General features: G+C 41.5%; 2 protein-coding genes across 2 annotated transcripts; both read left to right on the top strand.

Annotated features, from left to right (window-relative positions):
• Positions 1 to 11,401: 11,401 nt before the first annotated feature.
• LOC109869017 (uncharacterized) lies at positions 11,402 to 21,550 on the top strand. The gene is made up of 5 exons (XM_031835500.1): positions 11,402 to 11,425; positions 11,612 to 11,936; positions 13,093 to 13,209; positions 17,892 to 17,993; positions 18,185 to 21,550. The coding sequence occupies exons 1-5, from the start codon at positions 11,402 to 11,404 to the stop codon at positions 18,247 to 18,249; spliced, it is 633 nt and encodes a 210-aa protein (XP_031691360.1). The 3' UTR covers positions 18,250 to 21,550.
• A 38,505-nt stretch (positions 21,551 to 60,055) lies between these two features.
• Positions 60,056 to 67,215, top strand: LOC109899232 (uncharacterized). The gene is made up of 7 exons (XM_020494320.2): positions 60,056 to 60,168; positions 60,489 to 60,515; positions 62,271 to 62,558; positions 62,831 to 63,112; positions 63,362 to 63,646; positions 66,533 to 66,634; positions 66,825 to 67,215. The coding sequence occupies exons 1-7, from the start codon at positions 60,111 to 60,113 to the stop codon at positions 66,887 to 66,889; spliced, it is 1,107 nt and encodes a 368-aa protein (XP_020349909.1). The 5' UTR covers positions 60,056 to 60,110; the 3' UTR covers positions 66,890 to 67,215.
• The last annotated feature ends 4,874 nt before the right edge of the window (positions 67,216 to 72,089 follow it).

The following is a 72,089-nucleotide window of genomic DNA, read 5'->3' as shown; positions in this document are numbered from 1 at the left end:
TGCAGACGATGCCAAAGTGAGTCTCATTAATTACCCCTTGGCCACCATTTTCTCCCAAGTTGATGTGACTTTGGGTGAACGCCTAATCAGTCAAAGCAGCGCTACATACCCTTATAGAGCCATCATGGAGTGTTTACTAAACTACTCCGAAGACACTCTCAAAACCCAATTTAGCGCCGGGCTGTTTAGCAAGGATACTGCAGGAGCCTCTATGGAATCGACAGACCCTTCCACCGGTGCAAACAAAGGACTAGCGGCACGAGCTCGCTACTGCGCCGAATCTCGAGAGTTTCATTTGCTAGGCCCTATACACTCTGACATTTTCTTTCAAGAACGGTTACTCTTAAATTCGGTTGATTTAAGATTAAAATTAACCAGGGCCAAGGATGATTTTTGCCTGATGTCTCCCCAAGACGGGGATTTTAGTTTGAAAGTGTTGGGGGCAACCCTTTTTATTAAAAAAGTATCTGTATCTCCGGCCGTGCGCCTGGGTCACTCACATGCTTTGATGAAAGGAAATGCCCTTTACCCTCTCCAAAGAATTACCATGAAAACCTTTAGCATACCTGTGGGCAGTAGAATCTGCAGTCAAGAAAACCTATTTCTAGGCCCTTTACCTAGATATGTGGTTATAGGTCTGGTTGATCACGCCTCTAATACGGGCAGTTTAGATAAAAAAACCTTTAATTTTCAGCACTTCAATGCAGAGTATGTAGCGCTCTGTCAGGACGGACGTCAGGTTCCGGCGAAGGCTTTCCAACCACAATTTAATAACAACATATCTGTGCGAGAATTTTACAATCTATTCCTGGCTACAGGGCGACATCTAAAAGATCTCTCTTTACCTATTGACAGAAATGATTTTGCAGAGGGTTACACATTGTATGCTTTCAATTTATCACCTGATGATGACACCTCAGGAAATCTGTCTGTGGTGTCCCAAGGTAACCTCAGGCTGGAAATGCGTTTCCGTACACCTTTAGCCTGTACAGTTAGCATGATTGTTTACGCATGCTCTGATTCAATCTTGGAAGTGAATGCCCGAAGACAGGTCTTAGTGGATTATTATTAATGACCTTTGAACAAAGACATGAATACCCAAGAGTTGGACGGTCTCATGAGCCGCTTGATTGGAAAACAATTTTGTGGAGTGTTGGCTTGTGATGAATTACCTATTGAGATATGGTCTGAGAGGCCTGCAATGTTTATTGTCAATACCCATCCTAAACACATGCCTGGTGAACATTGGCTAGCTATGACATTAGAACAGGAAGGTGGACGAAAAATCTCAACTTTTTTTGATTCCTATGGCTTTCCCCCCGGTTTTTCACATTTCCCTAAATCTATTAAAGATTTTTTGACCCTAAACGGTACAAAGATCTACTACAACATCAAACAAGTGCAAGATAACCTTTCCACTACATGCGGTCACCACTGTGTATTTTACCTGTGCCAAAGAGCCCGGGGAGTTTCTTTTGAAGATGTTATGTCTCTTTATAAGGATGATTTAAGAAGTAATGATAACCTTGTATCTTGTTTTGTTAGAAAATATCAAAAGTGTTCAAATGTGTGTCCTTTAAGAACGCGTAATCAAGGCGTATGCTCACGTCATATGTTTCAAGAATGCCACAAATGTTAACTTGCTTATTTTTCAAATAAAAAATTTATTGAATTTAATCATAGTCATTCAAAAGTCATTTTCAAAAGTCTAACCACGCCGAGAGATCGGGTTTAGGAAAAGGTCCTGAGACGTTCATGGGAGTAAATGAGTTAGCATCATCGCTTTCATAGGGGGACGGTGTCGTTGGGGCATCTTTAGGGGTGCTGTATCTCGTTGAAGGCTTTTGTTTTAAAGCTTGAATCTGTTGACGAAGCTTATGGTTGGGTACACCGGAGAGGGGGATGTTGAGGATTGCCAGGGCCTTAAGAAACTGACGCCAGCCGGGAGGCCTTCGGTCATCAGCAACCTTGTGGGCAGCCGTGGTACTTTTAAGCAAGTCCTGCATATGGGACCCCCTAACCACAGAGCCCTGAAGGATAAACTCTCCAGAGTCGTTCCAAGCAGCTATCCCCTTTGAGTCTTTTATCTTGTTCATAATGTATTTAACATTCTTCCTGTTACGTAAAGGCACATGTGTCAGTAGGTCATGCATAACTTTATCTTCAAATGGCATTTGAGCTTCACCCGACATATTATCTCCACTAGGTAAGATCGACGGTACAGGCCTTACAGGGGCATGGCTATCGTTAGGTTCGACATCTGTTAAAGGGTCCGGTAGGGAAAGGGTTAAATGGTTAGTCTCTCTCTCCCCTTGCTTTACCCGAGTCAAATACCTTTGCATTAGGTTTGTGTATTTTTGAATCTTATCATAGGGGTTCAATCCTTTTCGGTTCAAAACATCCTTCATGGCCGTATCCAAATCATTTTCCGCTGTTTGTCTGATATCTTCAGGACCCTGCATTTGTTTTTTAAGTCTATCCAACTCTTGTTGAGGCACCAAGTACATTTTAGTGGCCATCACACCACGTGTTCAACCCCCACGTCTGGCCGCAATAAGGCTGGTGATGAAGGGCACGGCTATACTGAGTAAAGGTAGAAGAAAACCCCCAGACTGTTGTATACTATGTCTTTTCTTTTGAAGACTGGCCCTTTTATTGGCAAAGAGTTTGATCGCTGTCTTTTGTCTCCTTAATTTTTTCAATTGGTTCAGGGTGAGTGGAATGCGTCCTTTGAGAAGATTCAAAGCAATCTCACATAGGGCTAATATGAGATCTGAAGAACAGCGACCCAAGATGGCCTTCCGTTCTTTAGCTGTAGAACCTACTAGCCTTCTCAAGAGGGGGAGGTTTCTTTTTAAACGCAGAGACATAGCGTTTACTTTTTAGGAAGGTATGCAGCAGGCCTCTCCCCCGGAAACAGCCCTGTACGTAGCCTAAGGTGTTCTGGAGTATTTGCTTTTAAATCCACGATTAAATAAGAAAATGGCTCTTTGGTAGCGTCCTCATAGCTCTCCATAAAGTATGATTTCCGTCCAGGGTACATCTGCTGAGCTAGAGTGCTAATTTGCAGTTTGTCTCTAGGATTTTTAAACAATACCATGTAGTTGGCATTCAAGCTAATGGTCCGACTATTTTTACCTTGGTGAAACACATTCTGGACCAAGTAAAGCACGGACAGGTTTCTATGATGAGTATATTGGGTAAAAGCTCGTGCAATTTCAGGGTGTTCGCTACCAGCAAATAGCATATCGTCCAAAACCAGCAGATTATTTACATGTGGGGGGAGAAGTTCATCATCAGACAGAGAATCGGGTATTCCTTCAACAAACTTGATTTTTATTGTCTTCAATAATTCATCATACAGAGGTTGGTAACATGAATAACACCATACAATATTGTCAGGCTTTTGAGATAACACATGTTCAGAATTCTCTAAAATACTTTTTACAAAAAAAGTTTTACCACTGTTTGAAGGGCCTGCAATTAATGCTGAAAAAGGCAATTGTAGACGGGGGTCAAAACCCTCGACAGCAGTCATAATATCTTAAGCTTTAAGACACACTGGGGCTTGTAGCATAAGTCAGTAGCCAAAGGGCAATGTGGTACCGTCAGGCAATAGCTGTCTCTTGTCATAGACTACCCTGAATCTTTTAGTGAGTGGTGCGTTTCTTAGATGGAACCCCTTTTTATCCCTCACTATTTTGTTGTAGGAGCTCAAAATCTCCAAGTCACTATTCTTGTCCTTTACGAACCCCTCGACCAAGCGCGTGATTGATTCCAAGTTTACACGCGGTGCATTTTCATAGTTTTGAGTCACGCCTTTGGCTTTCAACACCACGTGATTGGCTTTAGTCCTAAAAGCATAGCTTTTTGGACCACATGAGGACCATTCTGTAATATGGTCACCCTCTTCGAGTTCACTCGTTAAACCCCCATGATAGTTGCTAAGTGGGGGGGTCCAATCCCCCGGTTTGCTTACATAGACCACAGAGTCTGTGTCGTGGTAAAGAACCCGCCTCTGAAGCTGTTCCATGAGGGTGTACAGTTCAAGGCGGCCATAGGCTGTGGTAAATGCTGCAAGAAACACATTTACATTACCCGGGGGTAGAACCCACTTTTGGTGGCGCCTCCATTGCACCAAGGCAATGTCTTGACTCAAGAAGGAAAAATGTGAAATTTCGTATTGGTCCGAAAAAACAAATTCCAAAAATTATTCGGGGTCTTTAATGATCGAAGTTGTTAGCATATTGCATCTCTGCGCTAATTTCCCCCAAAGGGAGTTCAAGTACAATTTCGACACATTTCTTTTGGTTTTGTTGACCTCTATTCTGTCAGGGTCAAGAAGTATGCCTTCTCGGTCATGGTAGTCTTGAATGTACTGGTCTTTACTTTCTTGATCTGTGACCGATGCAGGATAGCCTGAAGCCATCTGCTTGCATCTCAAGAAGGTTTTGATGTACTCTTTAAAAAGTGTGTCTGATTTCCTGGAAAAGTTCCACACTTCAAAGATTTTGGCCACACGATACCCCTTCTCTAAAGCCTTAGAGAATTCTACAGTGACCCATACACCGGTCAGGGCTCTTTCTTGATCTGTGTGATCACAGGGGTTTTCCTGGTTGTGGTTTTCACAGCATGTGCGACAAAGGGGAAAGAAAAGTTTTCCTTTAGGACCCTTGTAAGGCAACACAGGTATAAACAGCCCCCTAGGAGGGTAGACAGTCGCTTTGATTAAACCAAAATAATTTTGGGGTTCGTCAAAGTCGCTGTGAATAATTTCAGGATGCCCTATAGGATAGAATGAGGAACTCATTACATGAGGATATACGGATGTAAAATCTACATAGCCTATTGTCTCGTCGGGTTGAGCTACATAACGCAATGTCAAAGCATTGGTCCGGCCTCCAAACAAGGCCTGTCGCGGTTCCAGGGGCTCTGGAGGGTCATAATGGGTAAGGAAGGCCTTAACACTAGGATCTGCCTTTTTGAGGGCTGTCCATTCGTGCTCCCACAAAACCACAACTTTTAACCCGTAAGTAGCCTTTAAAGAATTCAGTTTGTCTTGAAACTCTTGGTACATTTCCCCAAAAGTCTTTTGGGTTAGGACACACAAGGTCTGGGGGACAAAGCATAATTTACAACCGTGGAAGAAACAACCGTTGTACTCATACACTGTCTCAACCCCGTCAATCTGTGTGTATCCATCTACATGGTAAGGCCCAAAAGCCTTCTCCCCCCGATTCAAAGCATGTTGGATAAAAATATCTTTATCCTGGGCCAAGTACTCCAACCATTGAATGGAACCACTAGAGTAGGCCTTGAATTGGCGTCGGTAGTTGTCTGGCGATGGGATAGCTATAGATTCAGGAGTTAGATAGTTTGTACGATAGGTTTTCATGCACGCTGATGCAATAGTTGTACAGCTCCAGGGGTCAATGCCCGCATCTTTGATTACCTCTTCTCTGAATCTGAGGCATCCTTCACGAAGTATAACAACGTCATTGTCACAGTATGATTCCATCTCTTTATGGAAATCAAAAGTGCCATGTCTTACGGTCTCGTACCATGTCATGAATCTCTCACGCTCTTTGGGAGACATTTGATCACACCCGTACATTTCGGGGGCTGGATAAGATCCTATATAATGTAGATTCTCCTCAGATGTGAAGAAATGAGGGAAATAGCCTTTGACAGAGTTTTCAAAACCCAAGGCCTCTGGCATTTGAGCCAATCTCATGGGTAAGAAGCTTAAGCTGTCAATGTATCTCTGTTTGAAGGCGGGGTCAACAAAGCATAATATTTTACTCCCTTGAGCTATGACACTGGGGGCCACGCCTTGCTGTATCAAAGGGTTCAGAAGCAGATAGGCGTCATAGGCCCTAGCATTGTGAGCTATAAACGTGAAGTTTCTGTACTGGGCTTTTCTAAAATGTTTTAGAAAGAGCCGGGCACAATTGGGTCCCTCGGCCGACCATTTTTCACCCTTGAAAGTCATGGTTGACACAAAAATAGGCAAATGAACCCCTGATTGCTGATTTGTCTCAAAATCATAAAACACATATTTCTCTGTATGTTCATCTTCAGCCAAGGGCTGAATGTAACACTCATGTGTTACTTCTTGAACCGCTTCCGCGTCTCTGCTTTTCAAAGGACCTTTACAGATTGGGCAGTGTATAATTCCACAAACATGAGGTTTAGGGCTATCTATTTTAAGGTTGTAATTGCAATGACATTTTGGACATTTCTTGTTAATGTCACAACTGCTTACAGATTTACATGCCTTGGGATGCCATGTTTCAGTTTTGTGTTTTTCGTAACAGTAGGCCGAACGACATGTGCGGTGACAATCCGCACAGGGGGTCAAGTTTAGCGGCTGCATAGGGCAATGTTTATCCAGACATACTGAACAGTTGTAACGGCACGAGTGCCCCCCCATGCGTGTGTAGCCGGTATGACAGGCTGGACAGACATATGGCGCGCCTAAAAAGGCTGTGATGTTAGTTACGGCATAGTAATGCTCATTTTGCACATAAAAGTACATAGTCTTAGGATGTGGTTCGGGTATATTTTGGAACTTGAGGAGAGCGTCATTAGCCCTACTGTGGTACAAAACCACAATCTTGATGTTCAGAAAGTTTTCAAATTTGACTATGTCTGAGAAAGCCACAGCATCCTGTATACCGAGACCCACCGCAGTTTGTAGCTCTCGAGCTTTTTGTAACGCGGCTTGATCAGTACATCCTGGGCTGAGTAAGTGGGCCAAACCTATGGCAAAACATAGCTTATTACCTGGATTGTGAACGTTTATGAGATAGGCCCTTTTATTGCTTATGATTTCGGACTGCATTAAACTCTCGAGCTTTCGTCTCTGACCCCCGCCCCCTTGTGGTTGTCGTACTAATTGTACTACAAGTTCGAGGGTCCTATCTGCTAGCACGTTTAAATTTGACTGAACAAGGCGTTCTAGCAGTTTAACAAATTGTTCAAGCTCTGCTTCACCATTCTGTAAAATAAGCGATACCTTGCTCTGTAGACTGTCTCCACAAATTTCCAACTGTAAGAGATCCCTAGGTTCGCTATAATCTCTAATCCTCGCTAACAGTTCATTCAAAGTGTCCATAAGCATTACGTAAAACACAGCATATTCCCGAATCTGACCCCCCCATGCGAAATTGAAAAACTGGCGAACCTCAATATTGCTGAATTTATTTCGACGCAAAACATGTACACTTCGATCAAGACCTCCCCCCTCCAGATTTGCTAGGCAATTGTCCAACTGTTCAAAAACATCGTATTGGGTTTCAGACTCTTCGGACATTGGTGTTAAAGGCTGATTTATAGGTGTCTGGGGTGCCGAATTAAACCTAGCGCTCTCGTTCTGTACACTGATCTCAAGACCGCCCCCCTCCAGATTTGCTAGACATTTGTCCAACTGTTCAAAAACATCATATTGACTTTCAGACTCTTCGGACAATGTTGTTAAAGGCTGTCTTAGAGGTGTCTGTGGGGCCGAATTAAACCTAGGGCTCGCGTTAAGCTGGGTAATTAGAGATATGATGGTTTCGGGAATCTGTGTTAACATGTTTTCCTCGGAAGGCCCTGACTCATTCATACGTGTAATAATGTCTATGAGTTCGGAGGGAATCTGTGATAATAGATTTTCATCTATTGTCATTATGTCAATTACCCCCGAATCATTCATATGGTTAACTATATCTTGGAGCTCTGTAGGGATCATGGCTAAGAGGGTTTCAATTGTCTCACTTTGGTCTATAGGGGGCGCCATCTGTCTAATTAAGGATGTGTGTGTGTGTGTGTTTACATGTGTGTTTTTTAACGGCGGTATTTGCTTGTTTTAGCCCTAAAGTTTTTTAACATACGGGGTAGCTCGCTACGCCAGAATGACACATCCTGATTGTATTGATGCTCGAGTAGAATACACATGCGCCTCTGGAGTAGAGCCTTTCGTGATTTTAAACCCAGGGTAAACGCTTTGAAAAAACGTTCTTGGTCTATTTCAGAATCTGCTGTTTCCCCCACAGAATTGGCCGATTCAAGAAGGTTGGCAGCTTCACAGAACATCAAATCGTCTACCTCAGAAATGTCATTTAAATCTTTGACATCATCAGGTTTCGCTGTTTTCTTGACTGGTGTCTTTGGAGCCTCCTCGGGGATGCTTGTCTGGGCATCCTCCGATGTTTGTGCGTTGTGTTTATAAGCCGGTGAGGAGTCTGAAATAAAAATAATACATACAAAAATAGGTTATTAACCCTGAAATATGTTAAAAATGCCAAATACATTTCAGATATAAGCCTATATATTAACAATACATTAATTAAATACCTCGGCTTTTTTGACGAGGGCTGTTCTGAAGAAGCTCTGAAACCAGGGGCTGATGTCTTTGTTCAACCTGTATTACAGCATCTGCAGGTTCGGTAGATGGTGAGCCTGAAAAAAATAAATAAAAAAAAATAAAAAAAAATAAAACAGCATTAGGCCTTGTTTTAACATATTCCGGCATAAAAAAAATATATAAATATTAAAATAATAATATATATAAATAATAATATATAATTGATTCATACCTTGTCCTTGGAACGACGTCTCGTGAATATCGGCCAAGTAGAATTGTTCGGGTGAAGCGGAACTGTGGATCTGAGCACTAATTATCCTTTGGTGTTTAGAAATATGGGGGACAACGTTGTCCTGGCCAAGGGGAGTTGACCTGCCGTTTAAAGTCTCTGTTCGCTGCTTTTGTGTAAATACATCCTGGGAGTAGGGCAGAATTGTCTCGTAGTCATATGCTTCGCAGAAACCGTTCAGGCTCCATAGGGCCTCGTTTAACCTTCTAGGCTTTAGGTCCTCTGTAAACATATAAAATAACTTTTAATATAAGATGCCCACACTTTTTGTTTTTAAGGTATAAATATTTTTATGTATGGAATTCTTGGAGCTTACTTACGTTTACAATTCAGGGCAGGCGTTTGTTTGTCTGCACTTTGTTCCGGAGCCCCATTGGATGGTTCGAGCTCAGTTATACCTCGGAGTATCTGCGTGAATGCTTCAGAATCTATAAAACATTCGACAATATTAAAGCTATAATCACTTTAGCTAATATTGCCTTGTTATACGGTAAGCATACTGATCCTAATGATTGTTTAATATTTCTATAACATCCCACGCTTTTCAAACAATTCCCCACAACAACCAAATCTAATAAAGATTTATTTCAAGAACTCACCTTGCGATAGATCCATTAGACTGTTTTCCCCGATTATCTTTTTTAACGCTTCAGTCCGATAACGATTCTTGGAGTTTCTGGAGGTGCTGTTTGCATCGGAACTAAAACGCTGCTAACATTGCCCATGGTTTCTAGCGCTTTTGTACCCTACGACCTAGAGAAAAACCCCTGAATGATTTTTTACATAGCATTTGGGGTTTGTCGTTTTTTTCGGGCTATACCCCCGCCCATGGTATATTTGACACATTTCAAACACATGGTATTGGGTGTGTCTAAACATTAGGATCCTTTTGGATCTTCTAAAATCTCCGGGGTGCTAGCACCTAGATGCATGGGGGTGGGTTGGTCTCGACATCGCTGGGATGAATGACTTTTTAGCCCACCTAAAAAAATAGTTTTATGAAAGGCCTTTAAGATTAGGAGTCGTAAGACACAATATTATTGTTGGGGGGTAGGCATCTGTTTTGCAGGCTAGTGTAAACCTTGGTTTCAAACGACCCACCAGGCATGCAAGGGTATTTTTTTAACAAACAACCCGCCCCCCCTTTTTCTGTTTTTGAAACACACACACACACACACACACACACACACACACACACACACACACACACACACACACACACACAGCCACTACAGAAAACTCCCTCACGCACATACGCGCGCACATGGCTTTTTCCGCAAGTTTTTTCTCAGGGACAGACTGCGCTAAGAGTGAACAAACGCGAGAGTTCATAACGTGGTGAGATTCTGATTTTAAAACCATTTATTTCATTCAAAATATTTAGTACATACATTTTATATCCTTACATTCTTAAGGTATTTTACGATGCCTTTCTTACAGATCCTGGGAGCTTATGCAACCAACCGCCATTGTCCGTGTCGAGTTCGCCCTCAAAAGGCAAGGCTCTCTTGCTAGGTCCATCAACACTCCAGGGGTAGATCCTCCGTCGGGCCTTTTGGTCTTGACTCTGTCTCAAGGAAAGCCTCGCCCAGCGCTTTAACTGTTCCCCATTTTGGAAGAGAATGTCCAGCTTATTCATAAGTGTTATGAAAATTGGATAATCCACCCATTTAAAACTAAACACAGGAATAAAAAAGTTTACATGTTTGCGTGCTCTGGAAGCTACAGGAGAATTGACAGACTTTGTAGCATTAGACTTATCATAAAGGTCACAGGCTAAAATTGTCACTTTGTTGTCAGGGCTATAGTCCATTGAAGCAATTCTTAGAGCCTTGAGATCACTGCGGCCGCAGACCTGTTCTTCCAACGCATATCCTGGCACATTTGTAACACTCAGGACCTGTTCAATTTTACAAAGAGCCAGCCTGATGTTTAGCCATTCTCTCATCCCCAGAGCCGGGGGAAAACTCCCAGGTTTTGCAGGATAAAGGGGTTTGGGTCCACGGTCTGTGAATATCTTTACCGTAGAATCCTCCGGGTGGAATATGTAAGACATGTGGCCCTCACTCGTACCCAAAAATCCTTTAAAACATTCTGGAGCTTCACACAGAACTTCTTCAAGGCTTTGGTCACTGGGTTCATGACAAGCCGAGCATAACATCCCTAAAATTGGCATAGGTGTCATTTTTGTTTAATATTCAGGGGGGTTATCATGTGCACTCTTAAACAGGAATTGTTCAGGCGCTTTATAAGGGGCATTAACCAACCCAAACCGTGAGAAACAGTAACAGGTTGACCTGACACATGGTCACTTACTCAACCCTGGGCATGCACCCTTCTACATGACATAGGGTCATAAATCATTACATAGGGTCATAAATCAGGCTTGGGTCATCAATCATTAACGGCCTGTCAAATGGACCCTTACTCACCCCATAGCCCCCACCTAACCAGGCTTGCCTATCAGGCTTGGGTCATCAATCATTAACGGCCTGTCAAATGGACCCTTACTCACCCCATAGCCCCCACCTAACCAGGCTTGCCTGACCAGAAGACATGCACACGTCATCACTACATAGGGTTCACATAGAGTTCACATAGGTTCACATAGGGTCATCAATCAAAATTTTGACACGTGACATCTACTTTAATCTCTCTCATGAATCGTAATCTACACGCTGCATTTTGGTCTGACTCTCCTTCACACCTAGAAAACCGTAACACCGTCATCCCCCACACCTTAGATGCAAGCAAAATAGTCCATGCGATTATATTTGATTTTACACGTGAGAATTTAAGGAATTAAGTGAAAGGCAATTGTTGTAAACACACTGCACACAATATTAAATGGCACTCATAAATAGGCATGATGTCAAATAAGACATGCTATTAATTCATATGAAGAGAATGGCAGGCTTTAGTTTACTAAGAGACATGTACATTACATTCAAATAGAGTGATGCAAAAATAAGTATTTTTTTCCTTTTCCAAAACCAGACATTAAAATCAAATTTGATGAGGACTTCAACATCATCTGTTTGATTCCTGGATCCGTCAGTCCTGACACCACCTGTAACCTGTATGTTGGAGAGGAGAGTCAGCCATCCTTCACAGCAAAGATCAAGAAGAGAAAAGCCACCTCAGCATCCGGACATGAGTTCTGTCATTTCATTGCAAAACATAGTGATCTGATCAGTCGTCTTCAGTCATCGAGGAGTAAGGAGGTGAGCTGTGACTACAGAGTGAGCTCAGGACCAAACTCTCTCTCCTCACGCAGTGATGGGTACAGCTTTACACGTGAGTCATTATCTAAACAAATCTATCAGTGCTGCAGGTCTTCATGATCTGACTTACTTTGATTGTAGCATCTTCTTTGTATGACTATAATCATTCTGACCAACAAACTAAATACCACATTTCAATCCCAAATGATTTTAGATCTGGTGGGAGTTCTGTCATCGGAATTTCATAATTCCTATATGTGTACATTCATTAAAATCACTCAGTCTATTTATGAGAATTTGCAAGATTCTTATTTGCATAGAATAGACAGAGCCCGGTCTTTTCAAAATTAGATAATAGTATTTATTCTCGGAGCTCGCTGCCATGGAACCACAAACAACAGTTTATATACAAAATATGACGTCATTGGTTATAGAATGAATCTCCTCCTCTCGAACCAAGACAAAGCAGGTTCAAAAGTTTATTCCAACCCCCTAGCGCGCTCACTCCAGACACACACTATATCAAGATGAACTTCTGAAGTCTCACCTTCACCCATCACTATTCAGAAGACAGCTCCAGATAATGGAAAACCTAGGGAGGCACTCGCCGCCTTATCTAAACATCCCAGAGCTAAGTTGAGTCGGTTCAAACATAGGTTAACAACCCTCTCTGCTTACTCCAAACACATGTTTCAATTACTCCGTGTTCGTGCTACATAATCCCTTCCTTAGGAATTAACATTATTAATCAGATATTGTAAAACAGGGTAGAGTTGAATTAGTTATAGTTCAATTTAAAATGGAGATATTGTTTAGTCATTATTCATAAAATTCCTAACAAGTTCACATCAGTGATCCAACAACTATACAGACACCTTCTATAGCAGGTAGGCCACGCATTTATACAGCTGTTACACATGTTTACCTTTGTTTCATTATGATTTTTAACAGAACACTGTTGTGATAAAATTATTCACATTATCCTAGCACAACAGTGAATCCTACAACAGGTGTGTTGGTCCTCTAGAGACAATTTTAATTGCAAATATCCAATTGTAAGTACACAACATGCCAACCCTATACCTATTAGTAATCTTGAGTATAAAAATGAAAAATTTATAATTAATGAATGATTAATATGAGTAATGTACTTCAACTCAAACCACAGATTTGAAAGGAATCAACAACTCTAAATAAGATCATGTCCATTGATATTGTTCTCATTTCAGAAACCGTACTTGTCAATATGACTCCTCATTCTACTGGATCAACCGCTCCACTCATCACAACCTCTGAGATCTCTACAGGAAACACCACTGACCCCACACGGACTCCAATGGGGAAAGGTAAGAATAATATACAGCATTGTGTTTAAACAGGACAATAGAAGCTGCTGGTGATTCTCTCTGGCAACAAGTACAAAATGTGTAACACTTGTATAGTTACTTTTAGAATGATCTTATACTGTAGCTCCATGGTTAGCTCCATGTACAATCCAAAGTTCATTTCCAGCGCTGTCATTCCCAACATTCAGTACCTTCAGTATTCAGACCCCATGACTTTTTCCAAATTTTTGTTATGGTACAGCCTTATTTTTAAATGCAGTAAATAGTTTTTGACCCACATCAATCTACAGTATATCACAAAAGTGAGTACACCCCTCACATTTTTGTAAAAATTGAGTATATCTTTTCATGTGACAACACTGAAGAAATGACACTTTGCTACAATGTAAAGTAGTGAGTGTACAGCTTGTATAACAGTGTACATTTACTGTCCCCTCAAAATAACTCAACACACAGCCATTAATGTCTAAACCACTGGCAACAAAATTGAGTACACCCCTAAGTGAAAATGTCCAAATTGGGCCCAATTAGCCATTTTCCCTCCCCGGTGTCATGTGACTCGTTAGTGTTACAAAATTTCAGGTGTGAATGGGGAGCAGGTGTGTTAAATTCGGTGTCATCGCCCTCACACTCCCTCATACTGACTGGTCACTGGAAGTTAAACATGGCACCTCATGGCAAAGAACTCTCTGAGGATCTGCAAAAAAGAATTGTTGCTCTACATAAAGATGGCCTGGGCTATAAGAAGATTGCCAAGACCCTGAAACTGAGCTGCAGCACGGTGGCTGAGACCATACAGCGGTTTAAACTGGACAGGTTCCACTCAGAACAGGCCTCGTCATGGTCGACCAAAGAATATGAGTGCACGTGCTCAGCGTCATATCCAGAGGTTGTCTTTGGGAAATAGACGTATGAGTGCTGGCAGCATTGCTGCAGAGGTTGAAGGGGTGGGGGGTCAGCCTGTCAGTGCTCAGACCGTACGCCATACACTATATCAAATTGGTCTGCATGGCTGTCGTCCCAAAAGGAAGCCTCTTCTAAAGATGATGCACAAAAAAGCCTGCAAACAGTTTGCTGAAGACAAGCAGACCAAGGACATGGATTACTGGAACCATGTCCTGTGGTCTGATGAGACCAAGATCAACTTATTTGGTTCAGATGGTGTCAAGCGTGTGTGGCGGCAACCACGTGAGGAATACAAAGACAAGTGTGTCTTGCCTACAGTCAAGCATGGTGGTGGGAGTGTCATGATCTGGGGCTGCATGAGTGCTGCCGGCACTGGGGAGCTACAGTTCATTGAGGGAACCATGAATGCCAACATGTACTGTGACATACTGAAGCAGAGCATGATCCCCTCCCTTCGGAGACTGGGCCGCAGGGCAGTATTCCAACATGATAACGACCCCAAACACACCTCCAAGACGACCACTGCCTTGCTAAAGAAGCTGAGGGTAAAGGTGATGGACTGGCCAAGAATTTCTCCAGACCTAAACCCTATTGAGCAACTGTGGGGAATCCTCAAACGGAAGGTGGCGGAGTGCAAGGCCTCTATCATCCACCAGCTCCGTGATGTCGTCATGGAGGAGTGGAAGAGGACTCCAGTGGCAACCTGGTGAACTCCATGCCCAAGAGGGTTGAGGCAGTGCTAGAAAATGATGGTGGCCACACAAAATATTGACACTTTGGGACCAATTTGGACATTTTCACTTAGGGGTGTACTCACTTTTGTTGACAGCGGTTTAGACATTAATGGCTGTGTGTTAAGTTATTTTGAGGGGACAGCAAATGTACACTGTTATACAAGCTGTACACTCACTATTTTACATTGTAGCAAAGTGTCTTCAGTGTTGTCACATGAAAAGATACTCAAATATTTACAAAAATGTGAGGGGTGTACTCACTTTTGTGATATACTGTACATACAATAACCCATAATGACAAAGCAACAAAAGGTTTAGAAATTTTTGCCAATAATAAAAATAAAAATAAACTGAAATATCATATTTACAAAAGTATTCAGACCCTTTACACAGTACTTTGTTGAAGTGTCTTTGGTGGCAATAACAGCATCAAATCTTCTTGGGTGTGAGGCTACAAGCTTGGCACACCTGGATTTGGGGAGTTTCTCCCATTCTTCTCTGCAGCCAGAGGGGATGGCTGCTGTTTAACGGGCTCCTAACGAGCTGTGCTATTGTGTTCATTTTTTCATGTTGTTTGTAAAGAGCTTCTGGATATCATAACAGCAATTTCTCACCTCGAACTGGACAAAGATTTTTTGTTTAACGAATCCAAAGCGAATGATATACTACTTTCTCGAGAACAGGCTCAAATCTCTGTCATTTTCCTGAGGAAAATACAGAGAAAAAGGGGGAGGAGATCGGGCTGCCTTATGAAAATTCGTAGGCAAATGAGTAGATTAAGAGTAGACTGGAGATTAAAAACTAATATATTATCTTTCACCGAGTTGTGGCTGAATGACGACACAGATAATATAGAGCTGTCTGGGTTCTGTGCATCGGCAGGACCGAGAAGCTGCGTCTGGTGGGACGAGGGGCGGGGGTCAATAACAGCTGGTGACCAATGTCTAATATTAAAGAAGTCTCCAGCTATTTCTCACCTGAGATAGAGGACCTGATGATAAGCTGTTGACCACACTATCTACCAAGAGAGTTCTCATTTATATTATTCGTAGCCATCTATTTACTACCACAAACCGATGTTGGCACTAAGACCAGCATGTCACGTGCAACCAGAGGAAAAAAACTCTAAACCACCTTTACTCCACGCACAGAGACGCATACAAAGCTCTCCCTCGCACTCCATTTGGTAAATCTGACAATAATTCTATCCTCCTGATTCCTGCTTACAAGCAAAAACTAAAGCAGGAAGTTCCAGTGCCTCGGATAATACGGAAGTGGTCAGATGACGTGGATGCTACGCTACAGGTCTGTTTTGCTAGCACAGACTATGTTCCGGGATTCCTTCAATGGCATTGAGGAGTATACCACCTCAGTCACCGGCTTCATTAATAAGTGCATCAATGACTTCACCCCCAAAATGATTGTACGTTGATATCCCAACCAGAAGCCATGGAATTACAGGCAACATCCGCATTGAGCTAAAGGCTATAGCAGCCACTTTCAAGGAGCGGGACACTAATCCGGACGCTTATAAGAAATCTCCCAATACCCTCAGACAAACCATCAAACAGTCAAAGCATGTGGCAGTTATGTGGCAGTTAACAATTATGGACTACAATGGGAAATCCAGCCGCAAACTGCCCAGTGACGAGGGCCTGCCAGATGAGCTAAATTACTTTTATGCTCGCTTCGAGGCAAGCACTTGTTAAATCTACCTCAAAAGGCTAAAGAAGAATTTTCCACACTACAGTTTCCCATGTGTGTCAAGCACAGGAGGTTGATGGCACCTTAATTTGGGATGACGGGCTCGCGGTAATGGCTTCTGTTGAAAGAGTGGAATAGTATACCATTCTCCATTTATACCATTTTAGCCATTATAATGAGCCTTCCTCCCATCAGCAGCCTCCAATGGTATCAATAATTATCCACCACCAAAAGGACATCCAGCCAACTTGACACGACTATGGAAATTGAAGTCAACATGGGCCAACATTCCTGTGGAATGCTTTCGACACCTTGTAATGTATATTCCTCGACATATTGAGGCTGTTCCGATGGCAAAATGGGGTGGGGGGGGGGTGCGCAACTCAATATCTAACCTCTTGAAACTAGGGGGCACTATTTTCATTTTTGGAAAAATAACGTTCCCAAAGTAAACGGGCTATTTTATCAGGACGAGATGCTAGAATATGCATATAATTGACAGCTTAGGATAGAAAACACCAACACTCTAACGTTTCCAAAACTGTAAAAATATTGTCTGTGAGTATAACAGAACTGATATTGCAAGTGAAAGCCTGAGAAAAATCCAATCAGGAAGTGACTCATGTTTTGAAAGCTCTGCGTTCCGATGCATCCCTATTGAGCAGTGAATGGGCTATCAACCAGATTCCTTTTTCTATGTATTCCCCAAGGTGTCTACAGCATTTTGACGTAGTTTCACGCCTTTATGTTGAAGAATGAGCGTAAACGACATTGCGTAAGTGTCCGGCTGAGGACTCTCAGAGTCATTCTTGCGTAATAGACAGATGCAGCTATTTTTCCTCCCGGTCTTACTGAAAATACAGCTGTCCCGGTTGATATATTATCAAATAGATATTTGAAAAACACTTTGAGGATTGATTATAAACAAACAACGTTATAAACAATGTTTCTATCGATATTATGGAGCTAATTTTGAATATTTTTCGGTGTTGTCGTGACCGCAATTTCTGGTCGAATTCTCAGCCAAACGTGAAGAACTAACGGAGCTATTTCGGCTACAAAAATACTCTTTTTTGGGAAAAGGAACATTTGATATCTAACTGGGAGTCTCGTGAGTGAAAACATCCAAAGCTCATCGAAGGTACTCGATTTAATTTGATTGCTTTTCTGATTTTCGTGACCAGGTTGCCTGCTGCTAGCTAGGCATAATGCTATGCTATCGATAAACTTACACAAATGGTTGTCTTGCTTTGGATGTAAAGCATAATTTCAAAATCTGAGATGACAGGGTGATTAACAAAAGGCTAAGCTGTGATCCCTCTCCGCTCTCTCCATCAGAGCCACTTGATTTCCTGTGGCGTCACATCCTCACTGTGTTGGTCCTACTGGCTACTTGTGGAGTAATTATACACTATTTCATCTCCCATCAATGTCCAAAAGGTCAGTTTACCTGTCCATCACTTCCTATAAGCTAGTAGGAAATAGTAATTTGTAGATTGTAATGTATGATGATTTGGGTTGTAGCAAGGCTAAGTAAAATAGTAAATAAATGTGCTTTGTGTACATGTTGTTTAAGCTAAGGTGTATGTGAATATGACACTAAAATGTACACTGTACATCTGTCTTTTCAGCTGTTCCAAAGAGAAGCAGGAGGGTGGACCAGAGAAATGAAGACTTTTCGTTGACAGTGTGCTAAATCACTGTGCATACCTACAAACATACAGGCATGCACGCACACACACGCCACACACACACACACAATTATATTTTTACATTTAAAAAAAAAACGTACGCTTTATGCATCTTTGAGATTTGTCATTTTTCTTTGGAAATTGAGTGCATGATAGCGTTGCTAGGCAAGTTGAAAACTTAATGTACATAGAGTACATACATACATTGACTGTACAAAACATTAAGAACACCCTCCCCCCAGTATGAAGTAAGTTACTAACTAGTGTTAGGGGCATGGACTCTACAAGGTGTTGAAAGCGTTCCACAGGGATGCTGACTCCAAGGTTTCCCACAGTTGTTTCAAGTTGGATGGATTTCCTTTGGGTCGTGGACCATTTTTATACACACAGGAAACTGTTGAGAGTGAAAAACCCAGCAGCGCTGCAGTTCTTGACACAAACAGGTGTGCCTGTCACCTACTACCATAATCCGCTCAAAGGCAAGTAAATGTTCTGTCTTTCCCAATCAATGTCTCAATTGTCTCAAGGCTTAAAAATCCTCTCCTCCCCTTCATCCATAATGCTAGAAGTGGATTTAACAAGTGACATCAATAAGGGATCATAGCTTTCACCTGAATTCACCTGGTCATTCCATGTCATGGATAGAGTAGGTGTTCATAATGTTTTGTTTTGTACACTCTGTGTATATATACAGACACAAACACGTTCGGATGACTGACGTGCACAAAGTAAACTGCCGGTTACTCAGAGCCAGAAGCTAGGATATGCATATATTGGTAGAAAACACTGACGTTTCTAAAACTGTTAAAATTATGTCTGTGAGTATAACAGAACTGATATGGCAGATTTTTTTTTTTGAGGTCACAGGCCATTTCAATGCTAGCCTATGGGATACACAAATAGATAGGACCCAGATGGCAATTCCTATGGCTTCCAATAGATGTCAGTCTTTAGAAATGGTTTCAGGCTTGTTTTTTGAAAAATGAGCAAGTGGTTGTACTTTTTCCAAGATGTCTTGTTGGCACGTGAATGGGGTGCGCGCTCTTCGTTATTTATCTTCCCTACTGAACATACAATTCTCTGTCTTAAATATTACCGTTTATTCATCAGACCAGAGGACATTTCTCCAAAAAGTATGATCTTTGTCCCCATGTGCAGTTGCAAACCGTAGTCTGGCTTTTTTCATGGCGGATTTTGAGCAGTGGCTTCTTCCTTGCTGAGCATCCTTTCAGGTTATGTCGATATATGACTCGTTTTACTGTGGATACAGATAGTTTTGTACCCATTTCCACCAGCATCTTCACAAGGTCCTCTGCTGTTGTTCTGGAAGTGATTTGCACTTTTCTCACCAAAGTACATTCATCTCTAGGAGACAAAACGCATCTCCTTCCTGAGAGGTATGACGGCTGCGTGGTCCTATGGTGTTTATACTTGCATACTATTGTTTGTACCGATGAACGTGGTACCTTCTGGGGTTTGGAAATTTCTCCCAGGGATGAACCAGACTTTTGGAGATGTGCAATTTATTTTCTGAGTTCTTGGCTGAATTCTTTTGATTTTCCCATGTTGTCAAGCAAAGAGGCACTGAGATTGAAGTTAGGCCTTGAAATACATCCACAGGTACACCTCCAATTGACTCAAATAATGTCAATTAGCCTATCAGAAGCTTCTAAAGCCATGACATCATTTTCTGGAATTTTCCAAGCTGTTTAAAGGCACAGTCAACTTAGTGTAGGTAAACTTCTGACCCACTGGAATTGTGATACAGTGAATTATAAGTGAAATAATCTGTCTGTAAACAATTGTTGAAAAATTACTTGTGTCATGCAAAGTAGATGTCCTAACCGACTAGCCAAAACTATAGTTTGTTCACAAGAAATTTGTGGTGTGGTTGAAAAGAGAGTTTTAATGATTCCAACCTAAGTGTATGTAAACTTCCGACTTCAACTGTGCATTTAGACCTGTTGTGACAAATATTGTGTTATTTTATGGCTGGTTGTGACAACTTCATAAGTGTGTCAAAACCCACAACACCTCCCACACAAGGCAAAACAATCCATGTCACCATGTCACCTGTCAACAGTATGTTCATGTTATATTTATTTCTTAATGACCATTTTACATTTTCACTGTAATTGTGTACACATTGATGTCAGACATGCACCTAACACAGTGCTCTATTGCTTGTGACTGGGATGAATGCAGGAGTAGACTTCAGGAGCAGGACTGATATAAGGGTATGTATGTGACAGGCCTGTGTGGTTTATATGATAATGATGGTCAACATCCTTCTTGACAGTGTCATAAAGTATATTTTCTTAGTCCAGGTGACACAAGATGGTTATAATGCGTCATGACAGTTTCATAAAGTATATTTTCCGTTTAAAAACATGACTGTAAAGAATTCATTACAACAACAAATGATTTAAGACACAAACTTTCAAATGAAAGGAAACTTCTTGGCAGGGAAAAAAATATTTTGAAAACATGTGGGTTTTCACACTCTTATGGTGTCATAACATAATGCAATATATGTGTCAACAGGTGTAAATTTATGGGTCATGACAGTGTAAAGACCATGTTATGACAAATTATGTCAGCTCTTATGACATATTATGACATGGTTATGACCGTGTCATAATGTGTTATGATACAGGGTGTCAAGTTAAGTGTTACTCTAAAGGGTTTTCACATTAAATTTATCTTTGGTGAGTCATGTTCAATAATGCAGGTAACACCCTGTTGTGTGTGTGTGTGTGTGTGTGTGTGTGTGCATGTGTGCATCTGTTTGTAGGTATGGATACGTGACATCATACATTTACTGGTTTTTCTTTGCCCTCCTCACAGTAGAACTGACCACAATACAGAGAATCTGGATGCAAAGGCAAAATTATCAATGTCCTTGACTACCTGTAGTCCATAACACCAATTGTTGGTTTCCCAGACACAGACTAAGCCTACCACTGGTGTAAAATATGTAAATTGTCCATTGAACATGCTTTTTAGTCCAGGAGTAGTGTCACGCCCTGACTTAGAGCTTTTTATGTCTCTATTTTGGTTTGGTCAGGATGTGATTTGGGTGGGCATTCTATCTTCTTTTTTTTTGTATTTCTTTGTTTTGGCCGGGTATGGTTCTCAATCAGGGACAGCTGTCTATCGTTGTCTCTGATTGGGAACCATACTTAGGTAGCTTTTCCCCACAGGGTTTTTGTGTGTGGTTAATTTCTGTTTAGTACCTTTCAGGACTGTTTCAGTTATTCCCTTTGTTATAGTGTTCAGTTTTAATAATAAAAGCATGAACACTTACCATGCTGCGCTTTGGTCCGATGATTCCTCTTCTTCAGACGGCAAATACTGTTACAACTAGGCATAAACTGTCTCTGGGAAACTGACCAGAAGAGGTTCTGTTAAGATGACAAGCCGTTATATGGACTGAAATAGATATTTTGGAAGAATAGCACCTTGAACTTCACCAATGGCCTGAAAAAGGTGACATAGATAACAGTACATCATTTTTGCATTATCTTGAATATGTCACGTTCGTCGTAAAGATGAGACCAAGGCGCAGCGTGAGTAGAATTCCACATATTTTAATCAACTGAAACTCACCTAACAAACCGAACCGTGAAGCTACTGATATGCACTCAGGCAACTCAATGTAGACAAGATCCCACAACACAAACAAGGAAAATGGCTACCTAAATATGATCCCCAATCAGAGACAATGATAAACAGCTGTCTCTGATTGGGAACCATAACAGGCCAACATAGGCATACAACTCCCCTAGGCATACAACTCCCCTAGGCATACAACTCCCCTAGGCATACAACAACTCCCCTAGGCATACAACAACTCCCCTAGGCATACAACAACTCCCCTAGGCATACAACAACTCCCCTAGGCATACAACTCCCCTAGGCATACAACAACTCCCCTAGGCATACAACAACTCCCCTAGGCATACAACAACTAGTGTACCCACCGAACAGAATAATAATCTAAATCCAATAATATCAAATACTAACAAAGACGAGGGAATTCTTCTGCTTTTATTCGGATTACTTTTGTGTTTTACAAAAGACAACATTTCGAACAGAGCAAAAAAGCATAGGTGTCACATTTACTCCATCTCTCCTGCGCTCGATGTTGCCAGTTGTCTCATCATTACACACACCTGACGCCATCGTTACAAGCTCCTGCGCCTCATGACGCACACCTAAACTCCATCACCTTCCTGATTGCCTCCCCTATATCTCTCACTCCCCTTGGTTCTTCCTCAGGTGTTGTTGATTCTTTCCCTAGGTTATATGTCTGCACGCTACTCTTGTTTTGGTCTACGGTTCAAGTATTATCAAATTAACTCCCTGTACTTGCTTCCTGACTCCTAGCTTACCGGTTACAATAGAAGTTTGTATTATCTGTACCTCAAGGGTCTTATAGAAGAGGGATTTATATAGGAGGTGAGGGGAGAGACACTCCTTTTTTTCAACAAAGAAAGCCATCCTCTGTAGCCTGATCCACTATCCTGACCGCTGGGTTCAGGTGTGTGTTGAAACAGAATGTACATATGTACAGTATGATCTTAATTTTCTAACACAGTAACAAATATTATGGATAGGCAAGTAACAGAAGCCAGGTGTCCATGAGTGCTACGGTAGATCAGGGAAGTTTCTAGCATTTTGGATACCCTAAGCTAGATTTGATCACCTCGCTGGCAAAATATTTTAGTGGCCCCGCTCATGGCAGGGGGAGAGAAACATTTGGAGCTTTAAAGCTAATGTCCTTCAATTCTACTCATTCTGCCATGAGGTGGAGAGAACTTTGGGGTTATTAAACTAATTTCACATCAGCTGATATCTCAAAGTGCTGTACAGAAACCCAGCCTAAAACCCCAAACAGCAAGCAATGCAGGTGTAGAAGCACGGTGGCTAGGAAAAACTCCCTAGAAAGGCCAAAACCTAGGAAGAAACCTAGAGAGAAACCAGGCTATGAGGGGTGGCCAGTCCTCTTCTGGCTGTGCCGGGTGGAGATTATAACAGAACATGGCCAAGATGTTAAAATGTTTATAAATTACCAGCATGGTCAAATAATAATAATCACAGTGGTTGTCGAGGGTGCAACAGGTCAGCACATCAGGAGTAAATGTCAGCTGGCTTTTCATAGCCGATCATTAAGAGTATCTCTACCGCTCCTGCTGTCTCTAGAGAGTTGAAAACAGCAGGCCTGGGATAGGTAGCACGTCAGGTGAACAGGTCAGGGTTCCATAGCCGCAGGCAGAACAGTTGAAACTGGAGCAGCAGCACGGCCAGGTGGACTGGGGAAAGCAAGGAGTCATCATGCCAGGTAGTCCTGAGGCATGGTCCTAGGGCTCAGGGCCTCCGAGAGAGAGAAGGAATGAGAGAAAGAGATAATTAGAGAGAGCATACGTAAATTCACACAGGACACTGGATAAGACAGGAAAAGCAATCCAGATATAACAAACTGACCCTAGCCCCCGACACATAAACTACTGCAGCATAAATACTGGAGGCTGAGACAGGAGGGGTCAGGAGACACTGTGGCCCCATCCGATGATACTTACAGACAGGGCCAAACAGGAATTGTATGTCACTTATGACTTGAAACGGCAGAGCAGTAGATATATTAGATACTTATTTACAGTAACATGATGTGTTTTATTTTTAGTTTTTTTTATTTCACCTTTATTTAACCAGGTAGGCTAGTTGAGAACAAGTTCTCATTTGCAACTGCGACCTGGCCAAGATAAAGCATAGCAGTGTGAACAGACAACACAGAGTTACACATGGAGTAAACAATTAACAAGTCAATAACACAGTAGAAAAAAAGGGGAGTCTATATACATTGTGTGTAAAAAGGCATGAGGAGGTAGGCGAATAATTACAATTTTGCAGATTAACACTGGAGTGATAAATGATCAGATGGTCATGTACAGGTATAGATATTGGTGTGCAAAAGAGCAGAAAAGTAAATAAATAAAAACAGTATGGGGATGAGGTAGGTAAAAATGGGTGGGCTATTTACCGATAGACTATGTACAGTGTAGTATCTGGGATCTACATCTGTTTATATTAGTTACTGTGCTGTTACTAAGCAGTAATGCATTACGGCAGTGTTACGTTACTACACCTAATAGGAAATGCACATGCGCACTGGAATGCCAGGAACTGTAGAGCTCGAGGGGTTTTTGACTAAACGAAAACTAACGGTACTCCCGTCTCCTGCCTGGTCATTTCTCCACAACACAAATATTACAGTGGCGACGAGGATGGGATTAAACTACATAAACGGACATTGCTTGAAGGGAAGAATGTTGTATGAGTCATGAAACTCAAAATAATTATGTAATTCGTCAGTTATATTTATTTTCTTTCGCCAGTAGAGAAGGCTAACCACTGCTAGCACTGCTAGTACAGTATTCCGGAGCTGCCAAGTAGAAAGACTATTGGAGTCCAGAATAGCGACACTGCCCTCTGGTGGTTAAATAAAAGAAACTGTCTCATTGAACCCATTGAAATTAGGCGATCTCAGTGGAGAAATATTGGCAAGAAGAAAGAAAAAAAGAAGAAGGAACGTAACACGGTGTGTACATTAATACAAATGAGTGCAGTAAATGAAATAATTGCAGAAACTTCTGAAGTGAAGAAGTAGATGAATATTCAGAAAATTAAGGAATATAAGGAAACTGAACAATTAACTGTGAAAATGGCAACCATTGGTCGAGTACCAGAGTTTGAGGCTACAAAAGAGGATTTTGATTCCTATTTGGAGCGTTTTGAGCGTTGGCTGGCTGCAAATTAAAACAAAGATGGAAAGAAAGCAGACTTATTTCTCAGTGTTTTGGGTCCAACTGAGTATGGATTGCTGAAAGGTCTCATTGAACCAATGAAAGCAGTGGAGTTGAACTATGCAGAACTGACTGAAACTCTTTCAAGGTATTTCAAGCCTAAGCCAATTCTCATTGCAGAACGTTTCAGATTTTACCAACGTCACCAGAGTCAAGGGGAAACCGTGGCTGACTACATCCTTGCTTTGAAAAGGCTGGCAAGTACATGTGAGTTTGCACGATTTCTTGATGATGCTCTCCGAGACAAGTTTGTATGTGGTCTCACAGGTGAAGCATATCACAGAAGGCTCCTGTCAGAGAAGGACCTGACCTTTAAGAAAGCCTGTGATATAGCACTTGGACTCGAGCTTGCCCACAGGGATACTATTGAGCTATCGGGACATGCAGAACATCAGAAAGGTGATCACAAGGTCAGTGATGCACGTGGTGGAAAAAGCTCACAAAGGTCACACTTTTTTCAGTCCCGTCCTCAAGGTTACACAAGAACAAAGCAGCCCACATCTCAAAGGTCTAAGCCAAGTTGCTACAGATGTGGGGGAGATAATCATCAGCACAGTGAATGTCGGTTCCATAATGAAAAGTGCCACAATTGTGGAAAGGTTGGACATTTACAGAGAGTGTGTAAAGCCTCAAAACGCACAGCAAGAGTGCACAAAGTGTCAGACGCAGCACAAGAAGAGGAAGGTACAACTGAAACAGTAGTGGAACTGTTCACAGTGTACACAGCTCAACAACTAAAAGATGGAATCTATCTCAACATGGAGTTAGCGGGAAAACAGGTTAAAATGCAGCTGGACACCGGAGCGTCTGTATCTCTGGTTCCAGAGAGACTCTACAAAGAAAAACTGAAAGAGTGTCCTCTTCAGCCCGCGTCCATCCGCCTTTCTTCATACACTGGGGACACTATTCCTGTGTTAGGGCAGATCCAGGTACCAGTCCGGTATGAGGGAAAGGAGTGGACGCTACCGCTTGTCATTGTTAAAGGAGAAAAATCAGCCTTGCTAGGCAGAAACTGGCTACAAAAGATCAAGTTGAACTGGGGAGAAATCTTCAGTCTCAGAAATGACAAACCAGTGAGTCAGGCTCCACTCACTAACATGCTGGAGAAGCACAAAGAACTTTTCAAAGATGGCTACGGTGAAATACAAGACTTCACAGCAAAAGTCAGAGTGCAAGAAGGAACCAAGCCTATCTTTCACAAACCACGTCCGGTTCCCTATGCTCTTAAGGAAGCAGTAGAGAAGGAACTGGAACGCCTACAGAAGAATAACATAATCACAAAAGTATCGAGGAGCGACTGGGCCACTCCGATTGTTGTAGTCCCATAGAAAGACAAGACCGTCAGAATGTGCGGTGACTACAAGGTCACAGTAAATCGCTGCATACTACCAGAGGAATATCCACCACCAAACGCTGAAGATCTGTTTGCCACTCTAGCTGGTGGGAAGGTTTTCAGTAAGCTGGACCTGGCATTCGCTTATCAGCAACTGAAGCTGGATCCGGAATCAGAACAGTATCTGACCATCAATACACACAAGGGGCTATTCAGATTAAATCGCTTGGCCTATGGAATCTCGACAGCTCCAGCGATATTCCAACAAACAATGGATCAGATCTTGGACGGTATAGACCATGTTGTGTGCTTCATGGACGACATCCTCGTGTCAGCACCAACCATTAGAGAGCACCTTGTAGTGCTGGACAAAGTGATGTCAAGACTGGAGAAATACGGAGTGAGAATGAAACGCAGCAAGTGTGAGTTCCTCCAGGACTCAGTGGAGTATCTCGGATACATGATTGATGCACAAGGCCTGCACCCAACCAACAGCAAGGTGGAAGCAATCATAAACGCTCCAGCACCCACAAATATCTCAGAGCTGAGGTCATTTTTGGGGCTCCTGAACTATTACGGAAAGTTTGTGGCAAACTTGTCCACATTGTTGCATCCGCTTCACCAACTGCTGCAGACCGATACAAAGTGGAATTGGTCCCCACAATGCGAAGAAGCATTCAAGACTTGCAAACAGCGTCTGCTAAAGAGCAAGTGGCTTGCCCACTATAACACAGAGATGAAGCTGAGACTCGCGTGTGATGCATCTCCATACGGAGTAGGAGCCGTCATCTCACATGTTCTACCGTCAGGTGAAGAACACCCTATTGCATTTGCATCACGGACTCTGTCACCAAGTGAGAAAAATTACGCTCAAATTGAGAAGGAAGCCCTGAGCATAATATTCGGAGTGAAGAAGTTTCACAAATACCTGTACAAAAGGAAGTTCCAACTGCTGACAGATCACAAGCCTCTGTTGGCCATCCTTGGACCAAAATCAGCTATACCAACCCTTGCTGCACTTCGAATGCAACGTTGGGCTCTGATATTGTTAGCCTATGACTACGAGATTGAGTACAGACGATCCAGTGATCACGCAAATGCCGATGCACTATCAAGACTACCATGCAATAGTGACTTCGACAGTGAAGATGATAGAGCAGTCTTCCAGATCTCTCTCATTGATGAACTGCCCATATCTGCTTCTGACATAGCAGAGGAAACAAGGAAAGACCCAGTGCTTTCCAAAGTCTTGGACTTAACATTAGGCGGTTGGCCAACCTTCGTAAATGACAATAACCTTCGTCCATTCATCGACAAGAAAGACCAGTTGTCCACTGATCAAGGGTGTGTTTTGTGGGGATCAAGGGTGGTGGTACCTCACAAATTCCAGAGGAGACTGCTATCTGACCTGCATGAGGGACATCCAGGGATCACTCGAATGAAAGCACTCGCTCGCAGTTATCTGTGGTGGCCTGGGCTGGATCAGGACATTCAACAGCATGTAGGCCACTGCTCACCTTGTGAAGCTGTTCGCAACAAGCCTGCTGCTGCACCTCTTCATCCATGGTCCTGGGCTGCTACACCTTGGGAACGCATCCATGTGGATTACGCCGAAATTGACAAGCAACATTTCCTTGTTGTCGTCGATGTCCATTCCAAGTGAATGGAAGTGTTCCCTACTCAACTGACCACAGCTGAGAAGACCATCAATCTTCTTAGACACCTGTTTGCATCCTTTGGACTAGTCAAGGAGCTCGTATCAGACAATGCCCCCCCGTTCACGTCAAACGATTTTGAAATGTTTCTCAAGAACAACGGTGTAAGGCACATCCTGTCACCACCTTACCATCCGGCATCAAACGGAGCAGCGGAGAGAGCCGTGCAAACCTTTAAGAAGGCCTGGACTAGACTCGAGGTTCAGTCTGTGCCCATCCACCAAAGGCTTCCCCGGTTCCTGTTTACTTACCGTAACACCCAACACACAGTAACGGAATGTACACCAGCTGAACTGTTTCTGAAACGCCAACCACGTACCCGCCTGATATTGTTGAAACCAGACTTGTCAAGCACTGTGGCAAAGCACCAGCTACAGCAGAAGAAAGCTCATGACAGACACTCAAAGACTGTCAGAGAATTCAAAGAGGAAGAGAGGGTGATGGTACGTGATTTCAGACACCCCAAGCGCCTGTGGAACTCAGGTGTGATCTTGCAACGCAGAGGACCTTTGACTTACCAAGTCCAAATTGGTCCAACGTTCATGTGGATCATCTGCTACGGTCCAACGCCCCAGCAGAGACATGCCGAGAGAACAAGAACAATAATGACCCCCAGGACTATTCTCCTGACTGTGGACGTACGGGAGAGACAGAGCCTGACCTTCCACCCGAACCTGGCCCACCACAGGAAGCCCAGGAGGAGCGGAGATATCCTATTCGACAGCGAAGGGCACCTCAAAAGCTTGACCTGTGAGTTGAGCTGGTTAAGGAGGTAACGGACAGTAAAACAAACACTTTAATATGTCCTAGATAAAAGGAAAGGTTAGTTATTAGGACACAAACTCCATCTTCGGGGCAGAATAATCCCCTGGATTTGTGCTGGGCTCTGAAAAGTCTGCTTCAACCCAGTAGTTGAAAAATGTTTAAGAATGCATTGTTCAGATATTGCATTAGTAGTTACCTAACATATTTACCTTGTTCTCTGGGAGTTAAACACTATGGGGGAGGAGTGTAGTATCTGGGATCTACATCTGTTTATATTAGTTACTGTGCTGTTACTAAGCAGTAATGCATTACGGCAGTGTTACGTTACTACACCTAATAGGAAATGCACATGCGCACTGGAATGACGGGAACTGTAGAGCTCGAGGGGTTTTTGACTAAACGAAAACTAATGGTACTCCCGTCTCCTGCCTGGTCATTTCTCCACAACACAAATATTACATACAGCTGCAGCGATCGGTTAGCTGCTCAGATAGCAGATGTTTGAAGTTGGTGAGGGAGATAAAAGTCTCCAACTCCATTTTTGCAATTCGTTCCAGTCACAGGCAGCAGAGAACTGTGATAAATAAAGGACATCCTGAAAGAAACAGTATTTCTGTGAGACAGACAGAAAGCCAGTTTCAGTGTGCCTGCAGAAGACTGTACAACACATCCGGCTGGGCTGAGGTTGCTGGTCTGTCGAGGATTGAGCTGTATATGTGGTACGTATCAGACTAGAGAAAATAAATAGACAGTTTAACTTCCATCCTTTGAATCTACAGTACTGTAAATGTAATGTATTCTAAAAGGATGTAACATCAATCTGAAACTGAGAGTATTTCACAATCACCAAACACAGATAGATGTCAACAGTCTTTAGAACCTTGTTTGATGCTTCTACTGTGAAGTGGGGGCGAATGAGAGTGGATTGAGTAAGGTCTCTCCCAGAGTGCCACGAGCTGACCATGCGCGCTCATGTGAGAGTTAGCTTGAGTTCCATTGCATTTCTGAAGACAAAGGAATTATCCGGTTGGAACATTATTGAAGATTTATGTTAAAAACATCCTAAAGATTGATTCTATACTTCGTTTGACATGTTTCTACGGACTGGAATATAACTTCTTATTTTTGACTTTTTGTCTGTACTTTCCGCTGGACTTGCATGAGTTTAGATTGTGTACTGAACGTGCGAACAACAAGGAGGAATTTGGACATAAATGATGGACATTATCGAACAAAACAAACTTTTATTGTGGAACTGGGATTCCTGGGAGTGCATTCTGATAAAGATCATCAAAGGCAAGTTAATATTTCTAATGCTATTTCTGACTTCTGTTGACTCCAACATGTCTTTGGGTTGATTTGTCGTCTGAGCGCCGTACTCAGATTATTGCATTGTTTGCTTTTTCCATAAAGTTTTTTGGAAATCTGACACATTGGTTGCATTAAGGAGAAGTGGATCTAAAAGTCCATGTATAACACTTGTATTTTCATCAACATGTATGATGACTATTTCTGTAAAATGATGTGGCTCTCTGCAAAATCACTGGATGTTTTGGAACTACTGAACATAACTCGCCAAAGTAAACTCAGATTTTTGGGTATAAAAATGAACTTTACCGATCAAAACATACATATATTGTGTAACATGAAGTCCTATGAGTGTCATCTGATGAAGATCGTCAAAGGTTAGTGATTAATTTGATCTCTATTTCTGCTTTCTGTGACTCCTCTCTTTGGCTGGAAAAATGGCTGTGTTTTTCTGTGACTTTGCTCTGACCTGTTTTTCTGTGACTTTGCTCTGACCTAACATAATCGTTTGGTTTACTTTCGTCGTAAAGCCTTTTTGAAATCGGACACTCTGGCTGGATTTACAACAAGTGTATCTTTAAAATGATGTAAAATACATGTATGTTTGAGGAATTTTAATTATGGGATTTCTGTTGTTTTGAATTTGGCACCCTGCAGTTTCACTGGCTGTTGACGAGGTGAGACGCTACTGTCCCACATACCCTAGAGAGGATAACACAGAGTCCAAAGAAGGGCCGGATGTATACATGGATATATACAGAATGATGCCGTCTGTGTAGAGGTGGATCAGGGAATCATCTGCAACAAGAGCGAAATCGTTGAAATATACAGAAAAAGAGCCGACCCAAGAATTGAACCCTGTGGTACGCCCATAGAGAATGCCAGAGGTCCGGACAACAGGCCCTCCGATTTGACACACTGAACTCTGTCTAAGAAGTAGTTGGTGAACAAGGCGGGGCAGTGATTTGAGAAACCAAGGCTGTTGAGTCTGCCGATAAGAATACAGTGATTGACAGAGTCAAAACCATTGGCCAGGTCAATGAAGACGGCTGCACAGTACTGTCTTTTATCGATGGCGGTTATGATAGCGTTTAGTATCTTGAGCGTGGCTGAGGTGCACCAGTGACTAGCTCGGAAACCGGATTGCACAGCAGAGAAGGTACAGTGGGATTCTAAATGATCAGTGATCTGTTTATTATCTTTGCTTTCGAAGACTTTATAAAGGCAGGGCAGGATGGATATAGGTTTATAACAGTTTGGGTCTAGACTTTATAAAGGCAGGGCAGGATGGATATAGGTCTATAACAGTTTGGGTGTAGAGTCTCACCCCCTTTCAAGAGGGGGATGACCGCGGCAGCCTTCCAATCTTTAGGGATCTCGGACGATACGAAAGAGAGGTTGAACAGACTGGTAATATGGGTTGCACCAATGGCGTCGGATAATTTTAGAAAGAGAGGGTCCAGATTGTCTAGCCCAGCTGATTTGTAGGGGATCAGGTTTCGCGGCCCTTTCAGAACATCTGCTTTCTGTATTTGGGTGAAGGAGAAGCTGGGGAGGCTTGGGCAAGTAGCTGCGGGGGGTGCGGAGCTGTTGGCCGGGGTTGGGGTAGCATAGAGGAAAGCAAGCCATCGAGAAATGCTTATTGAAATTCTCGATTATCGTGGATTTATCGTTGGTGACAGTTTTACCTAGTCTCAGTGCAGTGGGCAGCTGGGAGGAGGTGCTCTTGTTCTCCATTGACTTTACAGTGTCCCAAAACTTTTTGGAGTTTCTGTTTGAAAAAGCTAGCCTTTGCTTTCCTGACTGACTGCATGTATTGATGCCTGACTTCCCTGAAAAGTTTCATATCGCGGGGACTATTCAATTCTAGTGCAGTCTGCCAGAGGATGTTTTTGTGCTGGTCGAGGGCAGTCAGGTCTGGAGTGAACCAAGGGCTATATATGTTCTTAGTTCTACATTTTTTGAAAGGGGAATGCTTATTTAAGGAAATCACTTTTAAAGAAAGACCAGGCATCCTCGATTAGAAAGGCCTGCTGGCAGAAGTGTTTTAGGGAGCGTTTGACAGTGATGATGGGTGGTCGTTTGACCGCGTACCCAGAGTGGATGCAGGTAATGAGACAGTGATCGCTGAGATCCTGATTGAAAACAGCAGAGGTGTATTTGGAGGGCAAGTTGGTCAGGATAATATCTATGAGGGTGCCCATGTTTACAGATTTAGGGTTGTACCTGGTGGGTTCCTTGATAATTTGTGTGAGATTGAGGGCATCTAGCTTAGATTGTATGACTGCCGGGGCATATCCCAGTTTAGGTCACTAACAGAACAGACTCTGAAGATAGATGGGGGGAAATCAATTCACATAAGGTGTCCAGGGCACAGCTGTGAGCTGAGGGGGGTCTATAACAGGCTGTAACAGTGAGAGACTTATTTTTGGAGAGATTCATTTTTAAATAAGAAGCTCGAACTGTTTGGGCATAGACATGGAAAGTATGACAGAACTTTGCAGGCTATCTCTGCAGTAGATTGCAACTCCTCCCCTTTTGGAAGTTTTATCTTGACGGAAAATGTTGTAGTTCGGGATGGAAATCTCAGAACTTTTTGGTTTCCTTCCTAAGCCAGGATTCAGACACAGCAAGGACATCAGGGTTGGCGGAGTGTGCTAAAGCAGTGTATAAAATAAACTTAGGGAGGAGGCTTCTGATGTTAACATGCATGAACCCAAGGCTTTTTCGGTTACAGAAGTCAACAAATGCGATTGCCTGGGTTAATAGGGGGCAGTATTTTCACTTTGGATGAATTGCGTGCCCATAGTGAACTGCATCCTACTCTGTCCTAGATTGCTAATATTTGCATATTATTATTACTATTGGATAGAAAACACTCCGAAGTTTCTAAAACTGTTTGAATTATGTCTGTGAGTATAACAGAACTCATAGGGCAGGCAATCTTCCAAACAGGAAGTGAAATTCTGAATGCGGGTCTAATTTTAAGTCATCGCCTCTTCACTTCCAAACAAGATATGGATCTGTTAGCACTTCATACGCCTTCCACAAGATGCCCTCATTCAGTAGAACGTGGAATGGAGCCTCTGGTGTGAACTTCGACTGAATGGGAGGGGAATGAGTCACTGTCCTGGCAGAATGCAATTTCCCTGTTGCGCATTTGTCTGTTGATATCACCATCATTCCATTTGGCTGCAGATGAAAACGTATGCTCCGGTTGGAATGTTATTGGATATATATGAAAATAACATCCTGAAGATTGATTCTCTACTTAGTTTGACCAGTTTATTCGACCTGGAATATATATTTTTGAAGTTTTCGTCCTAGTTCGCCTGGACCAGCGTCAGCTTTTGGGCACGTGAGCTGAAAGTGGTAGCAAATGCAGCTAATTGGACACTAGTAATGGACGTTATGGAACAAAACAACAATTTATTGTGGAACTAGGACTCCTTGCACTGCATTCTGTTGAAAGATCATCCAAGGTAAGGGAATATTTATGATGTAATTTCGTATTTCTGTTGACTACAACATGGCGGAGAAATATATTTACGTCTTAGCGACGTCTCAGATGATTGCATGGTGGCGTTTTTCGGTACGTTTAAAAAAATCTGACACAGCGGTTCCATTAAGGACCAGTGTATCTTTAATTATATGTAAAAACATGTATCTTTCGTCAAAGTTTATGATGAGTATTTCTGTTATCTGGCGTAGCTCTCTGTAATTACTCCGGATATTTTGGAGGCATTTCTGAACATGGCGTCAATGTAAACCGAGATTTGTAGATAGAAATATGCATCTTATCGAACAAAACATAAATGTATTGTATAACATGATGTCACATGAGTGTCATCTGATGAAGATTATCAAAGGTTAATGATTCATTTTATCTCTAATTCTGCTTTTGTGACTATCTTTGGCTGGGAAAAATGGCTGTGTTTTCTTTTGGATTTGGTGGTGGTCTAACATAAATATATGTTGTGTTTTCGTTGTAAAACATTTTAAAAATCGGACATGATAACAAGATGTTTATATTTCATTTGCTGTATTGGACTTGTTAATGTGTGAAAGTTAAATATTTCTAAAGAATATTTTTGAATTTCCCGCGCCACCTTTTCAGCCTAGCCATAACAGGTTTTAACCTCCACATCACCCGAGGAACAGAGGAGGAGTTGGATGAGGGTATGGCTAAAGGCTATCAAAACTGGTAATCTAATGCGTTGGGGACAGAGAATAAAAGGAGCAGATTTCTGGGTGTGTTAGAATAGATTCAGGGCATAATGTACAGACAGGGGTATGGTGGGGTGTGAGTACAGTGGAGGTAAACCCAGGCATTGAGTGATGAGAAGAGAGATTGCATCTCTGGATGCGCTAGTTATGCTGGGTGAGGTCACCGCATGTGTGGGAGGTGGGACAAAGGATGTATCTGAGGCGTGCTGATTGGGACTAGGGGCTTCGCCTTAAACTAAAACAATGATAACTATCCTAAACAACAGTATACAAAGCATACTGACATTTCAGAGAGACACAAAGCGAGGCATAAATCAATCACATTTGTTGATTGGGAGGGCTAGCTAAGACAACAACGGGTAAGACAACAACAGCTAATCAGCTAAGACAACAACAACAGGTAAAATGGCGATGAATGGGCAGAGAGGGTTGGTTAACTACACACAGGGCCTGAGATCAAGGCTAAACAAAATAAACAAAATGGAGTTCCGTGATTAATGAACAGTCCAGTAGGCATCAGGTATGTAGCCAAGTGATCATAGGGTCCAGTGAACAGCAATAGATGAAACAGGGAAGGGTAGTCGTTACTACGCTAGCAAGTGGGAAACACAGCGTTTAAAGTTAGCAGGCTGGGGCTTGTAGAAGAGCCTGCTTCGATGTCCGGCAAATGCCGGTTGAGGGCACAGCGGATGGAGTTACGTCGGCAGACCAGTCGTGGTGGTATTGCGGTGCGCCGTGTCGACAAAGGGTCCAGGCCAGTTGGCAAAAGAGATATTGTAGTTGTAGTAATTTTGTTTGCTAGCCGTGAGATGCACCTGGCTCGCAGCTAACTGGTGCTAGCTTCGGGACAGGGGCGTTTGCCACTATAGCCATTCGCTACTAGCAGCGGTGCCAATTTAAGATGAAGAACATTTAGTCTATTTCAGATGAAAAGAATAGCATACTCTGAGTTGTCCTTACGTTAGGTCCTGATGTGGCTATGCCAAATGGCTGTGGGCTACACTAGTTCATTTAGCAGGCAAGATTTGCTAATAAATATGTGGTATCATTTTAAAGTATGAAGAATACAATTGAACATTTAATATAAATATTTTCTCAAAGGCTTTGAGGGAGTGTGGCGTTGCTATTCTGTGTTGAGCGGTTAACATGAAATAAGTACGCCTATGTGCTTAATTTAGAGTTATTAATGTAACTATAGTTGTTCTACAAATGTTGAGCTATATGTTTTGATTTTCAATACATTGTACGGCTGCATGATGAAACTCTAATGATGATTTGGAAAAGGTTGCTTGAAAGGCATCAGTGCTGCTTTGTTTTTTGCACAGACTGTACACACTCCAATAGTCTATCATTCACAATTTGACAAGCACTTGATAGTGCCTCGAATTTCACGGCAGCATCCCCTATGATGCCGTAATGCACCCTAAACAAATCAATGCCTTTTGGAGCTCGGAGTGCTGCGTTGTGCCCTTCTCCCAGAGTGTGCTGCGCTATCCGAAGCTTTCTCACTCACAAGGCTCTGTCACCTAATCGGGAAGTTAAGACAGACAAAGCAGGGACGCAACTGTTTGCGACATTACCCAATTCCGAGGTGCCTATTTAAGATAATAGAAGAACTGTCCAAATGTACTTTTCGTCAGCCAACAAGATGAGTAGGCCCGAACGAACAGCAAAAGCACTAGCATATGTCAATCTACTATCCCCCGTAGTACAACATTCGACCTATTCTATTCTGTGCAAGAAATAAATATTCCAAATATAGTCTGGGACAGTTGTGGTATGTGGTATGTCAAATTAATACAACAGCAATATAGGGTAGGCTATATTGAATATTGGCTAAAAATAATTTAGCCTAATTTGTTTTTCAGAGAAAACCAATTCTCAGAGGTAGGAATTCCCTTGTGAATGTGATGCAGATTGTATCAACCTTTAGTTCTGTATTGTCCATGATGAGCTGTTCTTACCACAACCTTCTTATATACTTTTATGTTGTACAGACCTACAGCCAGGCAGGATGATCACAGCCAATGTATGTTCCAAACAAAATACATCAAACACTGCACACACTACTAACACAACTACACACATGCATTTATGAACACAAATTGTAATTACATTTTAATTTTGTTTATGTTGTAGGTGATTTGGTGATGTGAGCTGTGCAGGCATGTTGGCCTTAAAGGATTCTGGGATCTATCCTCTCATCACCACTGTACCGTCCAAGTTACTGCCCTCAGGTGAGTTTGTATCAGGTTGTCTTCTGTCCCTGTTTTCCAGACCTGGGACAGGAATATGGGACCCTCAGCACAATAAATCTTTGTCACTCAATGTCAACCGTACTAACTTAAAACATCAAATAAGGTGTTAGTCAGAGCAACTTGAAAGCGTGAGATCAGAGCTGTAAGTCTACAAGGTGTTTTGAGACAGGAAGAGAAGTGTGAAGTGACATTAAGCACAGCAACTTAACACACACAACCACACCCACACTTACGCATGAGCGCACACACACACACACACACACAAATACACAGAAACTCTAACTCAGGCTCCCTCTGTGTTGTACAGGCCCTGTTGAAGAAAATGGAAAGTCATCTGAAAAAGACAATGTAGGTTCAGAATCACCCACTGTGTTTGGTGACTGTGATCGACTCTCAGTTTCTGATTGATGTTACATCCTTTTAAATTACATTACATTTACAGTACTGTAGAATTAAAGGACTGAAGTTAAACTATCTGTTTATTTTCTCTAGTCTGATATGTACCATGTATACAGCTCAATCCCCGACAGACCAGCAACCTCAGCCCAGCCGGATGGGTTTTACAGTCTTCTGCAGACACACTGAAACTACACCACTGGCTCTCTGTATGTCTCACAGAAATACTGTTTCTTTCAGGATGTCCTTTATTTATCACACATCATATTACTGTAAATAAGTATCTAATACATCTACTACAGTACAGTTTCTAGGCATAACCATCATAAAGGGCTGCCATCCCATGGAAAAATGTGTAGAACTGGAGGTAATTAGCTTTCAAACGGAATTTCTTTCTTTCAGCCTCATGTCACAATGTGTAGAATTGTAGGAAATTAGCTTTATAACTGCAAAGGTTTCTCCGCCCCATGGAAAAATTTGTAGAATTGCATGATATTAATTTTAAAGTTGCACATTTGTCACTCCCATGCCATGAGGGGGCCACTGAAATGTTTTCCCTCGAGGTGAGCAAATCTAGCTTAGGTCCCCCAAAATGCTAGCAATGGTTCTGATCTACTGTATCACACATGGACACCTAGTTTCTGTTACATGCCTATCCATAATAATGGTTACTGTGTTTGAATTTTTTGGGAGGCTTTGGGTGGGTTCGGCCATACTCCCCTTTAAAACAAAATAGTTTCCCCCCGCCAGTAAATGCTAAATATATACTGTTACATTGTTGTCAACATCAGATCATCAAAACTGGAAAATATAGATATCCTAAATGCTTTTAAAATCTCCCCATTTCCCAATGTTTACCTGTTATTTTTCCAAGTTACCAGTTTAACTTCAATTTACTCAGCACTTCAGATTCTCCCCTTCAATGTGCAGTGTTGTAGACACATTCTAGCTTTATAGTCCAGTGACTGCGTAGCAGTTAAGTTGTAAATGGTGTGTGACCATAACCTTCATGAGACAAAATTACCCAGTTAATTAACATTGGAGAATCGCTTCGTTTGACCATCCTTATCTGGTGAGTTTACAGATGTAGGATCTTAATTTGAGCCAGATTGCTACAGCATAAAAATGATCCTGCAGCATCTGGAAATGTGAATTATTATGTGTATTATAATGTATGGATTTTTTTTAGGGGTTTATACATTTTTCTTTAGGGCTAGTTTAGTCTTACATTTCAAAGTGGAAATTACAAACTTTAGAAGTCTACATACACTATACATTTGCATTTCCTGCTCTGCAAAATGATGGCAGTTTATACAATTTAAAAAACATTACAATACATTCAGACTGTGTGCCCTCAAGCCCCTACTCCACCACTACCGCATATATACAGTACATAATCCATGTGTACGTGTGTGTATGCTATAGTGTGTGTATGCACCGATGTTTGTGTTGCTTCACAGTCCCCGCTGTTTCATAAGGTGTTTTTTAAATCTAATTTTATTGCTTGCATGAGTTACTTGATGTGGAATAGATGTGGAGTTCCATGTTGTCATTACTATTTTCAGTACTGTGCGCCTTCCATAGTCTGTTCTGGACTTGGGGACTGTGAAGAGACCTCTTGTGGCATGTCTTGTGAGGTATTGCAAATACAAAATCAAATGCTTTTTTGCTCTGTTTGAAATGTTCTCCTCTGTAAAACAAAAAAGCAAGCAGAATAAATTGACTTCAACCATTCCCTCGTCTTGGTTAGTATTTTACATTATTTGATTTTGATCTTGATTATTCAAGATAATGCTAAAAATATGTACTGTTACCTAATGTCATTGTTTTCAGGCCATTGGCGAAGATCAAGGTGTTCTTTTCCCTAAATGTTTCTTTCAGTCCTTGTGACTACCTTGTCATCGAACAGAACCTCTTTGGGACAGAATCCCAGAGACAGTTTATACCTAGTCCTGGACTAAAAAGCATGCTCAATGGACAATTTACATATTTTTACTCAAATGGTAGGATTAATCTGGGTCTGGGAAACCAACCATTGGTGTTATGGACTATACAGCAGGTAGTCAAGGACATTGATATTTTCGCTCTTGCCACCAGATTCTCTGTATTGTGGTCAGTTCTACAGTGAGGGGGGTAAAGACAGTCAACAGATCACATACAAACCAGTACATATATGCTGTCACGTATCCACACCTAAAAACAGGTGTGTACAAGTGCACACATGCACCCACACACCACAGCAGGGTGGAAAGGATCACAAGACTCTTGCCTCAATCCTGTCCTTTTGAAACTTCAGCCTATCACATTTGTGACTCATTTCAGGAAACTTGGCATATGTTGCGCATCACTACTTCGCAGGAGAGGCATTTGAACGTAACAATTTTTTGATCAAAGTTCATTGTTTGACAGAAATGCTTTCTGGAACATGTGAACTTTGATGTGCCTTAATAACACATTTGTTTGCAATTTGTACATATTAATGTACATATAAAAAAACCACTGTTGGGATTTTGAAAGAGTGGGATTAGAACCCCAAAGTAATAGTGGTAAGAAAGATCATAAAGGTCATTTCAGATTCAGGTTCATGGGGGGTAATAACTTTTTGGAAACCACTATTCACACTATGTGGATTATAAACATGTACAGAGAATCATCACGTCAAGGAGGTGTAACAGTGATGAATGGCAATTCAATGTACAACAGTAGTCTTCTGTAACAAGCAATAGGAGGTAAATATGTTTACATACATCCATGACTGAATGGTTTGTTGAACTCCTTTAAAAAGTTTTGTAAGTAAGTAGTAAGAGGTCTTCATTCAGCAGTCTGAATTAACCTTGAGGCACCAAAATATACATTTTTAGAGAAGTTTGGAGATTATTCCACAAGTAAGGTGCAAAGAGCTGATTTACCTTATTCGTTACATACCAAAGGAATTCCCAGAGCTAGCCATCCCTGGGGCTGTGTATGATAACATCAACTCTTATGTCTAATGGTTATTGTAGATGTTAGCTACAGAGGGAGTTTATGTCAAAGAGAGCAATGCATGGACCTACGTGACCTACTTTCTGATAGGCTCACAAGGCTCCCGAGTGGCGCAGCAATCTAAGGCACAGCAACCCAGTGCTACAGGCATCACTTGAGACCCTGGTTCAATCCTGGGCTATCCCATAGGGTGGTGCATAATTCACCCAGAGTCGTATGGGTTAGGGGAGGGTTGGGTGGCTAAATGCCCAAGTGTATTCATCATTTACATAAAGAGGATTAACTATGTATGTTATGAAACTGATTAAAAGGTGTATGCTGAGACTGAAAAAGTCAGTTTCTCCATGGATCAACTCAGCTTGTTACTTTGTAATAAAATCTATTTGAATTCACAAGTTCCGGTATCTGAGAAATATTATTGGACCAATATTTCCACAACACGAGATAATGAGTGTTTCATTTTCTTGCTGTATTTAAATATCTGGTATCCAACTGTGTCTGTGGCACAAGAAAACATTTATGGTTACAATAGTATCCATTTGTCTCAAGACAAGGGTTTAGCTGTCCTTAAGTTAACCATATCTATATGTACATACTACCTCAATCAGCCTGACTAACCGGTGTCTGTATGTAGCCTCGCTACTTTTATAGCCTCGCTACTGTATATAACCTGTCTTTTTACTGTTGTTTCATTTTTTTACCTACCTATTGTTCACCTAAAACATTTTTTGCACTATTGGTTTTCGCCTGTAAGTAAGCATTTCACTGTAAAGTCTACACCTGTTTTATTCGGTGCACGTGACAAATAAACTTTGATTTGATTTGACAGATCCCTATTGCATAAACAGAATCAGATAAAATTGCAACCCTTTTCCCTTCTCCTGTTTTACAGGCAGTGGTTAGTGCCAAAAGTTCAGCCTGTTCAGCTGAGAAAGTATCTGGTAATGGTTGTTGTATGTGAGTGGTTCTCGTTCTGAGGGGGAAATTGTGCAAAGGTACTATGGGATGTGGTGGTGGCGCATGTCCACTTGGGGGCGCTGTAGGAGCAGGAGTGTTCATCATCACCATGTCAGGCTCACCTCCTGTATTACTCTTCTCCAATTGAGACAATTGGGCCTTTTTTACTGCACCATCAAGCCCCTATTTTTTATTTATTCCTATGCTTTCTTATCACGAAGCCAGTTCTGGCAGGGGTGTCTCATATAATCCTCGCGTTTACCCGCCTTTCTATCCCAGCCTACGACAACCCTCAGTTGCGTCTGTACTTACTCTGGAAGGTTGCGGCTGGCTCTGTCATAAAACATGTTTTCGGTGGCTTCAGAATGTTTATGGCGCTATCCCAACTCCTCAAGCCATTTCTGTTTCAGGTTATCTATCCAATCTCCGAAATCTGAGTCGGGTCCAAATGTATAGTCTGATACTCTACTCATGTCTCGCATGGTAGGGAACATATCTCTCAAGCAGCCCCATACGTGTTGTCTGCACAGCTTAACTCCAGCTCAGCGGGTTGAGCCATTAACCCACAACGGATCATTACATCAGTGGGTGACTGCCCGGGATAAAATTGCCTTCATATCACCAAGGCACAGAGTCTGGTGGCCGTGCCTTGTTTCAAATTCTCTCATCCAGACTTCGGCTCTTTTCAACATTCTTGGTAGGGATTTAGCAGCAATTGCAAGATCTCCAAAACTCCAGCGTTTGCATTCAACATACATTTACTGAAATGTTTTTCTCCATCTAGTTCTATTCTTTTTTTAAATCATTTGTAGACTCTCACCCTCTTCTTCTTCATTATCTTTCATGAGTTCCCCCTTAATAATTACCTTTGTACCAGTAGCTACTAAAGGGTGTAAACCTTCTCTCACTTCCACACCTCCTTCTTTATCTTCATAAGGTGGGGGAGCTGTAGGGTGAAGTATCACATATCCTGGGTCTCCCTTTTTCCCTTGTTCCAGCCACCCATTGACTCTTCAACTGTTTCAACTGACTTTGAGCATAAAACATCTGTCCTTCAGTCTGAATTAGTTCCGATATAGTGGCTGACAGTATGGTAACCTTCTTATTACTCTTCTTCTTACTGGCTTGCCTTCCCTTGACTATGTCACTTATAACATCATACTTAGTTTTATCAAATGCTCCTGTGACCGGATATCTGTACTTTTCTTCTTTGTTTGTCCATTTATTCCATTTTCAAAAACCCCAGTCCAGGTCGGGTATTTGTCCTGTAAATATTGTTTAGGACTAATATGTTTCATTGGTGTGGGACCCACTGTCTCTGCACTACCCTTGGTTGAATCTGTCATGGTACCCCATGATTTTGTTTTAATCAGGTTCTATGTAATGTGGACTGAGTGACTTATCTGTATGGTACTGTAGAAAAAGCCAGTTCTATCCCCGTATACGGGTAGTAGAACCTAATATAGGATGATATACCCAACGCAGTTCTATTACCTCTAACCCCTCTTCTTCTTTAGTTTCACTACATTTATTTACTAACCACACTACTGGAAATAGGTTCCACAATAACCACAATTAGTTTCAATGGTATTTTAACTTCAGTACGGTGGTCTCCCTGTCTCCTCTCTTGTGGATGTAATGGAAGAGTAAACTCACAACATGTCTTTCCTAATATGCAATTCACAAATGTATCCCTTCTTGTACTAGTTGCTGTCTATTCTAGTCTAGATTTATTTCAGTACAGAAATTCTTGATATTGACTAGCATATATACATTCACTGTTATCAAATACACTCAACTCATACAACAATTGTCCCACACCAAATCTATACTCCCAGCAATTATACATATATCAAAACAAAACCAATGCCTTCCCTCAGGTAAGAACACCATACATAAATCCAGTGTCTTCCCTCAGGTAGGAACACCATACATAAATCCAGTGTCTTCCCTCAGGTAGGAACACCATACATAAATCCAGTGTCTTCCCTCAGGTAGGAACACCATACATAAATCCAGTGTCTTCCCTCAGGTAGGAACACCATACATAAATCCAGTGTCTTCCCTCAGGTAGGAACACCATACATAAATCCAGTGTCTTCCCTCAGGTAGGAACACCATACATAAATCCAGTGTCTTCCCTCAGGTAGGAACACCATACATAAATCCAGTGTCTTCCCTCAGGTAGGAACACCATACATAAATCCAGTGTCTTCCCTCAGGTAGGAACACCATACATAAATCCAGTGTCTTCCCTCAGGTAGGAACACCATACATAAATCCAGTGTCTTCCCTCAGGTAGGAACACCATACATAAATCCAGTGTCTTCCCTCAGGTAGGAACACCATACATAAATCCAGTGTCTTCCCTCAGGTAGGAACACCATACATAAATCCAGTGTCTTCCCTCAGGTAGGAACACCATACATAAATCCAGTGTCTTCCCTCAGGTAGGAACACCATACATAAATCCAGTGTCTTCCCTCAGGTAAGGTCACCATACATAAATCCAGTGTCTTCCCTCAGGTAAGGTCACCATACATAAATCCAGTGTCTTCCCTCAGGTAGGAACACCATACATAAATCCAGTGTCTTCCCTCAGGTAGGAACACCATACATAAATCCAGTGTCTTCCCTCAGGTAGGAACACCATACATAAATCCAGTGTCTTCCCTCAGGTAGGAACACCATACATAAATCCAGTGTCTTCCCTCAGGTAAGGACACCATACATAAATCCAGTGTCTTCCCTCAGGTAGGAACACCATACATAAATCCAGTGTCTTCCCTCAGGTAGGAACACCATACATAAATCCAGTGTCTTCCCTCAGGTAGGAACACCATACATAAATCCAGTGTCTTCCCTCAGGTAGGAACACCATACATAAATCCAGTGTCTTCCCTCAGGTAAGTACACCATACATAAATCCAGTGTCTTCCCTCAGGTAAGGACACCATACATAAATCCAGTGTCTTCCCTCAGGTAAGGACACCATACATAAATCCAGTGTCTTCCCTCAGGTAAGGACACCATACATAAATCCAGTGTCTTCCCTCAGGTAAGGACACCATACATAAATCCAGTGTCTTCCCTCAGGTAAGGACACCATACATAAATCCAGTGTCTTCCCTCAGGTAAGGTCACCATACATAAATCCAGTGTCTTCCCTCAGGTAAGGACACCATACATAAATCCAGTGTCTTCCCTCAGGTAAGGACACCATACATAAATCCAGTGTCTTCCCTCAGGTAGGAACACCATACATAAATCCAGTGTCTTCCCTCAGGTAAGGACACCATGCGCACACAACACTTTCAAACACTTGTCACACAGTACCTCAGTACTGACTTGGTTCATCCTAATCTATAACCAAGTTCCTCACACAAGGTTGCATTAGACCCAAATGAATTTCTAACTATTACACCAGAGGTTCTGTGTCATTTATCAAATATCCTATTACGGGTTTGTACATAAATATATGTATCAACAGTTCCTGTAATTATCAACCCCATGAGTGAGGTGGCACTTACATACTGGATGAAGTCATCAACCACACAGTGCTTTTTTTCATTTCAGACTTTTGGTTTAACAGCCGTCTGCTTACCGTATCATTTGATGCGCTGCACAGTGGGACGAAGATCAGTGGTCACTCACTCCTGGCAAGCTCGTCAAATGTTGGGTGGTCCTTTGCCTGGGGTGATGTAGGTTTCCTTTAACATGTATTCTACCAGATAGATGACACAGACACAGGAACCTTGGTATACAACTCTTTAGTAATAAAATGCAATTGCAGACAGAGATTCACATACAGAATACCTCAGTAGTCTATAGGAAAGATCTGTGTGGCGAAACAGGAGACAACGCTCTTTATACTACTGGATTGGGACAACCTACCGTCAATCATTCCTTAACATTGTTGCATTGGATTAGATACAATTTATCTACGATGAGAAAAACATGTCTAGACTGTGGTTTCTCAATCTTCTGTAAGCCAGCCTTGAGGCTGCGTGACTGTCAGCAGGTGCAGGCAGTTCTCAGCCTGAGAACTAAAGCAGTACATCTCTATTACCCATTCCTTTTCCATCTTTGGGCATTGCAAGCATACAAAGGTTATCACGTATTTACAGTAATCATGGCATTGGTTTAGACAATTTGCATTGCTCCCCCCCCCCCCCCACACCACTGCCACTCTCTGATGTCATCTATGCATAGTCACTTTAATAACTCTACCTACATGTACATACTACCTCAACTAACAAGTGCCCGCGCACATTGACTCTATACCGCCCCCCCCCCCCCTTATATTGTATATTGTAATTACTCGTTACTTTTATTTCTTATTCTTATCTGTATTGTTGTTTGAAACTGAGCTGTTGGTTAGGGGCTAGTAAATAAGCGCTTCACTGTAAGGTCTACACCTGTTGTATTAGGCGCATGTGACTAATAACATTTGATTTAATACAGGTGTCGTGTCTTTGGCTAAGCCGGATTAAGTGATATGAAATGCTATTCTATAAAATCCTTTCTCTGTCATTAATATTACCTGATTGAGCGAATCATGTAAATGTAATTAACTAGAAAGTCGGGGCACCACGAAATAATATTTATAGAGCAGTTATTTTCAGAATAAACTCTTAAAGACCTAGTAATAGCAGTCAATATTATTTGTCACCTTATTTCAGTCTCATCTGAAAGTTGTAAATTCTTGGCAAACCCTGGCTAACAAGTTGAATCAGCAATACAAAATTGGGTTTAATTATTTATTTACTAAATACCTAACGAATCACACAGAATTACATATACACAAAATGAATCATACCTTGATTTCAAATTGCATCATAAAGGAAAACGTCCCTGGCGGACGGAACAGATATGACAGCTGGTTACACAAAGAAAAGGGGGCTGGGTTTGAGGGAAAGAGCGGGAAGACTGAGTAACAAAGGGAGAAGCGATGTCTCTATCGTAAATACAGTATCTTATGCATTCTAAATTACCGCCCATTTGGAAAAGGAAAATGCAATAAATATTTACTCTGAGCTGCGCTTCGGTAGGTTGGTGGTAAATGGAAGGCCGTGTTGAGCAACAGAGTCCTTTGAAGAATGTCTCTGCTGGTAATTGGATACGTTGTAGTAATGTCGTTGTGTGGTAGACGGGATACTCTCTCTGTTCTTTCCTAGCCCACTTTTGCAGCTGCTGTTGCTAACTCAACGGCTAGAAGGTATCACTTCTGTAGTGAATAAGAGTTCAAAGTTCATAACTGTCATGACGTTGGCCTGGGTGGTAGGTCTATGACAGTCATAAATACCTCTTCCCCCCTTTTTCCTCTCTCTAACCTACTGAGGTTACATTTGCAAAACCCTTGGTTAACATAGAGATTCTGGGAACATCAGAAGGTGGGGGGGAATGAACTATATTCTGGTAATCCGACCAATGGAACACATGAGGTGGTACTTAATGAATATGATGTCAGTTCGGTTGTCATCTGAGACATTCTCATCAATGATAAGATGACATAAACTCTACAGTGGAAAGTTTACACATCAGAGTTATCGGATTCACATGGAATTGTTGTTCAATTTAAATGTTTGAATATGAAATGTGATTTTAGCTTCTAAAATGTGAGATTTGGGTTTTTCATAAGATAGGGCTCTGCTCAATCAGTGGCCCGCCCCTGTGAAGGGACATGGGCTATAAAACTTTTCAAACACGCCCTCCTCTCCCTTCCTATATAAGCCCTTGATGACAATATAACCTTTGAAGTGTGGAACCTTTCCAGGAAATCAGGCACTCGTTTTAAATAGTACATCAAGACCTTCTTGAGATGCAAACAGATGGCTTCAGGCTATCCTGCATCGGTCACAGATCAAGAGAGCAAAGACAGGTACATTCAAGACTATCACGACAGAGAAGGCAAACTGCTTGACCCTGACAGAATAGAGGTCAACAAAACCAAAAGGAATGTGTCAAAATTGTACTTGAACTCACTTTGGGGAAAATTATCGCAGCGATGTATTATGCTAACAACGTCGATCATTAACTTCTTATGGCTCCAGGGGCACTATTGAGTAGCTTGGATGAAAGGTGCCCAGAGTAAACAGCCTGCTTCTCAGTCTCATTTGCTAATATATGCATATTATTATTAGTATTGGATAGAAAACACTGAAGTTTCTGAAACTGTTTGAATGATGTCTGTGAGTATAACAGAACTCATATGGCAGGCAAAATCCTGAGAAGGAATCCAAACAGGAAATGACAAATCTGAGCCTGGTATATTTTCAAACCATTCCCTTTTGAAATTCACTTCCTAGGGCTTCCACTAGATGTCAACTGTCTGTAGAAATTTGAATGAGGCTTCTGCTGTGATGTGGGGCTGAATAAGAACAGAATGCATCAGACTACTGGCAGAGAGACAATTCCAGGTCATGCACAAAGTACACGATATCTTCCTGTGGTCCGTTCCTTCTCTAGACACAAAGGAATTCTCCAGTTGGAACTTTATTGAAGCTATATGTTAAAAACATCCTAATGATTGATTCTGTAGTTAGTTTGAAATGTTTCTGCGACCTGTAATATAACTTTTTGAAGTTTTTGTCCAAAGAAATTGTCGACCAGCTCCAGTGTTTGGATAGGTGTTCCAAACACGCTAACAAAAGTAGCTAATTGGACATAAATAATTGACATTATCGAACAAATCAAGCATTTATTGTGGACCTGGGATTCCTGGGAGACTTTCTGATGAAGATCATCAAAGGTAAGGGAATATTTAGCATGTAATTTATGGTTATAGTTGACTCCAACATGGCGGCTATGCGACTATTTTTTTGAGCGCCGTCTCAGATTATTGCATGGTTTTCTTTTTCCGTAAAATAAAATTGAATTCTGACACAGCGGTTGCATTAATGACTCCAACTTAAGTGTATTTAAACTTCCGACATCAACTGCAGCATTGATTTTACAGACAAAATGACTTGAGGACAAAAGTATATCTCTTTCTCTCACTGTGTTTTACGACTTTCTGTTTAAGATTGGTGTTGCATCCTCATAAAATAAACGAGGATAAAACCCCTTATGAAATACATTTACTGTACTGCAGATTCGAAGCCCTAAAGTAAATCTGTTTATTTTCTCTTGTCTGATATGTACCACGTATACAGCTCAATCCCCGACAGACCAGCAACCTCAGTCCGACAGACCAGCAACCTCAGTCCAGCCGAACGGGTTGTACAGTCTTCTGCAGACACAATTAAACTACCCCTCTGGCTTTCTGTAGCTATATCTCACACAAATACCTTCTTTCTCACACGACATCCTTTGTTCATCACAGATAGTTACTGTAAATGAGTTGATTAACAGGTAATATTTCTACTGTACTACACATGGACAACTGGCTTCTGTGACATGTGAATTCCTTATATGTGTTACTGTGATAATACATTTTTTTTGTTTTTTTTTGGAGGGTTCTGGGGCATACTCCCCTTTGAGCATTTTTCTTATTTCTTCTCCCTAGTAAATGCTAAATTGAATGTATTTATGTATATTATGTTGACTGTGTGTTACCTCCTTCCATAATTGTTGGATACAATTAATTTACTACTGGGAAAAACATAATCCAAAACACAACCAAAACAATCTGCAAATGCATCCAACAAGTCACAAGCTTTATGTATTTATTGGGTGCAAAGAATATAGGACCAAAATACAAAATGTTTGACTTCTTTAATACACCATAAATACATTTGTCCAAATACTTATGACTTCTTCAAATGTGGGGCCTATATACATAAAGTGCTTTTATATCTAAATGGTAAAACATACAATGCCTTCAGAAAGTCTTCACACCTCTTGACTTTTTCCACATATTATTGTGTTACAGCCTGAATTTTTTTTTTAAATGGTCACTGACTTACACACAATATTGGGGCTGCAGGTAGCCTATTGATTAGAGCATTGGACTAGTAACCGAAAGACTGCAAGATCGAATTCCCGAGCTGACAAGGTAAAAATCTGTCGTTCTGCCCCGGAACAAGGTTGTTAACCCACTGTTCCTAGGCCGTGTTGTAGAAGAATCAGAATTTGTTGGTAACATATGTAAGATGTTTTATATTCATCAAATGTGTGTAAGTTACTTCTCATCAGAATGGTATTTTTGTATAATACTGTGGCGGGGTTGCAGTTATCTGTTCTATATCAAGACTAAGTTGCATGGGCCGCAGAGAGGGGAGAGGTCAAAGTGTCATCATGTGTAAACATATCTTTTACTCCCTACCTTTCCCAGTGGGGAAAGGAGGGTGGCAGTGTCTGGAATCATTCTATGCTCCCTCTAATGTTGTTTCTATCTTAACCTAAAGCCTCATTCTCCTCTCCGTGAGTTTGTCCAGGATTGGTTGTATTTAGAATTGGTTGTATCTAAATGACAATTTGATATATGCCTGTTGATATGGAGGGTTGGTTTATGGTTCTGGGGTTTGAGTAAGGAGACAAAGCTGAACGATTTATTATGTCTATGCTGTCTGACTATGTGTGATCTTTGCTATAAAGGATCCCATTTTGCCATTGTGTGGGGACTCTCAACTTTTCATTAGAAATACTGAACTGTTGAAAGTCAAAATGCTATTGCAATGTGGAGGGGGCTCTCAGAGAATTCACTGAGAGACACTGAATTACCTGAGAGTCACAGGCTTGTGATAGAGCTCATATAATTAAAGATGGACTTTGACTTTGATTGTTATATCTGGAGTACTTCTCCTGTCCTATTCGGTGTCCTGTGTGAATCTAAGTGTGCGTTCTCTAATTCTCTCCTTCTCTCTTTCTTTCTCTCTCTCGGAGGACCTGAGCCCTAGGACCATGCCCCAGGACTACCTGACATGATGACTCCTTGCTGTCCCCAGTCCACCTGGCCATGCTGCTGCTCCAGTTTCAACTTCCACCTGACTGTGCTGCTGCTCCAGTTTCAACTGTTCTGCCTTATTCTTATTCGACCATGCTGGTCATTTATGAACATTTGAACATCTTGGCCATGTTCTGTTATAATCTCCACACGGCACAGCCAGAAGAGGACTGGCCACCCCACATAGCCTGGTTCCTCTCTAGGTTTCTTCCTAGGTATTGGCCTTTCTAGGGAGTTTTTCCTAGCCACCGTGCTTCTACACCTGCATTGCTTGCTGTTTGGGGTTTTAGGCTGGGTTTCTGTACAGCACTTTGAGATATCAGCTGATGTACGAAGGGCTATATAAATAAATTTGATTTGATTTGATTTTGATTTGATAACTAACTCTGACTTGTGTGTGTGGTTTGCTCCCATGATTTGGTAAATAGAGGAAATTTCCACGACAGCCATCATTGAAAATAATAATTTGTTCTTAACTGACTTGCCTAGTTAAGTGAAGGTAAAATTAAATAAAATAAAAAATAATGTCAAAGTGGAATTATGTAAAAAGAAAAAGTGTCAATGAGTATTCAACACCTTTGTTATGGAAATCCAAAACAAGTTTAGAAGTAACATTTTGCTTAACAAGTCGCATAATACGTTGCATGGACTCACTCTGTGTAAATGCCAAATCTACTGTATTTATGTCTATTATTTCACCTCTGTGATACCTCCTTCCATAATGGTTGGATACAATTCATTTCCTATTGAGCAAAACATAATCCAAAACACAACCAAAACAAACCGCAAATGCATCCCACAGGTAAAAAAAAGAGTCAATAAGTATTCAACCCCTTTGTTATAAAAAGCCTAAGTAAGTTCAGGAGTAAAAATATGCTTAACAAGTCACATAATCAGTTGCATTGACTCACTCTGTGTGCAATAATAGTGTTTAACATGATTTTGTCATGACTACCTGATCTCTGTACCCCACACATACAATTATCTGTAAAGTCAGTCAGTCACGTAGTGATTTTCAAACACAGATTCAACCAAAAAAAACAGGGAGGTTGTCTAGTGCCTCACAGAGAAGGACACTTAATGGTAAAAAAGCAGACATTGAATATCCCTATGAGCAAGGTGAAGTTATTAATTACACTTTGGATGGTGTATCAATATACCCAGTCACAAAAAAGATACTGGCATCATTCCTAACTTAGTTGCCAGAGAGGAAGAAACCCACTCAGAGATTTCACCATGAGGCCAATGGTGACTTTAAAACAGTTACAGAGTTTAATGACGCGCAGCCGCACCTTCTCCACGCTCCTCTTCGTCGTCCTCCTCGCCTTCCTGTGGAGGAACTGGGAGGTCATCTCACAGTTCCTGGATCGCTTCCTGATGTCCCCAAGTTGACCTACAGGGGTGGGGCTCTCTTAATGAGTGACGAAGGGAGGAGATGTTGGGGTGGGGCTCCCTGAACAATGAGGGACAGAGGGGCCTGGTGTGGGGGTGGGGGTGACTGACTAACTAACAAACCCGTACTCCGCCTCTGATGCATGTGGTGGAACCAGGCCAGCACAAAGGGCAGGTTTAGCAGAAAGGAGGAGGAGGATGAGGAGCCAGGAGATCTGCACGCTTACTTCTCTCGTTCTCCCCAAGCTGTGAAATTGTTTACACGTGGAAGACTTTTTCTGGTATTGTGGTATTGAATTTGTGGAATTTGTGGTATTGAATAGTTTTTTTCTTGTTATTGAAGTCATTAATGCAGATACTTGAGGGCTTTCTCTTGTGGCAGGATTGGGAAGGTAAACAGCTGGCATGTTGATGATCCACATGGCTAGTGACTTTACCCTTTTTCCGTTCTCCTTTTCTCTACATCCAAAATCTCTCTTCCTTTTCTCTCTTTAACCCTAAAATCTCTCCTTTCTCCCTTTTCTTACTCCCAATATGTTCTCTTCCGTGTTTGTCTTCCTCTGCCCCTCTTCTCAATCACCCCAGTCTTTGCCCATTTCACCAAATAGCTCTTCTTTCTGGGAGGATTGATGTGACTAGCTACAGTGCACTGCTGTGGACAAAATTGAATTAATCACTGGATCAAGCAAGTGATGGGTTCTTGACTTGTTTCTATTGGACGAGCTAAACGCGACGTTGGGCCTGATTGGATCAGGACTGAGTCGGAATATGCTCAGCTTAAGCCCAGCACTCTTGGCCTGGCCTGTTGGATCTGCCCCTGCTGAGACTATAAACTAATCTATAAACTGAGTGAACATACTTGAAGAGCTGTGAAGCTGCTCAGTCTTTCAGTGCTTCCGTACTGTTTCTATTAGTGACAATGAAATATAATTTTTTTAAACAAATAAACATGCTGTTTTTAAAAATGAAGGATTGAGTCAACACACCCTATTTCAACCTCATGTATTTGAGGTGTAGCAAATGTTGCCAATATTGCCTAACAATTTCCTCAATGTCCTCAAAGATGGAAGGCAGGCGAGACCTTTCTAGCCAATGAGGGCAGATAACTGTGACTGGGTCATTGATAGGCCTCATCTGTGTCGTATAGCATCTGTGACAGCCTCAATGGCGTTGTCTGTGCTCTCCATTTTGAAGTATTCCATTTCCTTCAATGGCAGATTTCTCCTGACTCGTAGGAATTCCCACCCAGTTGACTATGTTAAAATAGTGAAAGCCCTCCATTGCAATGTCTAGGCTAGAATGGGTTATCCATAAGTATCACAACAGCCACAACTCCAATATCAAGTAGTTTTTTAGGTTGCAGAAATGCCACATGCGTCCACAACCTAACAATTACAAAACTTGGATTCGATCAAATAACCCCCACGTAGCAAATTGGCAAATATTTGTTGACAAAATACACCTCATTGAACTCTATACGAATTGCTCATGTCGTGGACAGATTCTGGGCAGAGTAAAACCTTGCTTCACTTCTTCCCGTGCATCCTTTTTCAAATCCAGGCCTTGAGGTCAACAGCATTAATTATTTATTTTTCTCCTTAAGGGTGGTTAAACTTCCAGGGAAAAAATAACCAGGAGCACCAGAGGACAGCAATGCTCTGGTTTGGGTACTTTTGAATATCAAACTGAAGACCCAATTAGTTATTGCACCCCCTTGTGGACAAACGGAAGTGGTACACCATGTTGCATTGCACCATTGTGGGCACTGACCCACAACAGAAAAGTTTCCCATAGCTTTCCCATAGCTTCATAGTTATGGGAAATGTTTGTTTTGAGATGGTTAGTTCTAACTGTACAGAAAGACTGTCACCACAAACCAGCATCATCAAAAATGCCATGGTGGAGAGAACAGCGAAAGAACCGGTATCAGGGTCGTCCCTCAGGAGACTGGTACCAAGATATCATGTCCAGTGTGTTCCAGGGTCAGACTGAACCATCAACCATCTGCACACTCACTGTACCAGATTATCCCAATGAATCGTGCCATGGTCGTCAACCTATGATGGACGAACAACAAAGTCCAGACTGTATAGAAAACACCTTAGCCATCAATACTTTTCCATCAGAGCAACATATGACGTCCTTCCAACACCAGTTAATCTTCACCAATGGTATGGTGAAGATCCGGACTGTGCCCTCTGTTCCATGCCAGCCAACCTCAGGCACATTCTCACAGGGTGTAAAACAAGCCTCGCCCAAGGCATCACAACCAAGTCCTTAAAAACCTTGCGTCCGCCCTTGAGGACAAGCGAGCTGCCACCAACTCCCTACCAACCACAGCAGCATCACACTCCTTACGGACAAACTTTGTCCGCGAAGGGGCTAAACCACCGAAGAGCGGCTCTACACCATTAGAGCGAGACCATCTGCGCTTGGCCCGCGACTGGAAAATGCTAGCTGACATTGGCCGCTCTTAGAGCGAAAACATCTGCGCTATGCTGCCTTCTGCCGAAGCACGGCATCATGGCTGGAACACAGAAGTCCGACCAGTGGAGGTGGGCTGCAGAGGTTTTGTGGCAACATCTTCAACCAGACTGCTTAGAGACCTGGGAATTAAGGGCCAGGGCCAGCGTTCGGCAATCAAAGCTGTATCGGAGGCGGCAGAAGGCAGCAGTCAGTGGCTCTGGATGAAGAGGAAATACCCCAGCTGGGCCCCGAAGTGAGAGGGCCAGGAGGTATGCAGTCAACAATGCTTGACTCAGGGAGGAGGACGCCCTTACCATGCATAGTCCCATGGGATGTTGGCTATCAACAACAAGGCAACTCCTATGACTAATTGGGAATGGGACGCAAGCGTAGGATTGATCAACCTGTCGCTGGCCGCCTTTGGGGAGGGTGTATAGTGCGAAAGGCCGAAACACCCTAGGAACCAAAGGTACACTACTGACGATGCGCTCCCCAAATTTCACCACGCTCACTGTTCATTAACTCTTGGAAGTGCTTGCACAAAGGATAGTAACATCTCATCCTGTGTTCTTGGAATCTGAATCAGAACCGGGATGTCACTGTACTAGTGATACAATTAATCTGTCAGAAGAGGGTACTGATTAAGCAGGTGCAAGAAACAAGAACTTAACAGCTTTATATATATATATATATATCTTGCATCAGTGAATCATTAAACATCTTTACAAACCCTTAGCTACCATCAACACTTCTCTACTGAAAAAGTGGAGATGACATTTTACTGCAGCTAGGCCTACACTTAAATGCCACAAACAAGAAGTACAAAATAAATTCTTTATTTAAAAACATACAGTCGATAAAAGGAGTGCAGTCACTCTGCTGCTGCCCTCTTGCCTCATTTCCCTGTGGTTTTAACTTCAGGAGCAGCAGTGTCCCCTTCATCACCCTCTGCAGGCTTCTGGAAAGCTTTGGCCTTTGCACCCTTCTTGGCTGCCCCTTCACCCTTGGTTGTCTTCTGTGCTTTGGGTTGATCCTCAGCTGTCCTCTCTGCCCCTTTGTCCTCTTCGACTTGGGCTTCTTAGCAGGGGCCACCTTGGAAGCAGATGCTTTTGCGGCCTTCCTGAGTTTTGCATCCTGAAAGATTTACAATACAGATTTACAATACAATCACCCATTTGAAATTAGAGATTCAATTTTACCATGATAAAGCCCAAATGGGGAACAGTACCCATGAGAACAGTGTGTGTGTATATATATATATAAAAAAAGGCCTGATACACAAAAAGCACTTGAACAATGCCAATAGTCAGAACATAACTGAAACCACACTTGGCTCAATATGTTTCACCTTCTGCTTTTTGGCTGTATCCTTTTTCTTCTCAGCTTCTAGAGACAAGAGTTAGTGATGTGTGTGTATGCATGCAGTCATGGACATCATGAGGAGAAGAGAGATACCCATACAAGTCATTAAATGAGAAATGTTAAATGTCCTCCATTGCAATGGGTGTAGCTCAATAACAATGATCCCATACAATTGGGCAGATTACAGGGTGATGTCTAAATCCTAGGAGTGATTAGCACAATCAATTCAGTGGATTCAGTTTACTGGCTTCCTTGTCCTTAGTCTTCTTGGCTCCAACCTTGGCAGCCTTTGGAGCCTTCTCCACATTGGGATCAGTGTTCTCAGTGGCCTTTGGCCACACTCTGAAAATCATCAGATGGGGGGAGGAGAGATATGGGTAAATGGGGGGCCCTGTATGGGTAAATGGGGGGCCCTGCCTTGATCGGGTAACTGAAAAATAAAAACTGCATAATAACTAAATGTGACTGGTCAATTATGTGAGTCAGGGGCTGGGCCCAAGAGGCAAAAAAACAAATGACTTATTCTATAACCAACCAAGATAACCTGTTCTCAATGTTCAAAATAAACCAGAGAAGATATTTAGCTACAGAGGATCAATAGTTTCTCAAAAATAACTGGATTAAATGTTATCACAAGCACATGCAGGTAACTGCCAAAATAAAGAAAACCTCAACAAAGTGTTTTATAAAGGGTGTTTGTCCTCCACCAGCTGCAAGAATAGCTTCAATACACCTTGTCATAAATTCTACAAATTGTCCAAAACAGTGGCAGGAAAACACACCCCACACACACCATAAACTTTGTCCCTCATTGACTCAATTGTTTCCTTGATTTTGGTAGTTACTGGTTGCCTACTGTCGGGAAGGCTGCAATTTGGGCAGCATGCATGCCAAATGTACAGCTTGTTGTGTTGTGGCCATAGACATAACACATCGATTTTTGGAACCTCTTACCCTGGCATTTTGAGTGGAAACTCATGGGTACACTAGCAATGGCTGCCAGTTCTGATCTGAACTGAACTGCCATCCATAGATTATATGTATATAGTTGGTTGCAGCTGTCTGTTTGCAAATTTAAAAATACAAATCGCTGGAAAAACATAGTTTGGAAAGCAAATGCCTACTGCTGAAAATAGAAGACTGTCTCTAGAACCAATATAATTCTCAACTCCCAATTTTATGTGACCAGCAGCACTATTTTTCAAAGTAGCTCATCTTGAGATAGGCTATTGCCAAGAGGAGCGCATTGGCCATCACCGTGAGTAGTGTAGCCTATGGCTTCATCATAACGTCAGAGTCAGTGTGCCACTGGAAATTGTATTTAATTGCCCAATGTAGTAATATATAAATAAAAAACACAATTATAGGTCATATTTCATAGAAATCTGGAAACACTAGGCATTTACTTGAACTTCACAGGGTAGGGGGCAGCATTCAGAATTTTGGATGAAAAGCGTGCCCAAATTAAACTGCCTGCTACTCAGTCCCAGAAGCTAGGATATGCATATATTTGGATTTGGATAGTGTCACATTCTGACCTTAGTTCCATTGTTTTGTCTTTTGTTTTAGTATGGTCAGGGCGTGAGTTGGGTGGGTTGTCTGTGTTAGTTTTTCTATTTTTTTCTATTTCTGTGTTTGGCCTGATATGGTTCTCAATCAGAGGCAGCTGTCAATCGTTATCCCTGATTGAGAACCATATTTAGGTAGCCTGTGTTCTATTGTGTTTTGTGGGTGGTTATTTTCAGTCTTTGTGTGTCTGCACCAGATAGAACTGTTTCGGCTTTCACTTTGTTGTTTTGTATTTTGAAGTGTTCAGTTTGATTAAAAAAAGATGAACACTTACCACGCTGCGCTTTGGTCCTCTCCTTCCACCGACGACAACCGTTACAGATAGAAAACACTCCAAAGTTTCCAGAACTGTTAAAATATTGTCTGTATAACAGAACTGATATGGCACGTGAAAACCTGAGGAAAATCCAACCAGGAAGTACTATTATTTTGAAAGGCTGTTTTTCCATTGAAAGCCTATCCACCATACAAAGACTTAGGACCCAGTTCACCATCTCTATGGCTTCCTCTACATGTGGCCAGTCTTTGGGCATTGTTTCAGGCTTTTACTCTGAAAAATGAGGGAGATACAGCACTTTCAATGACTGGACAGTGGAAATTTCCAGACATGAGTCCTGCGCGTGATCGGGAACGTGCCTTTCTTGTTTCTCCCTTTCTATTGACAAAGCTTTTTTCCGGTTGAAATATTATTGATTATTTATGACAAAAACAACCTGAGGATTGATTTTAAACATCGCTTGACATGTTTCTACTAACCTTTCTTATACTTTTTTGACTTTTCATCTTGATGTTGAGAGCACGCATTGTGCCTTTGGATTTCTGAACTAAACGTACCAACAAAATGGAGGAATTTGGACATAAAGGTGAACTTTATCGATCAAAATGAACATCTGTTGTCTAACATGGAGACCTGGGAGTGCCATCAGATGAAGATCATCAAAGGTAAGTGATTAATTTTAATGCTATTTCTGACTTTTGTGACACCTCTCCTTGGTTGGAAATGGCTAGACGCTGATCTAACATAATCGCATGGTGTGCTTTTGCCGCAAAGCCTTTTTGAAATCTGACACAGCGGTTGCATTAAGGCGAAGTTTATCTTTAATCGTATGTTAAACACTTGTATCTTAGATCAATGTTTATGATGAGTATTTCTGTAATTTGATGTGGCTCTCTGCACTTTCACCAGATGTTTGTTTGAGACAATGCATTTCTGAACACAACGCGCCAATTTCAAATAAGATTTTTGGACATAAAGATGAACTTTATCGAACAAAACACACATTTATTGTCTAACATGGAGTCCTGGGAGTGCCATCTGATGAAGATCATCAAAGGTTAGTGATTAATTTAATCGCTGTTTCTGACTTGTGTGAGCCCTCTCCTTGGCTGGAAAATGGCTGTATGGTTTTCTGTGACTAGGCGCTGACCTAACATAAAGGCGCTGACCTAACACATGGTGTGCTTTCGCAGTAAAGCCTTTTTGAAATTGGACACTATAGTTGGATTTACACAAAGTTTATTTTTAAAACGGTGTACAATACTTATATGTTTGAGGAATTTTAATTCTTGGATTTCTGTTGTTTTGAATTTTGCACCCTGCAATTTCCACTGGCTGTTGTCGAGGTGGGACGCTAGCATCCCACATGTACCAGAGAGGTTAAAACCTCTTGAAGCTAGGGGGCCCTATTTTATGTTGGGAATGTTATTTTTCCAAAAGTAAACGGCCTAATTCTCAGGACCAGATGCTAGAATATGCATAGAATTGACAGATTAGGATAGAAAACACTCTAAAGTTTCCAAAACTATCAAAATATTGTCTGTGAGTATAACAGAACTGACATTTCAGGCGAAACCCTGAGAAAAATCTAACCAGGAAGTGGCTTCTATTTTGAAAACTCCATGTTCCATAGCCTCCCATTGCTCCATTTAAAGGGATATCAACCATATTCCTTTTCCTATCGCTTCCTAAAGGTGTCAACAGTCTTCAGACATAGTTTCAGGCTTTTATTTTGAAGAATGAGCCTGAACGACCACATTGCGTAAGTGGATAGGTGGCGGCTCTCAGAGTGAATTGTGCGCAAAAGAGAAAGGCGGCCATTGTTACTCCCGGTCCTAGTGAAAAGCCAACTGTCCCGGTTGATATATTATCGAATAGATATTTGAAAAACACCCTGAGGATTGATTATAAAAAAACGTCTGACATGGAATTTTTGTCTGCGTTGTCCTGACTTTCCGGTGGATTCCTGGGCATAACGCACCAAACTAACGGAGGTATTTGGATATAGAAAATATCTCCGTGGAATAAAAGGAACATTTGTTGTCTAACTGGGAGTCTCTTGAGTGAAAACACCCGAAGATCATCAAAGGTAAACAATTAATTTGATTGCTTTTCTGATTTTCGTGACCAAGTTACCTGATGCTAAGTGTACTTATTGTTTTGTCGAGCGATCGATAAACTTACACAAACGCTTGTATTGCTTTCGCTGTAAAGCATAATTTCAAAATCTGAGACGACAGGCGGATTAACAAAAGGCTAAGCTGTGTTTTGCAATATTGCACTTGTGATTTCATGAATATGAATATTTTCTAGTAATATTATTTGACTGTGGCGCTATGCTATTCAGCGTTGCTGATGACAATTATCCCGGATCCGGTATGGGTGGTTCAGAGAGTTTAACCATCACCATCGTAGGTGGATGAAGATGAGTTCTCCGTGCCTCTTCAGGTGGTTTGCTAGATTCTAACAATGAAATTAGCAAATGTATCAACCGGAATCTAACCAAATAGCCGTATAATTAGGCTACTCAAATTGGCCTAAACCGCGAATGGTTTTACAAACCTGATTTAGCTTTTCCTGACACTTTTTCATGTTTTTTGGGCACGTCAGAAAGTGAAGTTACATCTTCGGAGGCTGCTGCTTTTTTTTTAGGTGGCATGATCAAACGGTTAATCTCAAAGTTAGGCTATATAAAAACGTTAGTTTAAAAACAGCAACTGTATTCTCAGCCTACACATGCCTACACACGTTATGCACTTCCAGCAAAGCACGCGGTTTGAAGATAAATATTTTTCTCAGACAGACAAGTTAGTTGGTTTTAAAAATCTAATTGCCTGCAATTATGATACAAAATAAAATCTGTTAAAGACTAATAGTTTGAGAACCTAAAAATAATTACAGATAAATTATTCTGAATGTTCAGCCTCCTTGTCCTCTGCAACATGACATTAGCCCACAGTTGTCATATGAGACTGTGGTTTTCTGTGGTTTTCCTGTGAACAAGCTCCACATCTGCTTTTCTATTGAAACATTTCATCTTTGTCCCAGTCACTGCCACCATCTACTGTGATGTCACACTAACAGTATGTATGTAGCTGTCTAAAAAATGACATTGTTCATCCCTGATATGGCTGGTCGTCTGTTTTTGCTCATCTTCCTTTTCGGTGAGTTATTTTTCTGTTCCATCATCTGTTTGTGCGACAGGATATTCCATTATTCTTTCCCCTCTTTTAGTCTTTTACTTTAGGAACTCTTAATATTTCAACATGTTATGGTTATAATAAGTGTGTCTTATTCCATTGATCATCCTAGTGTTTATTAACATGTTGTACAGATAAGAATGACCACTGCTTGATAACATGGCTGTGAATGCATTACAGTCTGTTCTGCTTCGCCAGCTTGTGTAAAGTGTTCCCATCTCATGTTTTCTTATTTTTCATAATGTCAAAAAGAGCATGATAATGACCCATTTTGTTATGTCTAGATACCTTCCAGTACCTCAAAGCCAAAGGTCAGTATCATTATTATGAATTTTAAGTTGCAATATGTAACTTTTTGGGCTACCAGACTAAACAACGGGTTACCAAAATATTAAAATAATGATTGACATATTTTTAATTAAAACGTTTTTTTGATGAATTCATCCCTACGATTTCATCCTTCCATGAGATGCTGTATACACTGGGTATACAAAACATTAACATGACATAGACTGACCAGGAAAATCCAGGTGAAAGATATGATCCCTTATTTATGTCACTTGTTAAAGCCACTTAAATCAGTAAATAGATTAAGGGGAGAAGACGGGTTAAAGACATGGATTGTGTATGTGTGCCATTCAGAGGGGAAAAGGGCAAGACACAATATTTAAGTGCCTTTGACCGGGTATGGTAGTAGGTGCCAGAACTGCAATAGATCAACAGTTTCCTGTGTGTATCAAGAATGGTCCACCACCCTAAGGACATCCTGCCAACTTGACACAACTGTGGGAAGGATTGGAGTCAAACACAAAAAAATGGTCTATTCACCATTCCATTTGACTGCTCAATCCACTATGGTGACAGAACGGAATGCCAACAAAAAAAGCCTCTATTTACATGTTGCATATGAGTGCATTTCACACTTTCACACTTAAAATTGGAGTTTAAGGCTCGTATGAATGTCCTGCTAATGTAATGTTAGTGTCATCAACTGCATTATACTTAACAATAATTTTAACTTCAACCAGTAAAATGGCTCTTTGGCTATCTTTTGCTGCAGCCTATTGCCATGTCAGTGAGTGTTTAGCATTCTAGCTAACAACTTGCTGCATCCAAAATAGTTATTTTACAAAGATCACAACCAAAATCTAATCTTAGTGACTGTTCTAGCAAGAATCAAAACATCATTGTCAGCGTAGGAGAGCCCCCCAAAAGGTTGTTTTGTTTAGAAGTAATAAATAAATAAATAAAAACGTAAATCTAGGCTATGTTGAACGGGCGCAGATGGCGTGGCTTTCTTACTGCAGCCAAGAGTCACACGCATCTGTACGTGACATCAGTGTGTCGTTCACTGGAAAGTATGGAACGTCATTTTGGTCTTTGCATTTCAATAAAGATACACGTGAAATAACACTGTTTGATGCATCAAAGAAGCTTGTTGACCAATCAGGACCTAGATATGACTGTACATCACATAATAAATTAAGTTTGTTACTTCTTTACGTAGTTATTACAGATTGATTACACTATCACTTGTATTTCATATGTCACAGTGATTCACCGATATGTGTGATGCTGGTAAAGTTTTGTCTTGTGCACCTGCCGCTGCAGCATTAGCGCAGACACACCTCCCCAAGCTCTGGGACAGTTCTGGTCAGAAAGAAATCCATCACTTCTGTTGTTTGGCTGTGCCCATTTAGCAATGTTCCAAAATGAGCATATGTCCTGGTGAAAGGATGAAAATAAAACACATTTACTTAGAACAATAATATGTCTTGAATGAAAGACAGGTCCTTAATCTTTTGTTTAAATGTTGGCAACAGTTTTACAAAAGCAAAATGCCCATCGAAGCCGAGGATTATTGTCTGATAACTCTCTCCTAAGGGCTGTTCCTGGCATGGGTTCTCATTGTTTATTGCTTAAATAGACAACAGCATCTTAATTGTTTTTCCCTTTCAAACTCATATAATATTAAGTTGTACATTATCTGTATGAGTCATTAAACATTGAAAATGAATTTACAACTCAATTTAAAAAGACACTCCATCATCTCTCTTATCTCACAGATCTTCCTCAGCCCAGTCTAACAGTGATTCCTGCAGTCATCAAAGAGAGAGACTCAGTTCAGCTGAACTGTCAGACTCCTCCATCTGTCTCTGAGTGTTACTTCAAAATGGATGGGCAAGTGGAATTCACCCTTTCATCATCCTGTCAACAGACACTCACAGGAACACTACTGGTGTGGTGGACAGGTCAGAGATCACCAGCTGAGGTCAAAATGCAATGTCAGTACAGTGCTACAGGTTCACAGTTTAGATCCATATACAGTGAGCCTTCAACAGTCACAATTCGGGGTAAGAAGCCTATTTGAATGGTTGTAAACAATGTACTGTTGTGCCATCATTACCATATTCCTCTTGGGATATGTTATCATACTGTGTGTTGTCATAAACTGTTACATGAAGCAATCAGGCAATATATTATATATCCTTAATTTCCCATACTGTCGCTGCATAAAGTAATTGACTCAAGATCCTTAAGTCTGAAATAACAAGGAGGGATTAGTCTGTCAGTAAATTTCTCAAAACCACAAAATGCTAAATGCTAAATTCCCCTATTCTCACAGACATTCCCCAGCTGACAGTGAGTTCTACAGTCATCAGAGAAACAGAATCAGTTCTGCTGAGTTGTGAGACTCCTCCATCTCTCCCTGTGACTCACTGTTACTTCTACATAGAGGGGGGAGAGAATCCTCCCAACTCATCCTGTACTCAGACACTCACAGGAACAGAGCTGCTCAAGAGGGCAGATCAAACGTTTCCAGATGTGGTCAAAGTGACGTGTTACTATGCTGTATGGAAGTCTCCCACATCTCCTTTTAGTAACCCTGTCTCAGTCACTGTTCAGGGTAAGTAGGTAGTTTATACAATTATACACTTCACTGTTATACTGTATTAATTATGCTCGTTCTGAAAATGAGATATTCTGTCTTATTTCCTAAATGTCTTCATTGCACATAATGACTTTGTACAAACATAAATGCTGACATAGTTGAACATTTGATTTATGTATTTTCCATACTGTTAGTATGTATGGATTACCTGTAATGTTTTTTAATTGTAACTTTCAAAGAGACACTATTCTCCTGATCTCACAGACCCACCTCCTCCCAGGCTAACAGTCAAGTCTACAGTCATCAGAGAGAGAGACTCAGTTCAGCTGAGCTGTCAGACTCCTCCATCTGTCTCTGTGTCTCAGTGTTACTTCTACACAGAGGGGAGAGATCCTAAACCCTCACCCTGTACGAGTTCACTAACGGGGACTGAGCTGCTCTCATGGGCAGGTCAAAGTTCATCTGCTGAGATCAAACTGAGATGTTTTTACACAGTAGAAACTCACTTTCCATCGATGCACAGTGGTTCTGTCTCTGTTACTATTCTTGGTAAGAAACTATTATTCAGATTGTCTTGAATTATTCTGTTTAAATAACAATCTCATCCAATGTCATTTCAAAATAGCTATTGTGAAGACAGTAAATCCATATAATATTTGAAATGTATGTGTCAAAAGTAGAGTTCTCAGATCCCACGGCAAACAACCACAGAGACAGGCCAAAGCACAATCAAAGGTTCTTTAGTAACTCAGCTTTACACAGTAATACAGTAATATACCTATTAGAAATTTATAAATTGGCTGGGATTTAGGGCTATAGGCTAACTAGAAGCAACAAGCCAAACTAACACAGCGGTTGATTTCCGATCTGTGGCCAATATTCATTTGGGTCTTTCCGAGCAGGGTTTGTTCATTCGGCTCTAAACCGAACAGGGTTCAGATCTTCCTCTCGAGCAGGGATTGCTAGCCGATGGCTGGTTCGGTGGTCAATGGCAGGACGCCTTCTGTCCCTCGCTCCTCACCGGCCTGGCTGCGTGGAAGAGTTGGGTGTAGCCTCTCAGATTCGTCGGTCGTGTCCCCCGTGTCTGTAGTCGTGGGGACACAAAACATACAATTGGAGCATGTACTGGCCAACAATTGGGGTCACACTCAAACGTTCGAAACAAGCACTTTCCTTTAGTAGTGCTGTAGAGTGCGTTGCGATTTGTGTCTTTCCCACAGCAGGGGACCAGCACAGAGGAGCAGCGAGTCGGTCAAGAGGTCCCTGGTCCACTTCCTTATAAGTCTAGTTCTGGGTCATGTTAGAAATCTGTTTGGGGAGGGAGGAGATGTTAGAGAATTGGTAACAGCTGTCTCAATGTCACTTTAGTCCATGCAAATAGGTGTAATCACAACACCCCATACAAGCATGCAAAATAGTCCATACGATGCAATTTAATTTCACAAGTGAGAATGTAAGGAATTAAGTGAAAGGCAATCATTGTAATCAAACAGCACACATGATTAAATGGCACTCATAAATAGGCATGATATCAAATAAGACATGCTGATACGTAATATAAAGAGAATGGCAGGCTCTCGGTGAGTAAGAGTCAGTGTCACTTGTGACATACAGTATACATTATATTCAAATAGAGTGATGCAAAAAGGAGTCTCTGTCCTCTGAACCTAGCTAGCTGCAATCTGAGTGGCTACCCCTGGCTAACGTCTCTGTCCCGTAGCAAGCACCAGTTAGCCTTGAGCTAGCCTCGAGCTAGGCCCATCTCCCGGCTAGCTGAAGAGGTCCACTAGCTAATTATTGGGCTACAAAAGCTCTTTTACCAAATGACCTAGACCCTTTACTGCTGACACAGAGCCCTCCGATCCATCACGACTGGTCTGCCGACGTAATCGTCCGAGGTGGTTTCAACAGGCCCTTCCGTTGCGATGACTCCGACGGCCCATCTGCTATCCCCGGCCCGCTAGCCGTCTGAATCGCCGTGTCTCCAGCTCGACTAGTGTAGTAGCGACTACTGAATCGGCTCCCTGACTCACCTATTGCTACTCATTGGTCCCTATGATCACTCGGCTACACATCTCTCCCTAATGTCAATATTCCTTATCTATTTCTATTTTGGTTGAAGAGCCCCCAGACCTGTCCAATATGCAGAAATCTGCTCCTTTTTCTCTCTGTTCCCGAATGCACTAGACAACCAGTTCTTATAGCCTTTAGCCATACCCTTATCCAACTCCTCTGTTCCTCTGGTGATGTAGAGGTTAACCCAGGCCCTGCAGCCCCCAGCACCACTCCTATTCCCCAGGCGCTCTCATTTGTTGACTTCTATAAGAGTAAAAGCCTTGGTTATATGCATGTTAACATCAGAAGCCTCCTCTGTCAGTTTGTTTTATTCACTGCTTCACAACACTCCTCCAACCCTGATATCCTAGCTGTGTCTGAATCCTGGCTTAGGAAGGCCACCAAATATCCTGAAATTACCATCCCCAACTTCAACATTTTCAGACAAGATAGAACTGCCAAAGGGGGCGGAGTTGCAACATACTGCAGAGACAGCCTGCAGAGTTCGGTCATACAATCCAGGTCTGTGCCCAAACATTTTGAGCTTCTACTTCTAAAAATCCACCTTTCCAGAAACAAGGATTTCACTGTTGCCGCTTGTTATAGTCCCCCCTCAGCCCCCAGCTGTGCCATGGACACCATATGTGAATTGATCTATCTTCAGAGTTCGTACAGTTAGGTGATCTAAACTGGGATATGCTTAACACTCCAGCCGTCCTACAATCTAAGCTAGATGCCCTTCATCTCACACAATTTGTCAAGGAACCTACCAGGTACAACCCTAAATCCGTAACCATGGGCACCCGCTTAGATATCATCCTGACCAACTTGCCTTCTAAATACACCTCTGCTGTCTTCAACCAGGAACTCAACGATCACTGCTTCATTGCCTGGGTCCGTAATGGGTCCGCTGTCAAACGACCACCCCTCATCACTGTCAAACGCTCCCTAAAACACTTCAGCAACCAGACCTTTCCAATCAACCTGGCCTGGGTATCCTGGAAGGATATTGACCTCATCCCATCAGAAGAGGATGCCTGGTAGCTCTTAAAAGTACTTTCCTCACCAACTTAAATATGCATACCCCATTCAAAAAATGCAGAACTAAGAACAGATCTAGCCCTTGGTTGACTTGACACAACTGTGGAAATTGGAGTCAACATGGTCCAGCATCCCTGTGGAACACTTTCGACACCTTTTAGAGTCTATGCCTCGACAAATTGGGACTGTTCTGATGGGGGAGGTGCAACTCAATATTTAATTAAACTGTTCCTAATGTTTTGTATACTGAGTGTATATCCCTAAATCAGTGAAGTAGCATTTTACTGCATTCTACAGTACATATATCATAAAGATATCCCTCTCCTCTCTCTCCATCAGAGCCACTTGATTTCCTGTGGCGTCACATCCTCACTGTGTTGGTCCTACTGGCTACTTGTGGAGTACTTATACACTATGTCATCTCCCATCAATGCCCAAACGGTCAGTTTACCTGTCAATAACTTCCTATAAGCCAATAGGAAATAGTAATGTATAGATTGTAATGTATGATGATTTGGGCTATAGCAAGACTAAGTAAAATAGTAAATCAATGTGATTTGTGTACATGTTGTTTAAGCCAAAGGTGTATGTGAATGACACTAAAATGTACACCGTACATCTGTCTTTTCAGCTGTTCCAAAGAGAAGCAGGAGGGTGGACCAGAGAAATGAAGACTTTTCGTTGACAGTGTGCTAAATCCCTGTGCATACCTAAACACACACACACACACACAAAAACGTATTTTTACATTTAAAAAATAAATAGTTTTACGTTTTTTGCATCTTTGAGATTTCTGTGATTTTTCTTTTGAAGTTGAGTGCATGATGGTGTTGCTAGGCAAGTTGAAAACTTAATGTACAAGGTGTACATACATACATTGGCTGTACAAATCATTAAGAACACCCTCCCCCCAGTTTGAAGTTAGTTACTAACTAGCATTAGGGGCATGGACTCTACAAGGTGTTGAAAGCGTTCCACAGGGATGATGACTCCAAGGCTTTCCACAGTTGTGTCAAGTTGGATGGCTGTCTTTTGTGTGGTGGACCATTCTTGATACACATGTGAAACTGTTGAGCATGAAAAACGCAGCAGCGTTGCAGTTCTTGACACAAACAGGTGCGTCTGGCACCTACTACCATACCCTGCTCAAAGGCACGTAAATACTTTGTCTTTCCCAATCGATGTCTCAAGGCTTAAAAATCTTCTCCCCTTCATCTACAATGCTTTAAGTGGATTTAACAAGTGACATCAATAAGGGATCACAGCTTTCACCTGAATTCAAAAGGTCATGGAAAGAGCAGGTGTTCATAATGTTTTGTTTTGTATACATGTATGCACACATACATTTTTGTTTAACACCACTTTCATTCCTTTTCCTTATTTTTTTTAAAAATTGACTGCATGATAGTGTTGAAGGCAAGTTGCACACAGCAATGTTTATTATTAAATCTTTTCAAATAACAGTTTGTCTCAGTTTATTTTTTTATTTACACATTATGTAATAGTCTGTTTAGCCTGGGTGTGTCACGTTCTGACCTTTATTTCCTTTGTTTTGTCATTATTTAGTATGGTCAGGGCGGGAGTTGGGGTGGGCAGTCAGTTTGTTTTTCTATGATTTTGGGATTTCTATGTTTCGGCCTAGTATGGTTCTCAATCAGAGGCAGGTGTCATTAGTTGTCTCTGATTGAGAATCATACTTAAGTAGCCTGGGTTTCACTGTTTGTTTGTGGGTGTTTGTTTCCGTGTCTGTGTTTTTCACCACACAGTACCGTTTTGGGTTTCGTTCGTTCCACGTTTATTGTTTTTGTATTCAGTTGTGTTCATGTTGAGTATTTCTTATTAAAAGAACCATGGACACTTACCACGCCGCATATTGGTTTCCAACCATTGTTTACAGACAGATTATTTCACTGTATCGGAATTCAATTGGATCAAAAGTTTACATACACTAAGTTGACTGTGCCTTTAAACAGCTTGGAAAATTCCAGAAAATTATGTAATGGCTTTAGAAGCTTCTGATAGGCTAATCGACATAATTTGAGTCAATTGGAGGTGTACCTGTGGATGTATTTCAAGGCCTACCTTCAACCTCATTGCCTCATTGTGAAAATCAAAAGAAATCAGCCAAGACCTCACAAAACAAATTGTAGATCTCTACAGACCTCATCATCCTTGGGAGCAATTTCCAAATGCCTGAAGGTACCATATTCATCTTTACAAACAATAGTATGCAATTATAAACACCATGGGACCACACAGCCGTCATACCGCGCAGGAAGGAGACGCATTCTGTCTCCTAGAGATGAACATACTTTGGTGTGAAAAGAGCAAATCAAGACCAAAACAGCAAAGGACCTTGTGGAGATGCTGGAGGAAACGGGTTCAAAAGTATCTATCTATATCCAAAGTAAAACAAGTCCTATATCGACAAAACCTGAAAGTCTGCTCAGCAAGGAAGGCACTGCTCCAAAACCTCCATAAATAAGCCAGACTACGGTCCCAAAACGTTTGACCCAAGTTAAACAATTTAAAGGCAATGCTACCAAATACTAATTGAGTGTATGTAAACTTCTGACCCACCGGGAATGTGATGAAAGAAATGTAATCCTAAAGTGGTTGTCACGGCTTTCTTCCTGGGAAGGAGAGGACCAAAGCGCAGCGTGGTAAGTGTCCATGGAAAATTCAAACATGAACACAACTACAAAACAAGAACCGTGTGGCACAAACACTGACACAGGAAACAATCACCCACAAAATACCCAAAGAATATGGCTGCCTAAATATGGTTCCCAATCAGAGACAACGATAGACAGCTGCCTCTAATTGAGAACCAATCTAGGCAACCATAGACATACAATTTACCTAGACAGGATACAGCCCCATAAACATACAAACCCCAAACCCCTAAGGCAAAACACATAAATCCCCTTGTCACACCCTGACCTAACCAAAATAATAAAGAAAACAAAGATAACTAAGGCCAGGGCGTGGCAGTGGTGATCCTAACAGACCTAAGACATAGAATTTTTACTTGGAATAAATGTCAGGAATTGTGAAAAAATTTGTTTAAATCTATTTGGCTAAGGGGTATGTTAACTTCCGACTTCAACTTTATTGTAGTTAAACTCAAATATTCTGATTGATAAAAATATATATATATATATATTTTTTTATATTAAAAAGGGTATTATATTTATGTTATTATGAATATAAATGGTAGAGTTATGTCACAACTGCAGCTTTTGGAAATATATGAGAAGGTTAGCTGAATCCAAAGTTACAACCAATTGATTGCAGCATTACCGCAGAAATGGAGGAGGAAAGAAGAAGGGGATGAAGTAGAGAACTGGTCTGTCTGCCCTATATTAAGGACCAAATCTGTCGAAAACATTTTTATAAACTGAAAACTATATCAGTTTCTTTGAGGACCAAAATGTTGACAGCTGTTGCCATACAGGTTGCAAAATAGCAGAGAATAAATGTTTGATGTACCAATTCCTTGACATTCAAAACAACGCAATATTCAACACTTAGAACTTTTCCAATTTAAATTACTGTACAACATTTTTTTCAAGAACAAAATGTTAAATATATGTACAACCATCTCAACTCTGCAGATTTTGCTTTGAAGAGACAGAATCATTAGTCCATTTATTCTGGTTTTGCCCCCAGGTAGCACGTTCCTGGTTACAAATCACAACATTAATTTTAAATGAACGCCTCAAATACTACTGTTGAGAGATTTGGAAAGACAATCAATCAATCAACAATATAATAATACTCTTAGCAAAAATATGTATCTTTAACCCCCTAGAGTCAATGTCCGTGCCCCTGTGGAAACCTAATTAGCAACCTGTTTATTTATTTTTTTCAATAAGCAAATTCATACTTTCTCAAATTTTGATTGCCAGAGTCAAGACCCAGTTGTTTGTTCGATTAGTTCGATATTTACAGACGCGACCCAGTTGTTTGTTCTTTACGTTCCGTTGCCATGCTCAGTGGCAACATTCTTACCCCTTCCATGCTGCTAGCTAGCCAATTAGCTACAGCTAATGGGATAAACAGCTTAAACAAATTCAACGGAATAAACTTCACTGTTATGACTGTGTTCATGACCTCTGCAGCCAGAATAACAGTGAAGTTTATTCCGTTGAATTTGTTTAAGCTGTTTATCCCATTTATACCACAGTTGAGAAGAAAGCAATACTATAAGCACACATTTACCGGTAGAAGTTACATTTTTTGTTGATATTTTCATTTATATAAGAGAATTCCTAATTTCTCATCTTTTGGTTGCTAGAGACTCGACCCAGTTGTTTGTTCGATTAGTTCGATATTTATGGCAACGACCCAGTCATTTGTTCTTTATGCAAGCATGGTAGCATTCTTATCACTTGCTTGCTAGCTACTGCAGCCACGGCTAACACAGATACGACCTCAGCAGTCAGAATAACAGCTAAGTAGCTGTTATCTGTTGACATTCATTTGAATACATCCATAACAATGAGCTGATAATGCCCAATTTTGTCTGGCATTGCTAGTAAAGTAGAAGAAGACTGGTTCAGTCTGCTTTCCACCAGACACTGGGAGATGAATTCACCTTTCAGGAGGAAAGAAACCTAAAACACAAGGCCAAATATAAATTAGAGTTGTCACCAAGATGACAGTGAATGTTCCTGAGTGGCAGGGTTACAGTTTTGTCTTAAATCTTCGTGAAAATGTCTAGCAATGTCTAGCAATGATCAACAACCAATTTGATAATTTGATAGGGCAGATGTTGAACAATCCAGGTGTTGAAAGCTCAAGCCAGGTGTACACATACTACATATTAATCTGTCCCAGACAAATGTTTGAGATCGGAGACAAAATCCCCATGTCGTTGTCTACTCGGGGCACGCAGCCGTCACTGAGGATTGTTTAGTCTAAGCGGGTATGATGAGGGCTACTGATCTTGTCTTTGCGCAATACTATACGTCACCATATTTTATCGGCACAAAATCTGCAATGCTCTTGTAGTGTGAGATGTGCAACAAACGACAAGTTTTAGAATGGTGATGAGCAATAACCAATGAGAGCTCCCCAGAAAATAATCCAGTGAGATGAAGACGTTGTTTCACATCACCTATAATGTCTAGGCTCTCGAGAAGGAGTGATGACTACAACTAGTATGCGTTTGTACTTGCCTTTAATCAAAGCCAAAGCATGAAATCGTTACACCTCTGAAGTTCACTCATGATGTTATGTAATTTAAAATGTTGGCTAGATATTTCAACTCTTTATGGCAAGCGTGAATGTCTGACTGAAAACATTTTAGGCTGCTTTGAGCCACAATCATATTTGATCAGGTATGCAGGTTAGACCCAGATGCAGACAATGTCGAGTTAACAATGGTTTAATAATCCAACAAGGGCAGGCAATAGACTGGTCAAGGCAGGCAGGGGTCAGAGCACCAGAGGTCTTTCAGTGGTACCGGATGGCAGGCAGGATTAGGGCATAAGTCGGTAATCCAGAAGGGGGCAGAGGTACAGACAGGCTCAGGGTCAGGGACAGACAGAGTGGTCAGGCAGGCGGGCTCAGAGTCAGGACAGGCAAGGGTCAAAACCGGGTGGGCAAGAAAAAAGAGGCTAGAAAAAGCAGGCGCTAAGACACAAAATGCTGGTTGACTTGATCACAGACAGCCAGAAAAAAACAGGTATAAATACACAGGGGATAATGGTGAAGATGGGCGACACTTGGGGTGGGGTGGAGACGAGCACAAAGACAGGTGAAACAGATCAGGGTGTGACAATCTCTTCAAAAGTAAAATATTTGCCAACATCCACATCCCGCCAAACTGAAAGTGCGATCCACCGTATTTAAACATGAAAAGAGGTCTGGAAATATGTCTGAGTTTAAA

Source organism: Oncorhynchus kisutch, linkage group LG1 (genome assembly GCF_002021735.2).
Source record: "Oncorhynchus kisutch isolate 150728-3 linkage group LG1, Okis_V2, whole genome shotgun sequence".
Taxonomy (NCBI): Eukaryota; Metazoa; Chordata; class Actinopteri; order Salmoniformes; family Salmonidae; genus Oncorhynchus; species Oncorhynchus kisutch.
Note: the sequence above shows the minus strand (reverse complement) of the source record. Positions and strands in the feature narration are given on the sequence as shown.

What these genes read in the sequence shown, in the direction of transcription:
- LOC109899232 (XM_020494320.2), top strand. Translation starts at nt 60,111, where the DNA reads ATGACATTGTTCATCCCTGATATGGCTGGTCGTCTGTTTTTGCTCATC. An exon ending in TGTCTCAGTCACTGTTCAGG is followed by an intron (nt 63,113 to 63,361) that starts GTAAGTAGGTAG and finishes CTGATCTCACAG; the next exon opens with ACCCACCTCCTCCCAGGCTA. An exon ending in TGTCTCTGTTACTATTCTTG is followed by an intron (nt 63,647 to 66,532) that starts GTAAGAAACTAT and finishes TCTCTCCATCAG; the next exon opens with AGCCACTTGATTTCCTGTGG.
- LOC109869017 (XM_031835500.1), top strand. Translation starts at nt 11,402, where the DNA reads ATGCGATTATATTTGATTTTACAC. An exon ending in GATTATATTTGATTTTACAC is followed by an intron (nt 11,426 to 11,611) that starts GTGAGAATTTAA and finishes TGCAAAAATAAG; the next exon opens with TATTTTTTTCCTTTTCCAAA. An exon ending in TGATGGGTACAGCTTTACAC is followed by an intron (nt 11,937 to 13,092) that starts GTGAGTCATTAT and finishes TTCTCATTTCAG; the next exon opens with AAACCGTACTTGTCAATATG.